This window comes from Humulus lupulus, chromosome 6, assembly GCF_963169125.1.
Source record: "Humulus lupulus chromosome 6, drHumLupu1.1, whole genome shotgun sequence".
Taxonomy (NCBI): Eukaryota; Viridiplantae; Streptophyta; class Magnoliopsida; order Rosales; family Cannabaceae; genus Humulus; species Humulus lupulus.
In genome coordinates this window covers 58966938-59039026 of record NC_084798.1, presented here as the reverse complement: position 1 = coordinate 59039026, position 72089 = coordinate 58966938, and the positions used below count along the sequence as shown (strand labels likewise).

Sequence of the window (72089 nt, the reverse complement as noted above, 5' to 3'; positions counted from 1 at the left end):
AAAATGAAATTTATCAACAATTAACAAAATTTAATTTAAATTTTATTTATCAACAATCAACTTAGTTTGGTCATTTCGAAAAATATTAATTTAATTTAAATAATATTTATCAACAATTAACAAAAGTTAATTTAAATCTCATATATTAAAAAATATTTTATTAATTGGTTTGCAAAACGTGATATTTTTAAAATTTAACCAATTTTAAAACAAATTTCATTAACTGCTTTTCAAAAAATATATTGTGTTGTTACAACTATCAACAAATATCTTAATCGTTTATTAAAAATATAAAATTTTAATAGTTATAACAAACCTAAAATATCTTAAACAGTTAAACTAATTCAAATATCCATAAAAATATCTAGACAAAAAAATTTCAAATTTCAAATAATTTTATTATTAATAAACAATAAAATAATGGGATATTAATATTTTCAAATAAAAGATTTCAAAAATATCAAGTATTTAAAAAAATATCTCTAATATATGATAACTTAATCATAATATTTTAATATATTAAATGATTTAAAATTAATTAGTTAACCTATTTGTAAATTTGAATTTGAATCTTTGTTGAAAATATCTAATTTTTAAATCAAACAACAAAAATATCGTATTTTAAAATAAATATTTTTAAATGATAAAATAAATCTAATATTTTTGGATTAACCCACTAAAAATTACATTCAAAATTTATGAAAAATTATATCGTAGGCTACGACTAGTGATTCTTAGTGGTCGTAGCCACGTTACTTTTCTTAGCAATTTGCGCGCTCTAGCCATGGCCAAGAGTTAATGGTGGTCACGGCCACTAGTCTCGGACTCTCAGGTCACAGCCAATGATTCCTGGTGGTCGCGGCCACAGCCCAAAATATTATTTTCATTAAAAAAATTGTGTAAATTTTCAACCCAAACACGTTATCTAAATAATTTTTACAATGTTTTACACCAAATAAAGCATTTATAAAAATTAATTCCATAGAAAACAACAAAATAACCCAAATTTGCTAAGAATTTCATAAAATTCAATATGCTTCATAAAAAACATGAAATCCATCCAATTACTCCACACATCAAATGATTCAATTTTACCATGTTCATGCATGAAAATAAATATTACCAAAAGCTTTGAGGCCAGTTAATGGAAATACTTATACAGGATCTTATTTATTTTCATGCAAATCACATATTAAACAAATCAATATAAGAAAACCTAAAACATGTTTCTATAAACAGAGATAATGGTAAGAACACTTACATTATATGCAGCAGAATGAATAAGTCTTTCTTTCACTTTCTTTAACCCTTATATACTTTCTGATGCAAGTTATCACCAAGAAACTAAACCGATCTTCAAATTTCTTCACAGCCTTCCACAGTATCCTTAGAATCGCCTAGAATAGAGTGGGAGATTCTTAACACATGAGATAGATACAGAGAGAAGAAGAAGAGAAGAGAATAAAAAGGCTTAGAAAATGACTTTTGTTGTAGAGAGACTCTAAAAACCCTAAAGCATCAAAACTAGATCTTCTGATCATCTATTTTCAACTATTACTTAGCATTTCTTTTATAGGCTCAATTAGGTCACTTATTTAATTAAAAAAAACAATAAAATAATAGGTAATATCAGCCATTAGGTTGAAATTCTCATGGGTAGCACAAAACAAAGTTAGGGTTAGATAGACACAAGCTTTGATTTAGAGCAACTTGAATCTCCAAACTTGGTGAACTTCTAAAGCTTATACACAATAAGAATATTATTGTCCAAAATCTCTATTCCAAGCCTGCCCTTATTGCTTGAAGCTTAAACTAAGTAGAATAAGATTTGAGATTTAACAAGCCTTAAAACTCATGCAAGTCAAGAAAAACTTGATGAATTTCTTGGAGAAAACTTTGGCCTTTGAGAGCTAGAGAGAGAGAGAGAGAGGTTAGAGAGAGAGTTGGAAAGTGTGATCAAGGCTTTCCAACTCTAATAACCCATATTTATAGTGTAGGCATCATCATTAGTCTAACCAATAGGAGTAGATAATTTAAAACACATCATTTGGAGCATTTTACGTTAACTCTACGACCCTAAAAGACCGCCCAGGTGATATGTTGTCTACTAGCAGACGATGCATTGCCTGCTAGGACTTTTGAAGCCCTTCGCATTTTGGCGAACCACGCCACTTAGGGGGCGACGCATCGCCACCCCCTCTAACTTTGGACCCCTCCAATGGTCCTAAAATTGCTCCAAATGCTATCAAAATTTTTGGGAATGTTTAGATACCTCATTATATCACTTTAGACTCATAAAAGTCACTTTTAGATGCCTTCTACACAATCTCATGTTTTCGCTTCTCTTTAAGTGAAAAAATCATTAAGTGTTTTGCACATCAACGTGTAAACATCTTAACCATTATATTTAACCAATCTCAACAGCACACTCAGCTCTTTCTCTCTCTTGCATGCACGGTGCATGAATAAAAGATAGCAAAGGAAATAGAATTTAGTAATTAAATGAACTAGGGAAAATAACTTCATCTACCATCCACTTTATATTTTAGTAACACAAATTATACTATTCAATTCTCTCTCGTGATAGCAAGTCAGCAAAAGTAACTTATATTCGTACTAGAATATACAAGTCTCAACCTTATGTAAATTTTCTACAACTCTATGATAAATGAACATAAGACAGACATTAAGACAACCCTAAAGCTACACAGACCAAATAGGAACTCTCGTCCTATAATGAAATCTATGTCTATTCAATTACAGCATAATCAATTATCACTTCTTAGATTTCAAATCAAAATCATATAAACCATGTAATAAATGGCCAGTCAATCACAAGCATTAAGCATAAATTCGAATAGATCACAAGATAGAATAGAAATCATAAAACTTGCATTAATTCAAAATAAAGTTTCAGGAGAATCCATTAACACCCTAGAAAAGAGTTTAGTTCATGACATAATTCATAATAACCATAGAAGAATTAAAAAAAAGCATCCAAATTACAAAAATTAAAAGTAGAAAAGAAGAAAAATCTATGATGAGTTCTTTGATTCCACTTGCAATCCTCCACAATGTGCTTATCTCCGTCTCCTAGGGTTAATCCCTCTTTAAAAAATGTCATTAAGAAAGCTTTTATAGTCCCTAATTAATTATGTGCGAAAGGACAAAATTGCCCTTGAAAAAATACCCTAAATTATGCTTCCGTACGAACTAGTGCCGCAGCTCCATCTAATAGCATCGCAGCTCTGGGTTGCTTTGAGTTCTAGATTTCGTCTTGGATTTTGTAGCCCCCCAGCTCACTATGGTAGCGCTACAGCTCTAATTCCCATTTTAATAGAGCCTCAGCTCTGTCTCCCTACCACCTAGGTGCTAACTCTGGCTGATTCTTTTTTCCTTCCCTGTAACTCTTAGGACCGCGGCCCTACACCATAGAGTTGCGGCTCTAATTCCAATTTTTCACCAAATCATCAAATTGACCCCCGGTTTCGCTCAATTTCCATTCCTTAGCCTGTTTAACACCGTTTCTTCAAGAATTAAGTGATTTTCCTCCAATTGCAAGCCATTTCCTTAATAACCACACTTAATCCTGAAAACACAATAAACACCTGCATAATATCGCACAAAACCAAATAAAAGACTAAAATTGCATCTTAAAACATACCAAAACTAATCCTAACAAATTCCCCAAACTTATCTTGTACTCGCTCTCGAGTAAAGAACATAAATAAGACTCGATAAAACCTAAACAAACCAAGTTGACAACCATAAAATAGCCTAAAAAATCATGAATACCATATTCATATAATTCTAAAGAAAAGTAACGTGCCACTTCCAATATTAATCCAGAATTTCAATCAAAATACTTCACCCATTCATTGTAATCCATCAGTACTCATGCTCTTTCACTCATAACCAATAAATGTAAATAATTGAACCAATCTATGCATGCCAAATTCTCACCATCAATCCACTCAACACGGTTATTCCATATGCTTGCTATACTTACTATTCTCCACTTATGTAAAAAAATACATACTTGAAATCAATAGGACTTTACAAATCTTGTAATAGATGGCTTAGGCAAAGCTGGATGAGAGGACATTTTAGGCTCAAGTATAACATAAGCATTAAACCCAAGCAACCTATCTCTTTAACTCAACTTCACATCCCACTGTTACCCTTTTTTTTTCTTTTTCAAGATTGAGAAAAGTTGACTATTTATTTATCAATTTTTTTTCTTCTTCTTTTTCAAACTACATTCCCCCAAACTTGGATTTTTCAATAAATAACTTAAGGAATATAGTTTATTTTGAATTTATAATTTCTTTTCTCTTTTTTTTTTCTTTTCTTCAATCTTTTTATGCACCGAGTAACCACATGTTTCTACATATGTCCCTTAAACATTCACTCCCCCCCTCCAATCAAAATATATGTTTTTATGCTCATGGTATAGGACAAAGGGAATAATGAATACACAGATCAAGTATAGGCGCAAAACATGTGTTAAACAATGAAAGAAGTCAATTGTTAGGCTCAAATAGGGTAACTAAAGACAAAATACATGAGGGTTAGCTTGAAAGGATCAATCATTCCAAAGATGGCCTATATCCTCTTCTTAAGTGTGTATTGCTTAGGATTTCATCTCAAATAGCAAGCAAGCAAGTTTTAAGAAAAATTTCAACTTGTACAATCCACGATCCCAATTCAACATGCATATACAAAGTTCAACTCCCACATTTACAACCATGAGCAATAGTTCAAACAAGTATTCAATTAACCACAGTGAAGTGACAAAGTATTTCAATCAAGCACACAAATTGTTTTTATATGCACAACTCTTCCTTCAGATTATACAACATATCATTCACTCAATCTCATTGGCAACAAATTATCAACTTGGTTTACACTCTAACAATACCATGAAAACTAGACTCAAACACAATAAAAACTAATACTAAACTTGAAAAACAACAAAGAACAACAAAGCTAACAATAAATCCCTTCCTCCAAACTTAAGACTAACATTGTTGTAACGACCCAAAATTACTAATAGAGCTTAGGGCCTTGATTAGCGTGTCGGGAGGGCATATTTGGTTAATATGTATGTTTAATTGGCTAAATGCATGATTATGTGACATGCATGATTAATATGATTATATGAGTATGTGATATGCATGTTTACGAGTATTAGATATGCATGTGGGCCCTTTATAGCTTATAAGGGTATATTTGTAATTTTGGTCTATTGAGGGCATAAATGTGATTATATGTGAAAATTTTTTGAGACCACATTATTATGTGGATATATTCGCAGTATATGACTCGAGACGGTCCTAGTGAGCAGATAAGTGAAATAGTCACAGTGGGGTTAAATACCTGGCTTTGGAGGGAACCTGGGGGTATTTTGGGAATATAGAGAATATTTTGGGATATATTGAATAATGAATAAATATTTGGTAATTAGTGGAAACGACGGGATTAATTGGTAAAGATTAGGAGCACTTGAGGAATTAGCGGGAACTGAGGAGAAAGGACTATGTTACCCTTAGAATAATTAAATGGTTAAGTAACTCAAGAGGGGCATTTTGATCATTGTTTTTTTACTGAGAATAAGACCAATTAAGGTACTAGAAGAAATCAGAATCCACTAGACACAAAGAATCCTTAAACTCTCTCTTCCCCTCCTCTTCTATACGATTCTCTCTACCTCTATCTCATGCTTGAAGAGTTCTTGTTGAATTGAAAGTTAAGGCTAAGGAATTCAGAGGGGGAAAGCTTGGGAACTTAAATTTAGGGATTGGAACCAGGGGAAACAACTGTGGGAACCTAAGGATTAAGCTGAGTTTGTGCAAGGCTACTGCTGGAGGAACTAGGCTACAATTGGAGGTAAGAATTCTAGTCTAATTCTCTAATTCTACTGGAATTGTGTTAAGAATTTGGGTTGGAAAGAGTATGAAGTTTTTATAAGTTTAGTTATGATATTTAGGTTGTGGGAATAAATATTCTAGGTTTGCATTTGTGTTTGGCTAGAGGTTTGGTGGAATTTTTTAGGCTTTTGGCTGGGAAGGAAGAGAAAACCCAGAAAATTTGGGTTCGTAGGGGCGCGTCGCGACCCACCTCTGGGGTGTCATGACCCGCATGCTCAGATTTCCTAAGAGAGCTCCCTGTTTCGAGGATGCGTCCACCCTAGGGGGCCAAGTCCCAACCCGCATCCCCCTAAAGCTTTAGGATTGAGAATCTGACTTAGGGGCACGCCGCGACCCTTAGGGTCAGGTCGCGGCCCGCCTAGGAGTTTTTTCCTTAGATTGGTTTCTAGAATTGGCGAGGCTCGGGGACTCCAACCTAGGTGCTCAGGACAATTTCTACTACCTAGTTTAGTAGAAATCGAGGTCCTAGAGGTTATTTTTTGTCTCTTAAGTATTTATTTGGATTAGAAGTTGATGATTACCCATTGGCCGTTGTGACTAGGTTTATCGCCAAGGATCAGGACTGAGGATCGAGCTCGGGACCATTCTGTACCTTCCGCTCGAAATTCAAGGTAAGAAATCTACACCCCTGCATGGTTGTGAACAGGACTGAGATTCCCAATTATTTATTTCTTGTACTACGTGCTTATAAGTTTAGTGTGATATACAAGAATGACCGGCCTAAGGGAGTCGGGGCTAATGGTAAGTGTACTGAGCGCGACCCGGCCTAAGCGAGTCAGGGCCAGCTAGATCAGCAAGGGGCTCTGCCTAAGTGTGCCAACCCTGATTATTTGAGAACTTGAGATTATATGTTTATCATTTATTAGTTGAATATTTGTACCCTGTTTTATGTTTGAATGAGTTAAGCTTGATTGAATATTCTTGTTGTTTCTGGTTTTCTTGTTGGGCCTTGGCTCACGGGTTCTACGTGGTGCAGGTAAAGGCAAAGGAAAACTAGACCAACTATGAGTTGGAGAGCTCTGGGTGCAGAGTGTACATAATTAGCTGCTCGACCGCCATGGCCGAGGGAAAGTACAAGGACAGAGGCCTAAAACTTGTAATTTTCCATTAGAGTGGCTCTTGTTTGTATTTAAACTATTAAGAATTGCAACTATCACTTGTACCCTGTTTTTGGGATCCCATGTCTTAAACATCCGTTTTAATGAAAATTAACTATTTATGTTAAAAATATTTTAACCCTAATCTGATGGTTGACCTTAGGATCACGTTTTTACTCAAATGACTTGATTAGCCAGTCTTGGACTATTTCAACTACACAATGTAACAGTCTTGGTTATCCAGGGCATTACAAGTTGGTATCAAAGTCGTCTAGGTTTAAAGATTCCTGAATACTAGCTGGGCATGTACACTCGCCACTAAAAATAAGCTCGACTAAAGGTTTGGTAACTGTATATATGTGATTACATGTTTAAATGCCTGAATGAAATTTAGATGTTTTAAGAATGAAATATAGATGTTTTAATCTGTGTAATTAATAGGGAGCATGAGATACTGATAGGGCCTGGCCCTTGACTGTTGTGTGATTATAATAAAGCATGCTTATTAGCATTGCTACTGCATGTGAATGCATATTTGAATGATTTTTTGCATTTTGATTGCTTGAGGTTGGTTGAGTATTTTATGGTGAACTATGGAAGGATTGTTAACCTGTCATCATTGCCTAACTGCCGAATCATTGATTGCAGATAAACTTGGATAGCTATGTGTCCAAGATGATCTATACGACTAGCTGGCACAGGGTCTGAGGCTAGATATGATGATCAAGGCCAGAACCCTCCACCAATCCCAGAGAACTGGCAGCAGATACTTGCAGACATACAAGCCTGGTTACAGAGTCAAGAAGATCAAATTTTCCTCTTGAGACAACAGGCTCCGTCAGGGAGTGCTGTACTTATTATGCCACATGTTGGGGCACCAATAGTATAGACACCTGAGGTTGGGAACAGGTGGGAGCCACTGTATGAGCGGTTCAGAAGACAACATCCTCTAACCTTTGAGGGAGGACCAAATCCACTAAAGGCCGAATAGGGGATTAGCTTGATTACTTCCATTTTGGATTTCATGAAGGTGGAAGGTAATGAAAGGGTGGCATGTGCCACCTATCCTTAGAGAGGATACCCGTATTTGATGGGAGGTGTCATCACAGAACATGGATATTTCTACTTTGAGTTAAGATGGGTTCAGAGATTTGTTCAACCAAAAGTATTAAAATGTTGCCATCAGGGTCGCGAAGGAAAATAAATTCACAGGGCTGGTTTAGGGCAGGATGACAGTTATAGAGTATGCCTTAAAGTTTGATAGGTTGGCAAAGTTTTCATCAGACTTGGTGCTTATAGATGCGTCCAGACAGGATAGGTTTGGTCGAGGGCTCAATGCTATGATAGCCCAGGATGTGAGGATTACTTCGGTACCTGGGTAGACGACTTATGCCTAGACTGTTGAGAAGGCTTTTACTATTGAAGAGGCAGAAAACAAGATTTGGAGGGAGAATGATGTGAGACGGGATGTTCGCAGGGCAGTGCCTTCATCCACAAGATTTGGTAGGCGATGAGCCCCCAGTGATATAAAGCGGAAAGCCACTGACACTTCGACCACTGCTGGTCCTGATAGAAGGGGTTGGGGTGCTTAGGGCAGCCGCTAGGGAGGCGGTGAGACATGGAGAAGCTACCCAGAATGCACGAGGTGCAAGAAGTGCCATTTGGGCGAATGTCGGGCAAAGGCTTGCTATCTGTGCGGGTGGTGGGACACCTTAAGAAAGACTGCCCAACAGCAAAGAAAGAGGATCCAAGGAAGGTGGACAGCTTGACTCCAGCTCGAGTGTTCACCTTGACGCAGGCAGAGGCCGAGGCTAGTCCCTCGGTAGTGACAGGTCAAAGTATTGGCTCTTATTATACTATATTGATTGACTCTGATGCTACACATTCATTTGTTTCTAGTAAGGTAATTGATAGATTGTGTAGACCTAGTGAGTATTATACTGTGGGGTTTGGGACTATAGTGCCTACAGGGGAACTGGTAGTTTCTAGGAGATGGATTAAAGCGCTGCCAGTGGTTGTAGATAGTAGGTAACTATCAGTAGACTTGATTGAGTTGGGTATGGATGATTTCGATATGATCCTGGGGATGGATTGACTGGTCAGATATGGGGCTACTATAGATTGCAAGAAGAAGATGGTGATTTTTGAGCCTGAAGGAGAGGATCCCTTTGTTTTTTGTGGGTACTGTGCATGGACCCCGCATACCCATTATATCAGCATTGAGGGCTAGGGACCTATTGCAGGGAGGGTATATAGGTTTTCTAGCTAGTGTGGTGGAGAGACCAGATTAGTACGTGAGTTCTTGGATGTGTTTCCTGAGGATTTACCAGGGTTGCCGCCGCACAGGGAGATTCAGTTTGTCATTAAGTTAGCACCAGGAACAGAGCCAGTGTCAAGGGCACCATATAGGATGGCTCTGGCGAAACTGAAAGAATTGAAGATATAGTTACAAGAGCTTCTTGATTTGGGATTTATCCGGCCTAGTTTCTCGCCATGGGGGGCTCGAGTTTTGTTTGTGAAGAAGAAGGACGGGACTCTAAGGATGTGTATAGACTACAAAGAATTGAACAGGTTGACGATGAAGAACAAATACCCCTTACCAAGGATCGATCAGATGCAGGGAAAGATGATATTCTCGAAGATTGATCTTCGATCTGGTTATCACCAGCTGAGGATCAAGGATGAGGATATACTGAAGACGACCTTCCGAACAAGGTATGGTCATTATGAGTTCTTGGTCATTTCATTTGGTTTGACCAATGCGCCAGCATCATTCATGGATTTGATGAACAGGCTGTTCAAGGACTTATTGGATCAGTTTGTGATTGTCTTCATTGATGACATCTTGGTTTACTCCGGTTCAGAGGCAAAGCATGAACAACATCTCTAACAGGTCTTGTATAGATTGAGAGAGCATCGGTTGTATGCCAAGTTTAAGAAGTGTGAGTTTTTGCTACCAAAAGTGACATTCCTTGGACATATTGTTCTGGAAGATGGGCCTAAGATGGATCCAGGTAAGATAGAGGCAGTGAGAGATTGGTTGAGGCCAAGGAACGACTCAAAGGTTAGGAGCTTCCTTAGATCAACGGGATATTATAGACGGTTCATGGAAGGGTTCTCGAAGATTACTGCACCGATGATAGAATTGACATGGAAGAATTTGAAGTTTACATGGTCAGATAAGTGTGAGAATAACTTCCAAGAATTAAAGTGACGGTTGATTACTACTCCAGTGTTGAGTCTTCCTTCGAAGGGATGGAGGTTTGTGGTATATTGTGATGCATCAAGGTTAGGATTGGGATGAGTGGTTATGCAGAATGAGAAGGTTATTGCTTATGCGTCACGACAGCTAAAGGGGTATGAGCAGCGGTACCCTACCCATGACCTAGAGTTGGCAACAGTGATATTCGCACTGAAAGTTTGGCGACACTACTTGTATGAGGAAGAGTGTAAGAAATACACCGATCATAAGAGTTTGAAGTATTTCTTCACCCAGAAGGACCTGAATATGAGACAGAGGCATTGGCTAGAGTTGGTAAAGGACTATGATTATGATATCCTGTATCACCCAGGGAAAGCCAATGTAGTGGCGGATGCGTTGAGCTGCAGTGGCCCGGGACAGTTGTTCAGCTCAGCACAGATATTGAGAGAGTTGGTAGAGGAGATGACTAGAGCAAGGATAGAGTTGGTTGTGGGCCGATTGGCCAATGTTATTTTGAAATCTACCCTCCTGGAGATGATAAGAGAGGGTCAGATGGATGATGCGTAATTGCAGGAGGGTGGAGGGAATGTCGTAGCTGGGATAGCTAAGGATTATTCTATTTCAGAGATAGGGTTATTATGGTATAAGGGTCAGATTTGTATCCCGACAGATATAGGTATTAGACGAGAGATATTAGATGAATCCCATACTAAAACCTACTCACTCCATCCAGGCACCACAAAGATGTATCAAGATCTACGGACGTTATATTGGTGGCCTGGGATGAAGAAGGATGTAGTAGAGTACGTGGCCAAGTGCGTTGCTTTAAAGATAATGAAGGGGGAATCCATGTTTTGTGCAATTCATTGGAACTTTCTTGATGATGTTTTCATGCCTGTTAATGTGAAGGCTCTTATGCACTGGATTGTGATGCACTTTAATATACAGTAGAGATCACTTACGGTTGATGATTCAATGTCTGGTGCAAAGCATGAAAATCAAACTTCACCTGTCGTTGAGGCATTTGCTATTTTGATTCCTCTTCTATTGGAGAAGATTGGTTTCTATGATCGTCAAGATATTAATATTGGTATTAGTCCTTATGATGTGGCAGAGAATGAGGCTTTGAAATTGAGCATTGCTAGAGGTATTCCTCAACAAATTGATTGGTTAGTTTGTTTATTTGATTTTAGTTTTTTTTTTTCTTTGTGTTCTTTTGTTCATATGTTCTTAGTTGTTTTTTTTTTTACATGTTTCCATTATGCAGCGATTGTGGGGTGTTTTCTACTTATTTTTCCGGGCAAATAATACTTGGGAAGGAGAATGAGTTCCCTAAACATATTGATGTTCGTCTCCTCCGCGAAGACATTGCCGTCAGCTTGTACTATCGTGGAAAGAACAAAGAACTTGAGGGATACTTAACCAGCGATGAGTTCAATGAAAGGCTTTTGGAGAAGAGACAGAAGAGAATGAAAATTGCTACACAGGCTTTTAGTGATATTATGTTTCTTTTGATTTTTTATTTTGCTATAACAATAATTAAATAATGGATCAATTTCGAGTTTTACAGTTAGTTATTTTAAATTTCTGCTTATGTAAAATATTGGGATTCTTAAGGTCATTGACTAGTGGTGAAAAATGCATATTTATTGATTTTAATGGCCAAAATAAATTAAGTTTAATTAATATTTTCATGGAATTAATATAATTTATTTTATAAATGAAAATATTTGATTATGATTTAATTTATTGTTATTTTGTAGAAATTAAAGTTACATTTTGGCATAAAGAAAAAGAAAGAATCAAAAGTGAAAAAGAAGAGTTGAAAAAGTGGCATTTTTAAGGGAATTAGGCCCAAAATGAGCTCAAATAAGCCCAAGCCCAAGCTTGCCACCACCTGGACACGTGGCGCGTCTCTATTGGCTGCACTTGGTCAACACTTTCAGCCACCTTTCAACCAAATTTTTGTGGGTTTTGAGTATTTCACATTTCCATTTTGAGTTTTTAAGCTCATATTTTGTGGTGTTTTAGAAAAAAGGAAAAATGACCATTCACTAAAATAGCTAGATTAATATTAATCATAACATTTGATTTTTCAAAATAATATTTTATTATTAAGATTTCAAATTTATTTTGTAGACCCCATTTGTAATTTAATTTCTTTTTAGTCATTTTCTCATTCTATAAATAGGAACTCTTCTTTCACATTTACCATGGAATTTTTAGATAGCAAATCTCTACCAAATTTTAGTCTCATTTCTCATATTTTTTCTATCGGATTTCATGAGAATGTCTAGCATAATAGTCTAACCTTCTTAGGAAGGTTAGGATAATCATATATGCACTATGACTTTGTTTAGTATTTTTTATTCACCATGTGCTTAAATTTTATATATTTGAATGATTTATTTTCTTTCATATCTATTTCTTCATCTTGTTATCTTTATTTATGTTTACTAATAGTATATAGATTTTGTCAAGCACTTTCTATGTATTATCAAATTAGTGAAAATAATATAGATAATATCTTTATCATTTTCTCCACCTCATTCATATATATATTTTTTTTGCTAAATCTATATAGAATTAGTCATGCTCTTTCTATTTATTTTATAAATAGTAAAAGTAATATTTGTGTTAGGTTTTATGTCCAATCTTTTTTTGCATTATTGTCAATGGTATAATGTCATTTTTATATTTCTCATAAGATTTATCTCATCCTTCCATGGTAAAGAATAGTAATCACTTGAATACATTTTTGTAAAATATATATGTGCTTCAATGTTAAATCTTCCAAATGAATAGTTGGGATGTAAACTATCCATTTGCGTAATTTTTGTGAATCAAAGATCCAAATAAATAAGTATGCATATTGGTGACTCTGGATCATTCCTACTTGTTACCTATTGTTATATCACATTTTAGTCTATTTCTATTTCTAATCTTTAAATCTCAAAAACAACAAAAATATCACTTGTTCTATTTTCCTCATATTATTTATCTCTAAACTTTATTTGTTGATTAACTTTATTTATTTGCCTCGTGGAATCGACCGCCCCATCTATACTACAACCACCGCTTAGTGGATGCACGTTTTGGGCGTTAAACAAATTTTGGCGCCGTTGCCGGGGAGGAAATAGTGAAAAAAAAAATGTTTTTCTATAAATTTTGCAAAAGAGGTAAGTAATTCTACCCTCTTCTTTTTGTGTATATTTCTATAGGATTTTTTTTTTATCTTATCTACTCTTAGAAAAAAAAAGTAAAAAAAAATCACTATCATTATTTTTTTTTGTTCATTTTTAGTTAGTTTTTTTTTGTCATTTTTGTACTAAAAAAAAAAAAGAAAATTGTTATCCTTTCTTTTTCTTAGTTTATTTTGTTGTTATTTTTCTTAGTTTATTTTGGTGTTATTTTTTTAGTTTTCTTTTTCTCTCTTTTTATTTATTATTATTGCAAAAAAAACAAAATAAAAAGCTTGTTATGTGTGTATTTAGTTTGTTAATTGATTTTTGGTAGCTTATTTTTTTTTATTTTTAGTAAAAAAAAACTTAAAAAAAAATAAATTGGTTGCTTATCTTTTACTAGTTTAGTTTTCATATATATATATATATATTTGTGTTTAGGAGTTGTTACCTTTTTTTATCTTACTTTTGTGCCATTTTTTTTTTTTTGTGGTTGTATGATTAATTTAGTTTTGTTGTTTACTTAGTTAGTTTTTCCTCTATCTTTGAAAAAAAAATATTACTTTCTTAGATTTTTTTTTTAGCCCTTATATTCATTTGTTTTAGTATAATATTTTTAAGGCTTTGTGAGCATCTTATTTCTTGTGTTTAGATGTATTTTTTATTATTATTATTGCTAGGTTTGTCTCTTTATTTAATTTTTTCTGTTATTAGTTTTTTTTTTAATTTTTAGGTTTGAAATCTTTAAAAATAATAATAATAATAAAAACAAAGCTTGTTTTGTCAACATAAGCAATTTTTGCTTAAAGACCAATTTGAGTAAAGTTTCATCCATTTTTACTTAGTAATCTCGAGAGTTCTAGTAAGTATTGGTTGTAAGATGATTGTTTTTATGAATTGTGACCCCTCCATAATTATCTTGAACCTTGGAGAGCTGTAGATAAAATGTGGGTCTTAAGTGGGACCGTTCTAAAAACCTCAAATCGATCTGGAAACAAGTAAAACAAAAAAAATCAAAAATTAAAAATTAATAAAAAACACAAAAACAAAATAACAAAAATAAAAATATGAATGAAGACGAAAATAAACGTTTCGAGATGTATTTTCCAATGTATTATTCTTCACTCGAAAACAACCATAATTCTAGTGATACTAAGGGTACTAGCCATTTTAGAGGTGCATTCAAACTTAGTGTAAAAGATTACCGAGAACTTGAGGTCTTAGAAACTAAGTTTGAAAGAGAAAGTTACGAGGTTCCCGAGGTAGATTATGATGAACGTTATTGTGACTTTTAAAGAGTCGACCATAGGAATCAGAATTCTAGTTGGACCAACCCCGTAGATTTTAGTTGGAAGCCTGGGTACAACTACCATGCACCGCCTCACATGAATTTTGAGCAAAATTTTCCTAACTTCCCACATGAACCTCCATATAATGTTTGCACTAATACACATTCCTTAGATGACTCTTTACACACATTTATAGAGGAGCAAAGAGAATTCAATAGACAATTTGTGGAATATAATAGGGAAACTAGTACTCAACTTTCATAATTGACCAACGCTATTGTTATACCCAAAAATTGGAGAATGCACCCTAGGAGGCTAAGGAGAATGCATCTAAGAGAGTGCCTCCTAGGAGAGCTAAGGGGAGTGGTCCTAAGAGACTCCAAGGAGAATGTGGTCCTAGGAGACCCCAAGGAGGGTGTGGTCCTAGGAGACCCCAAGGGTGTGTAGGAGGCAAGCCTCCCAAGGTTTTCTAAGTGTTGGCTCGAACGTGTCCAAGGTAAATAGCTCAGGAGGAGGAGTCTCATGCAAGAGAATGGAGCCTTAGACTTTCATAAGGAAAGTCTATACAATGTTCGATCGGACATGTTTGGGAGATGCTAAAGAAGGTTGCCTCAATATTGTCCAAGGTGAGGTTGCCTCAATATTTTCCAAGGTGAGGTTGCCTCAATATTGTCCAAGGTGAGGTTCCCTCAATGTTGTTCAAGGTGAGGTGCCAAGGAGGTTTCCTCGGACCACCTTGGTCCGAGGAGAAGCCAAGGAGATTGGTTCAAGGAGGAACATGGCATGCTAGAGGAGAGTGCATGTTAGAGGAGAGAAGTGCATCTCCTACCACCATGCATATCCTACCACCATGCACGTTCAACCTACCACCATGTATATCCTACCACCATGCATGTTCAACCAGCACTTGCATGGGTAGTGAGTAGGAGGTGGACCAACTAGCTAGAGGAGACTAAGTCAGACACAACTTCAACAACATGCGCGGGAATCTCTCATTCTTCCCACAAATGGGGAATTTGTTACATTTTGAATTTTGAATGTTTATTTGTAATATAAATGTAATAAATATAATAAAATATCCCTATTATAAGGGGATATCAGTTGAGGATCCCATCTCTATAAATAGAGAGCTGATGGGATGAGAAGGGGGTTCCTTCTGCTTATTCTTTCTAGAGAGATAAAATTGGGTCTGTCTATTCTAGAGAGAGAAAGTGCTGAAATTAGAGAGAATTCTTGTATTTTCACAATTTATACTGAAGAAACTCAGTTGGCATAGTCCATCTGATCTTGAGTATAGATTTATAAATCACAACTCTAAGTGGATTAGGCTATTACCGACAATCGGGGCTGAACCCCTATAAAAATCTCCTGTGTTCTTTACTTTTCTTGTTTATACCGTCTGTTGTCGTTTACATTCTCTTGAAGGTTCGTCGTATTTGACGTTCTCACGTCGTTGGCTAAAAACGCAGTCAACAGCTATTATTTCACATAATTTAAGTCAATTCCCGTCCCAACCTAAGGCCAAAACACCATCCCCTACTCCCAGTTCTAAACCCGATGAGGATGATGTTATTACCATTTGGAGTGAAACTCTTTCCCATACCGAAATTCTTCCAACCACTCCAAAGAAAAATGGAAGCTATCATACTGATGTGATAGACTTAATCATTGAGGAAATCATAAACATATTTGCAATGAAACATTCACCCAATTTCCTCCACAATTTTGAACTCAAACATTTTCTTTATCCTAAAAATGTTACTAACGCTTCTATTTTTGAGACGCAAGATAAAATAAAATTTATTTTTGATACAGGATAGTACGCAAATATGCAGTTGGTAGATTTACCTGAGAGCGATGATTTTGTATACCAAAGACTGATCAGGTTTTATGTTTCTTTTTAGTGTGCTTTATTTTAATTTGTCTTTATTTTATGTTACAAATTTTACTTTTTGGGGTTTTGTTGATTATCATATTCTCTTTTTCTCCCATGATGAGCTTAACGTTAGACATTGAGGACAATGTCTCATTTAAAGTTGGGGGTAGTAGGCATATTCATGCGTTGAAATATATTTTGATTACCATTTTGAAATTTTGAGTTAAATGTTTGCAAAACTCATGACAACAAAATTTTTGTGAGATAGTTTTTGCTATTTTTACTATTAGGAAGTAATATTTTTTAGCGAAATATCATGCACAACCAAACATTGAAAAAAAAAATTAACACATTCAATTGAGAAAAATCCTAAAGTTTGAAACTTTTAATTTGTGTGAGATGTGAGAATGAGAAAACAACTTTAAAAACTTCTATTTATCATTTGAGTTGGTAAAATTAATTTTTGAGATTTAAAACATGACATTTACTAGAGGGATAATTTTTGTTTTGAAGAGCATTTGTTGTATTTTATTGTAATTTTTCTTTTAATTTCTTGTAATTTTTTATTTATTCTTATATTGTCTCTTGTCAAAAAAAATTATATATAAAAAAAAAAAGAAAAAAAAATTATAAAAAAAAATCACAAAAGAAATATATATATATATAAAATGAATGGAAAAAAAAAAGAACAAGAGCAACATTTTTCATCTTCATCTTTTGTAGTTTTGTTGAAGGAACAAATTTGTCAAATAAAAAAAAATCAACAACAAAAATAAAATAAAAAAATTTGTGTATTTTTTTTTTATTCTTTATTTTGGCTCTTAATACCATTTTGTAAAATACCGAGTTCTTATGTCATTTAGATTCCAATTAATTGTTTAGCCTATATTTTGATCAATATTCGTTAACATTGTTTGTCCTAAAACGATAACATCAATTTTTTAGCGTTAATTGATAAATTTCCAACTCAAGGAGTGTCAACCATCTCACATAAAAATATTTTCAATACCTTTGGGAGGATTTGGAGTTGAGACTTTATTCTTTGGTGATTTTCCAATATTGTTTGTGTTATAAATTTTGGAAAGAACGATAATGTTTGGTACACACACACAAAACTCTTGAATTAGAACTTTGATAGTTTTAAATAACAGTTTCTAAATTCTCACTAAACATTTTGTTAAATGATTTTGCATAATTTAGTTCACTAATTCATCTTGGTAATAATTTTTATCCGCTTGAATGGGGACTAGCAATAAGCTAGTTGGGGGATATGATTAGTGATGAAAAATGCATATTTATTTATTTTAATGGTCAAAATAAATTAAGTTTAATTAATATTTTCAAGGAATTAATATAATTTATTTTATAAATAAAAATATTTGATTATGATATAATTTATTGTTATTTTGTAGAAATTAAAGTTGCATTTTGGCATAAAGAAAAAGAAAGAATCAAAAGTGAAAAAAAAAAGTTGAAAAAATGGCATTTTTGAAGGGAAATAGGCCCAAAATGAGCTCAAGCCCAAACTTGCCACTACCTGGACACGTGGCGTCTCTATTGGCTGCATTTGGTTAACACTTTCAGCCACATTTCAACCCAATTTTTGTGGGTATTGGGCTTTGCACATTACTATTTTGAGGTTCAAAGCTCATGTTTTTGTGGTATTTTGAGAAAGGGAAAAATGATCATACACCAAAATAGCTAGGTTAATATTAATAATAAGATCTGATTTTTCAAAATCATATTTTATTATTAATATTTCAGATTTATTTTGTAAACCTCTTTTTTTTTTTTTAATTTCTTTTTAGTCATTTTCTCTCTCTATAAATAGGGACTCCTTCACAATTAGAATTTAATTTTGAGAGTAAAGAAACTAAAGCAAAATTTCTACTCACTTTCTTCTCATATTTTCTTCTTAGAATTTTATGAGAATCATGAACATAATGACCTAATCTTCCTAGGAAGGTTAGGGATGATTCCATATGCTAGTGATGTTATTTTTCCATTTTGATTTACTATGTTCTTAATGTAATGTATTTGAGTTATTTATGTTCTTTCATCCCCATATCTATTTTGTTATCTTTATTTACTTGTGCTAATAGTATATATGATTAGTCATGCTCTTTCTATGTGCTTCTAATTAGTAAAAGTAATATTGATACATAGTTTTATGTCTAATCTTCTATTGCATTATTGCTCTTCGGTATTTTGTCATTTTTAGATTTTTCATAAGATTAACATTGTGCTTTTAAAGTAAAGAACTTTATAACTCGAATTGTCTTTTGTTAGAAAAGAATATGGACTTTAATGTTAGATTTTCCAAGTAAATGTTGGGATGTGAGCTATTTACTTGTGTATATTTTGTAAATCAAGTAACCAAGTAACTAAACAAGCATATGGATGATTCTTGAAACCTTTCCATTTCTCAAACTCTTGATTGCATCTTACATTTATTTCACTTATCTTATTTTATCATTTCATCAAAAGGACAACACCAAAATCTCAAATCTCTTTTCATTTCCATTTTTATTTATTTCATGTTACTAATTTTTTGTGTTATTTTCTACTAATCTTTTGATTTTAGGTTACCCCCTTGTGGATCGACCACCCGATTTTACTACAACTACCGCTTAGTGGTTGTCACGATTTGGGCGTTAAACAAATTTTTGCGTCGTTGCCAGGGAGGTAGTTTTCAAAGGTTTAGTGAAATTTTTACCAAAATGTTAGTAACTTTATTTTTATTTTTGTTGGCATAAACATTATGTTAGTATAGTTTTTATTTACTAATTTTTAGTTAATTTGATTATTGTTATTAAAAAGAAAAGAGACTAACTGAATATCATATAAACAAAAAAAATTAGTTATTGTCTTCTTTTTCGTTTTCTTTTTCGGTAAAAAAACATATACATATATAAATATTCATATATATATATACATATCTATAAAAAAAACCCAAAAAAATATATTTTTATATATATATTTATTCTTATTTTTATTTTTTATTTTTTTTCCATTTTCCTTCATTTTGGTTAAAAAAAAGAACCGTATATATATTTATATAATTTTTTTTTCTTTTTAGCTAATTCTTACTCCATTTTTCTTTCTTAATTTCTATTCTATTTTTTTTAGTTTAATACATATTTGAAAAAAAAAGATTAAGCTTGCTATTCTATCTTCACTTTAATTCTCTTTTCTTTATTTTATTTTTGTGTTGTTTATTTTGTTGCTTAGTTTAGGCTTTTATTTTCTTTGCCTTAGTTTTCCTTAGAATTTAAGTTTTCCAAAAAGAAAAAACATAAAATTGCATAAAATTGTTCATAAAATTGTTCAATCATAAAACGTTTAGTATTGGGAACAATTGTGTAATATTACAAATGGTAGAAACCGATATTGTTCTGTCTAGAAAGATTGGTTGTTAAATAAGGTTTGTGATAGCGTTACCTTCCACATGTAGAGTCCAAGAACTTTACTTAGCTAGTTAGATAGTAGTAATATAGTATTTATAGCATTATCTTTGTAACTGTGGATTTTTGGTTCAGACTGGGAATTATTTGAACACTCATAGTAGTACTTATAGATTTTCTAAGTTTAATATATAGTTTAAGAATATTAATGTTAACCTAAGGTTTGATTATATGATTGATTTTAAGGATAATATTTATTATACTATAAGGTTTAGATAAGGACCAATAGGATTTTAAGCACATGTTATGAATGGGTTATTAAGGATTAAGTATTTTGAGGATTAAATTTAATAAGGAGTAAAGTTTGAATGCTATAAGGTCAGTCAGCAGCTTTGAATACGTTGAGGGCTTAGTCAAGGTTGCTTACTCCATTCAAACTTAGCTAAAAATGTGTAATTTCGTGTTTAATTAATCAGCGTGTGCCGATATATCGCAGCTATAAGGGGCGATATATCGCAGCACGTAGATACGGAAAACACGAGACGATGCACGACAGCCTCGGGCATACTGGCCCAGGCGATATATCACCTACAGGGGGCGATATATCGCCTCCTTCAGTATATTTTGAAAATTTTTGAATTCTTTTTCCATTCAGCCATTCAACCTCTTGATAAGTCCAGCACCTTTTTGAACGAGTCTTCAGCCTCTGCTGAACGATTATTCAAATTATTTTCACCTGAAAAGCTATTATTTTTATTCAAGTAAAATTAAGATCCTTTCATTCCTAAACTCTATAAATAGGACCTAGTACCCAGCCATTATTCATCCTTTGCTCTAAGTTCAGAGGCTACAAGTGCTAAGTGAGTGTGAGAGTGTAAACACCTGGGTTGGGGAATCATAAGCTTGATCATTATAAGCTTATCAAACACTTGGGGAAGTAAGGTTTCATAGTATTTCGGTTCGAGGTTTAGATTGGTCTACAAGTCTTCAAGGTATTTCTATACCCTAGTTCATTGGTATTATGTTATTTTCTTTCTCATAGTCTTCTACTCAGTCTTCTAACCTCATTCTTATTTTGGTTAGGAAATCTAAGAACTTGCTCATAAGTTTTTGGTAAGTATGTTTCTCAAAGGTTTAGTCATTCCATTCCTTCCATTCTTTTCATTACTTTTTCTTCAATCTACTCACCCTGTTATATATGGTTTTAGGAGTGTTCCAAAAGTCCCAACGCTGTCCTCTTATCCCGATAACTTTGGTAAGGAAAATAGGATAGAAATGCATATGTTATATGTTCTATATGTTATCTTATGTTTCTTATGTTATGATAAGTGTTATGATAAGTGTTATGATATGTATGTTTGTAGGCTTGGGCATATGACCCATATGACTAACAAGACCCTAAATAGGTTATGGGCATATGACCTACTTAGCTAGTAGGACCCCACTAATCTCATGGGCATATGACTTGTTTAGTCTATGGGACCCCAAGTAATAATGGCCATTATAGTATGTGTATGTAATAAGTGTTATGTTATGTCTTTATGTTTATTATGAAATTTATGTACATGATGTATGTGTTAGATTTTCCTTGCTGGGCATTAGGCTCATTCCTTTTTGTTTTATGTGCAGGAAAATAGCTTTAGTGGCGGTAAGGTTCATGGATGCTTGGGATTATGTATCGGTGGTGAATGGATTCAAGGAGTCGAGAGTTCGATTTTCGAAGATGTAGTCTCATTTTTTTTATGATCTTTACATGTATTTTCCGCACTTCTTATGTAATTCCTTTCATTCTAAATCATGTTTTGTTTTAAAGACAATGGGATCCCATATCCTACTTATTTTATGAGAGTAACTTTTATTTCTACAAGTTTCTAATAAATTTATGGTATTTTCGCAAAATGTAAGTTTTATTAAGGATTTGTATATATAGTTTCGTTAATGGTCCAAAAGTCTAGAATAGTGGGTCATTACACCACACTTACCTGGGAATCTTGGGGAGTTCTGTCTAGGAAAGTGTGGGTCTAAATCGGTATCTTGGCAACCTTCCCAATCAGCCTGGGAACATTTCGAGCATATACCTTTGCACTATTACATTGTTGAACTTATTACTATAAGAAAACCAAGCTTGTTCTGTCAAAATAAGCAATTTCACTTTTCTTAAAAGTTGTTTGATCGAAGATGTTTAACTTGTGATCCACCATACTTACTCAGTAACCTCGGGGAGTTCTGGTAAGGTGTTGGAGATCACCCAAAATCCTCCAAATCTACCTGGGAACAAGTTTAACAAAAAATAAAAAATAAAAAAATAAAGACATAATATAAATCTAATTCTGATTTCCGAGAGTGGATGAATCATCACGAAACTTCTAGTGACACTTCTTCCAATTCATCCATCGCTCCTTCCGGAACTCCTTCCACCAATCCTGCTTCTCCACAAACTTTAGCTGATAATAATCCATTCGCAATGGCTCGCAATGATGAAATACAACCAAGAACTCTCAATGAATACCTCCATCCTACTCGCACTTCCACGCCTTCATGCATTATCTTCCCTCCTAATATTCCTGCATTAGACTTTAAACCTGGCACTTCCACGCCTCCATCCTACTCGCACTTCCACACCTTCATGCATTATCTTCCCTCCTAATATGCCTGCATTAGACTTTAAACCTGGCATGATTCAACTCTTTCCCACGTTTCATGGAATGGAAAACGAAGGCCCATACGTGCATATCAAAGAATTCGAGGAGGTAGTAGCCACATTCTATAACCAAATCAAAAATGTCGATTCTGTGCGACTGAAGTTCTTCCCTTTCTCCTTGAAGGACAAAGCCAAAAGCTGGTTATACTCTTTGAGACCTAGGTCTATTGGAACATGGGAGGAGATGACCAAATCTTTCTTTCTAAAACACTTTCCCATCCATAAGACCAACCGTCTAAAACGACAGATTTCCACATTTTCCCAAAAGGACAATGAAACGTTCTATCAAGTCTGGGAAAGAATCAAAGATCTGTTGAATCAGTGCCTGCGCCATGGCTATGAGAACTGGCGTTCGGTCAGTTACTTCTATGAAGGCCTCACGAGTCATGAGCGCCAGTTTGTAGAAATGCTATGCACTAGTGAATTCCTCGAAAAAGAGCCAGACAATGCTCTTGAATATCTCGAAGAAACCGCGAAAAAGTCTCACACCTGAACTGGTCCAAGTGCTGCTGATAGTACCAACTGACACAAATCATATGGGATCTATCAACTTGGAGAAGAGGATAGTGTTAAGGCCCAACTCGAAGCTTTGAAAAAGCAGTTTGAGAAGCTTTGAAAAAGCAGTTTGAGGTCTTAATGATGAAAAATGGCCAAAAATCGCACATGATCGCTCAAGTGGAACCACAAGAACCTTGCTTTATTTGTGGAGGGACAGAGCATTTAACAAAGGACTACTTAGCTTTGAATGAAATGAGGGGGGTTTATGAGGAGCAATGTAATGCCTTAGGGTCATATAACAAGCTATTCTCCCATATGTACAACCCTGGTTGGAGAAACCACCCAAATTTTAGTTGGAGAGGTTCCAACCAAGCTCAATCGTCTGGAGGCCAATGGAGAAATGAGCAACCAGTTAAACCATCAAAGGTGTATTCTGTGCCTCAATACAATGCTCATCCACAATGAAATTCTCTCGAGAATACTCTTCATGCATTCATAGAGGAACAATCCAAACTAAATCGCCAAATGATGGAAGAAATCAAGGAAATGAAATGTCAATTTTCAAAATTGACTGAATCCTTGGCCATTTCGGAAAAAGGCAAACTTTCTTCCCAACTGAAATTCAATGTGCAAGGCCAACACATGGCCCAATCATCAAATTCTAATGATCAAAATGTCAAGGAATTAAATGTCGTCACGACTAGAAGTAGTAAAACTTTGCAAGACCCACCCATAAAATCCAACTCTGCCAATACTTCGAAAGTTATTCCCAAAAATCCACCACTCAATGCCACTCCTAAAGTACCATTTCCCTAGGATTTGAAACCTGTTTGGAAACTTCCTGGTAACCGAGATGAAATCCTTGAGCACTTGACACAAGTGAACATTAATCTTCCTTTGCTTCACATCATAAAACAAGTGCCCACTTATGCCAAAATCATCAAGGATCTATGCACTGCAAAAAGGAAGCACCATGTCAAGAAGACTGCTTTCTTGACTAAGCAAGTGAGTGCGGTGATTGAACAAAAGGCACCGCCGAAATACAAAGATCCCGGTTGTCCCACCATTTCTTGCCAAATTGGGACCCATGAAGTCAGCCAAGCCTTACTTGATCTTGGCATGAGTGTAAATCTCATGCCTTACCCTGTATACTCGCAACTCGTTCTTGGAGAAATGAAGCCAACATCTGTTGTGCTACAACTTGCTGATCGTTCAACTAAAAAGCCTAGGGGTATTATTGAGGATGTATTAGTTCAAATTGAAAAATTCTACTACCCCATGGATTTTCTTATTCTTGATATCCAATCTGTGGTAAACATGGAGTCTAAAATTCATATTATCCTCGGAAGACCATTCCTTGCCACTGCAAATGCTTTGATCAATTTTCGGAATGGTCTAATGAAGATATCGTTTGGAAACATGACTCTTGAAGTCAACATCTTTCACATCGGGAAACAACCTCAAGAAGATGATGAATGATATCAAACATTCATGATTGGCTCTTTACTTCCCGAGGAGTTTCAATTGCGAAATAACTTTGATAATCTTGATGAACTCCTCCTTCTGTTTGACAACGAAAGTCCCAGTTCTATTGAGTCTAGTCTTGCAATATCAGATCACATAGACTCACGCAATAGAAGGACTTAGTTTTGGCAACCTCGCTTTGAAGAGCTACCTCGTGAGAGGGCACAACCAAAAACTTCAACCGAAGAGGTTCCAATTGTTCAATTGACCCAACTTCCTGAGGGTTCGAAACATGTCTTCTTGGGAGACGGTGAAACCTTTCCAGTTATCATCTCATCCAACCTTCACAATTCTCAAGAATTGCAGTTACTTGAGCTACTGCGAACGCATAAATATGTGATAGGGTGGACGCTTTCTGATATCAAAGGTATTAGCCCTTTAATTTGCTCCCATCGAATCAATATGGAGGACGAGGCTATCCCTCGAAGAGACCCTCAAAGGAAACTAAACCCCATAATGAAAGACATTGTAAAAAATGAAGTTTTGAAATTGCTAGACACTAGTATTACTTACCCAGTAGCTGATAGCAAATGGGTCAGTCCTACTCAAGTCGTGCCCAAGAAATCTGGTGTCACTGTGATCCAAAACGAAAAACGGGTCCTTGTCCCCACAAAAACTGTGACAGGGTGGCGCATGTGCATTGATTATAGAAAATTAAATGCTGCCTCCCGCAAAGATCATTTTCCACTTCCATTCATTGATCAAATCCTTGAATGTGTAGCTGGTCATCCTTTCTATTGCTTTCTTGATGGTTATTTTGGCTATTATCAAATTGAGATTGCATTAGAGGATCAAGATAAGACCACTTTCACTTGTCCCTTTGGCACTTTTTCTTTCCGACGTATGCCATTTGGCTTGTGTAATGTACCAGCTACTTTCCAAAGATGCATGATGAGTATCTTTAGTGACATGATTAAAAAATCAATGGAAGTATTCATGGATGACCTAATCGTTTTTGGAAATTCCTTTGACACATGTCTTCTTCATCTTGAAGCTGTTTTAAAATGATGTATTGAGAAATGACTTGTGCGAGAAATTCCACTTCATGGTATCTTCTGGCATAGTCTTAGGTCACATTGTTTCTGAAAGAGGAATTGAGGTTGATCAATCCAAAGTCAACCTTATCTCCAACCTGCCTACTCCTAAGACTGTCAAAGACGTTAGGTCATTCTTGGTCATGCTGGTTTCTATAGGACGTTCATAAAAAAATTTCAATGATTGTTCGTCCGCTAAGTAACCTCTTAGCCAAATATGCCACTTTTGAATGGACACCTAAGTGTGAGGAATCATTCCGAACGCTTGTCAATTCACTCACTTCCGCTCCCATCATTCAATGGCCCGATTGGAGTCTTCCTTTCGATTGGAGTCTTCCTTTTGAGATCATGTGTGACGCCAGTAACTTTGCTGTGGGAGCTGTGCTAGGACAACGAAGGGAGGGGAAACCCTTTGTTGTCTATTATGCAAGCTGAACTCTCAATAGTGCCCAAATGAACTATTCCACTACTGAAAAAGAGTTGCTTGTTGTTGTCTTTGCCCTTGACAAATTCCGATCTTATTTGATTAGGTCACCTATTACGATCTTCACAGATCACTCCGCCCTTAAGTATCTCCTTTCCAAAAAGGATGCTCAAGCGCGATTAATATGGTGTATCTTTCTCCTGCAAGAATTTGATATAACGATCAAAGATAAGAAAGGTGTTGAAAATGTCATCGCGGACCACTTGTCCCAACTTGAATTCAGCGATCCCGCTGATGGTCCACCTATTCATGATGATTTCCCCAATGAACAATTGCTTTCTGTTGCTAAGTTACCGTGGTATGCTCACATTGTAAACTACTTAGTAACAGGTGAACTCCCATCTGAATGGAGTTCACAAGACAAACGCAAATTTCTGGTCGAGGTGCGCAATTTCTTTTGGGATGACCCATACTTATTCAATTATTTCCCCGACCAAATCATGCGAAGATGCATCTACAACGATGAGGTATCTAGTGTGCTGAATTTTTTTCTAAAATGATGCTTGTGGTGGTCACTTCTCTGTAAGGAAAACCACTACAAAAATCTTACAATGCAGTCTTTACTGGCCCACTCTATTCAAAGACACCAATGATTTCTGTCGTTCTTGTGTAAGGTGCCAAAAGCTAGGTTCCTTATCCCGTCGGCACATGATGCCCTTGAACCCAATTCTTGTTATCGAAATATTTGATTGTTGGGGGATAGACTTTATGGGACCATTTCCACCTTCTTTTGGCTACCTTTACATTCTTCTCGTTGTGGATTATGTTTCCAAATGGGTCGAGGCCATACCATGTCGAACCAATGATAGCGCTACAGTTGTCAAATTCTTGAAAGAAAATGTGTTATCAAGGTTCGGTACTCCTCGCGCTATCATTAGTGATCAAGGCACTCATTTTTGCAACAGATCTTTTGAAGCTCTTATGCGCAAGTACGGTGTACTTCATAAGGTTGCAAATGCCTATCATCCACAGACTAATGGTCAAGATGAGTTAGCCAATAGGGAGATAAAAAAACATTCTGTAAAAGACGGTAAACCCCGACCGCAAAGATTGGTCTACACGTCTTCTAGTCGCTCTTTGGGCATACCGCACTGCTTTCAAATCCCCTCTTGGGATGTCTCCCTATCGGCTTGTCTTTGGAAAAGCCTGTCATTTACCTGTCGAGCTCGAGCATAAAGCGTATTAGGCTATAAAAGCCCTAAACTTTGATCTGAATGCCGTAGGTATCCATCGCAAACTCTAATTGTCTGAAATTGAGGAATTGAGAAACGATGCATATGACAATTCTAGGATTTATAAAGCAAAATTGAAAATCGCTCACGATAAACAAATCCTGCGAAAACACTTTGAACCAAATCAGAAAGTGCATCTGTATGATTCTCGCTTGCATTTACACCCCGGTAAAACTACGATCGCGATGGACTGGTCCATTTGTAGTGAAGCAAGTATTTCCCAATAGTTCTGTTGAGGTCGAGGACCCAACCGATGGGAGAATTTTTTGAGTCAATGGCCAAAAACTGAAGCATTATATTGAGAGTGTGAGTCATGTTGAAGTGGTCCTTCTTGAGGACCCAATTTATACCCTCTGAGGTTCTTAATGGTTTGTTTGTTTGTTTTTATTTTATTTATTTATTTTTCCTTTTATTTTCCTGTCTTTCTTTTCTTGTTGTATGTTGTTTGTTTTGGGGTATTGTTACCAGGCTATTTTCGCTCTCGCCTCATGGACATGGTCATCATCCAGGTGTTCTCTTTCCTTACCTTTTTCATTGATTATTCATTTTGACATTGAGGACACTGTCTGATTTTTTTGGTTGGGGGTGGTGAGCATGCATTAGCTTTCATTTGGAAAATCTTATTGTTGTGTCATTAGCATTCATTTGGAAAACATTATTGTTTTGTTGAATTTTTAAGTCAAATTTTCTCAAAATTGTACAAGCATGAGTATAACTTGTTGGTTTAAGTCAGTTGTTACTTTGTTTAGCTATTAAGAAGTGATTTTCATAGTTCTTTTGTGCACTTTCCAAACATGTGTAAATTGGTTGTTAAAACAAATAGTTGAGAGAAATTTCAAGTTTAAAGTTTTTCATTTCCTGGTGAGTTATGAGAGTTGAGAAAACAACTTTTTGAACTTTTATTGATCATTTGAGTTGGTAAAGTCACATATTTGGAATTTAAAGCATGACACTTATTAGAGGGATGTTTTTCATATAAGAATAAGTCCTTGTAATAAATTTTAAATTTGTGTTTTATTTGTATTTTCCTTTTTATTTTTGTGTTGTCTCTTGTCAAAATAAATAAAAAAAAAAGGAAAAAATAGAGAACGAGATCAACATTTTCCTCTATTATTTTGTAGTTACTTAAAAAAATATTTCTATTACTATTATTTTGTGTAATTGTATTTAAAAAAACAAATTTATTATCATTATAGTTCCTTTTCTTATTTATCATTTCTAGTTAGTTGTCATTTTGTTCTTTGAGTTTTCTCATGTAAATCCCAAAGGTTGTTTGTCATTTGAATTCCAATAAGTTGATTTTCCTATCTAGTGATCAATACTTGTTCAAATTGCTTGTCCTAAAAAGTTTATATTTTCTCATTTGAGCGTAAACTGTTACATTTCCAACTCCAAGAGTGTAATCCTTCCCATACAAATACTTTCAATGCCTATGAGGAATTTGGAGTTAAAACCTTTATACTTTTGAGATTTTTTTATACTATTTGTGTTATGACTTGCTATAAAAAGAATATGATTTGATGCACACACACAACTCTGGAATCGCAACTGAAGTAGTTTAGATAGTAATTTATGACTTCTTACTGATACTTTGAAAATACCTAGATGATTTTGCTTGGTTTGACTTGAGTATTCAACTTGATAATTTTATTTTTCGCTTGAATTGCTATAGACTAGCAATAAGCTGATTGGGGTTGTGATTAGTACTTAAAAATGACATTTTACTAAGCTTAAAGTTTAAATTAAATTAAGTTTTAATTAATATTTTCTTAAATTTATCTTGATATATTTCATTAATGGAAAATATTAATTTTAATTTAATTTGTATAAAGTATGTTGCATTTTGACATTAATAAAACCAAAAGAAAAGAAAAAGGGAAAAGAGAAAAGAATTAAATTAAAAATGGCATTTTTAAGAAGTAATATGTTGTTTTGTTTCTTAACAGCCGACCCAACTAAAGGAGAAGCCCAGGCCCGTTGGCCCAAGCCCAGCCACCGAACCGAAGCCAGCCGTGAGTCGCCTGATGCCTCCTTGCGCCATCTGTCCTCAACCTTCCTCAACAAATTCAGCAGGCCTAGCTTCCCTCCAAGCCCAACACTCCCTTCAGCCTCGTTCAATGCAGCTGAAACCATCCCAGTAGGCCCATCTCTCCCAAAGCCCAACGCAGACCAGCGGCCCATCCAAAGCCTCCTCCAGCAGCCTACGCCAATAAACCCAGCACCCTATCTTCCTTCTCCTCTCCCACCCAGCGCCACGTGGCGCCTCCCCATTGGCTAGGAATGGGTCGAAACCCTCTTGTGCCACCAGCCACCTTCAACCCATGTTTTGTGGGTATTGGGCTTTACACATTACTATTTGAGAAATTATAGGAAATGGCCCAAAATAAAGTCATCAAGAAGCTAATGTCTTCATTTTTAAAATTGTAGATAAATGACCCTTTTACATTGTTGATTACCTAAATTGTCATTTTTTATAATTTATTTATTTATTTAGGACTGTATGACTTTAATATAGTGGTATATATATTAGTTTTGTTTAATTAGTTTTTATTTTAAAGTTATATTGATTTTTTAAGTTTTTTATAGGTTGTTGGTATATTATTTTCCAATTAGTGTATATGTTTTTTGTGGTGTGGTATATAATTTTTTTTTTGTGATATTTAATTTCTATTTTATTATACATAGTAGTAGTATATAATTTTGTATCATGGTATATACATTTTAATGGTAGTATATAACTTTGTTAGCATAGTATATACATTTTTTTAGTAATAATTTTGTAAGTTTTGATGGTATATTATTTTTCAACTCAGTATATATATTTTGTGATATGGTATATTATTCAACAACCCATAAAAAACGAAAAAAAATCAAAATAACTTAAAATTAAAAACTAATTAAACAAAACGAATATACATATACCGTAATATTAAAATATTTAGAATAAAATAGTAATTTTTTAAAGGGTGTATTTGGTAATATGTGATATTAAATAGATGATTAGGCTATTTTACTACAAAATTAAAAACATGGACATTTACTTACTTTCACACAACATTAAGGGTCATTTTGCATCATGCCCCTTACTATTTTGAGCTTTAAAGCTCATGTTTTTGTAGTATTTTATAAAAGGAAAAAAAGGACCATACAACAAAATAACTAGGTTAATATTAATAATAAGATTTGATTTTTCAAAATCATATTTTATTACTAATATTTCAGATTTTTTTGTAAACCCCATTTTTTTGTTTAATTTCTTTTTGGTCCTTTTATCCCTCTATAAATATGGACTCCTTCTTCACAATTAGAATGTAATTTTGAGAGTAAAGAAACTATAACAAAATTTCTACTCACTTTCTTATCATATTTTCTTGTTAGAATTTTATGAGAATCATGAGCATAATGGCCTAATCTTCCTAGGAAGGCTAGGGATGATTCCATATGCTAGTGATGTTATTTTGCTACTTTGATTTACTATGTTCTTAATGTAATGTATTTGAGTTATTTATGTTCTTTCATCCCCATCTCTATTTTGTTATCTTTATTTACTTGTGCTAATAGTATATATGATTAGTCATGCTCTTTCTATGTGCTTCTAATTAGTAAAAGTAACATTGATACATAATTTTATGTCTAATCTTCTATTGCATTATTGCCCTTGGGTTTTTTTGTCATTTTTAGATTTTTCATAAGATTAACATTGTGCTTTTAAAGTAAAGAAATTTATAACTCAAATTGACTTTTGTTAGAAAATAATATGGACTTAAATGTTAGATTTTCCAAGTAAATGTTGGGATGTGAACTATTTACTTGTGTATTTTTTGTAAATCAAGTAACCAAGTAACTAAACAAGCATATGGATGATTCTTGAAACCTTTCCATTTCTCAAACTCTTGATTACATCTTACCTTTATTTCACTTATCTCATTTCATCATTTCATCAAAAAGACAACACCAAAATCTCAAATCTCTTTTCATTTTCATTTTCATTTTTATTTATTTCATGTTACTAATTTTTTGTGTTATTTTCTACTAATCTTTTGATTTTAGGTTAGCTCCTTGTGGATTGACCGCCCGATTTTACTACAACTACCGCTTAGTGGTTGTCCCGATTTGGGCGTTAAACAGTCATTATATAAATATATATATATATCAGTATAGCCTTTTGTTAATTCATTTGTTGTTTCATTTTTTTTCATTATTTCTTTAATTCAATTATTAATATATATTGTATATAACACTTTAAAGCATGTAGTTAGTATTCTATTTTTTTTTCTTTGTTTTATGGAATTATTTTAGGGTAATCAATTCACAGATTGGATTTTTAGTTAATTTTCCAGGTGTAAGTGGTGGGAAGAATATTTAGAGGGTAACCAGGTACCCACATTGTTTATTTGCTAACATACCGAGGGTGACTGGTTACTTAAGTGTTTTTTTCCCCATTTGTTTGTTGTTTTTTATTTCAATTATTAATATATATTCTATATAACACTTTAAAGCAGGTAGCTAGTTTTCTTTTTCTTTTTCGTATTTTTTTTTACAATGTTTTATGGAATTATTTGAGGGTAACTAGTTCTCAGTTGGGTTGTTTAACTAATTTTCCTAGTGTTATTCGGGAAAGAATGATTTTGAGGGTAACTAGGTACTTAGGTTGTTTCTTTCCTAATATACCGAGGGTAACTGGTTACTTAAGTGTTTTTTAGATTTTTCCACTATGTTTGTCTTATTATAGTAATGCAACTAGTTTATTAAGTTAATATTATGTATAGAGGAGTTTGTGATAGAAGAAAGTAAATATTTTAATTATTTTTGGCTTTTAGATTGTTATAGTGGGTAATATATATTGTATTGTAATATCAAGGTAACCAGTTACCTATATCGTTGTTTTGTAGTTATTTTTGGGTAACTAGTTACGTTCATGTTTGTTTCCTCGTGGTGTATTTATACTGATGGTAGCATTGATAAATAAGAAGTAAACAAATCCAACAAATTAGTTTGAAATGATTTTATAAGTTTGCATAATCAATCAATGTGTTTAAATTTCAAACAATTTTATTAAAATACTGAATAATACTTGATGAATATGAAAGTCACTCTTTCAATGAATAACACTATTAAAGGTTTGTTTTGCTGTAAAATATGAATCTATGTCTTTGACATTTTCTATTTGTTTGGCTTCTCAATTGGAGGATTCGTGCAAGTCTTCCTGTTATGTCCTGGTTGCCCACATTTCCCACATGTGATTATTACTTTAGGTTCCCCTCTTGATCTTATTCTTTTCTTTCTTGGTCTTCCTACAGGGATTGTTGCCTTTGGAGGTAGCACAATTATGTCCAAGTGTTGTGGGAGATTCCATTCATCTTTATGGGGCAAAGGATGAACATTTTCTTGATACAATGCTTTCAACGTTTCTGTTCTGTAGAACTTTGCACAGTAATCATACACACTCAAGTTTCTCTTTACAATGACAGCTACTGCATAGCCACAAGGCATTTCATCTTCTTGAAACCTATTGTAAGTACATGTTCTATTATGTATATTTACTATGAAATTTATCCCCTTTTGATCACGAACTTGGTATTCTATTGTGTTGAAAGGCAAGACCTAAAAATAGTTTTGTCATGAAATAGAATCAGATAATAAATATTTTAACTAGAATTAACATTGAAAGTAACTAGTTATCCTTTTGTGTAAAAAAAATTCTATTGTTATGGAAGGTAATTGGTTACCATCTATTGACAGAATAAAGAATAGTAAGAATAAGTTCAGTTGCATACCTCATACTTCATTTTTGAAACAATGCCATGTCTCAACTCATTCTCTGTTGCTGTAGAGACTTTTGTGAATGTTCCGTTTGCATTATTTGAGTTGTTCCAAACCAACTTTTGAACCAAACTTCTAAGGCATTCAACCAAGATATCAATGGGGAGATTTCTTGTAGCTTTTAGTGCAGCGTTGAGTGATTCTGCGATGTTGGGTGTCATCATGGTGTATCTTTATGTTGGCGAGTATGATCTTGCCCAAGTTTCATACTTGGCTTTCTCTAAATAAGGTCTAATGCGTCTGTCAAGTCTATCAAGGCCTCTCATGTAATGTTCACATTCTGTTTTCGTGTATGCTTTTGCTGCTGCAATGAATTTCATTTGTAGCTCTTCTCAATGAATTTCCTTTGTAGCTCTCATCTCCATGGCTTCCATACTTGCTTTTCAAATTATTGAGCAAGTGAAACATGCAAGCTCCATGGAAAGCATTTGGGTACACCATATATATTGCATTGTCTATGCTCTTTTGTCTGTCGGAAACTATAGCCAATCCTGTGGAGTATAAATATTTTTAAATAAAAGAGCAAAAATTAGGTATTTTTCATTTTTTTTTTAAATTTTGGTGAAGGTAACCAGTTACTTTATTCAGATACTAAAAGAAATAACATGTATTTGTGTATTTGGTTTTGGTAACTAACTCCTTTGTATTTGTAAACAAGAATATATAATTGAAGTTATCATACCTTCGGGTTCTCCATAGGTGTCTCTCAGTTTGGAGAAGAACCAAAGCCATGAGTTATTATTTTCAGAGTCTGCTATTCCAAAAGCCATCACGAAAATGTTGTTGTTTGAATCTAACGTTGATCCTGAAAATAGGATACCACCATGTGCATTTTTCAAGAAAATTCCACCAACAACAATTATAGGCCTCAAGTATCTCCAACCCTTAATTGAGTTACAGAAAGCTATGTATAGGTATTTGAATCTATCTTCCTTGTCTGTGAGTAGGTGTGTTATTGTTCCTGGATTTGCTTGCTTCAACATGTAAAGATACATTGGCAACTTTTGATATGAATCATCGGGGTTCCCTCTTACTAGACGCAAAGCTTTCTCTCTTGATCTCCATGCTTTTGTGTATCCCATAGTTACTCCGAAGTCATCATTCATATCATTAATGATGTCATTTGGAGTGTAATTTCTTTTTATTGACTTGTACTTATTCTTTAATAATTCACCAATTACGATATTTTTTGCTTGCCTATGGTCTTCCATAACAATTTCAACAGAGCAAGTGTAATTTAGGTTGCATTTCTGTACCTTGAATAAATCTTGAGTTCTGTACTTAGATGCTCTAACCAACCAGTTGCATGTTTCATATGCACAGGTAACTAGGTACTCTCTAGGTTCTAATATTTTTGTTTTGAACTGGAAGTTCTCCAGCATTGCATAGTAGCTAAGAGCTGATTTGATTGTGTTCTTATCTTTGTAAATTTGCCCTTGCTCTATTGTGTTGACTCTGTAATCAGATATTACTATTTGGATTTCCTCCAACCTCTTTTTTCTTTTTGTATTGTCTTCAATTATGAAATCAACTACTTCTTCAGCAAAATGAGGTATGTATGACACATTTATGCCCTCATTTGTTGTGCTTGACATTCCTACTTCAAGTAACATTTGTTCATTGATGGAAGCTTGGTTTGCTTGCATTAATAATGTCACCACCTCCATTTCTTATGTTGTAGCTTTTTGATTTGCTAGTAGAAGAATGTCATTTTCATTGCTTGATTCTTGAACTATAGTGACACACAATGGTAAGTCTGTTATTTTTGCAGGAATTTTTTTCTTTAATTCCATGAAGAACAACACTGAATTGTCTGTTTCAACCTTCATTGCTGGTGTTCCTTTTTCTACTTGATAGGAAACTTCAATAGTTGCTGTTATTTCATTTATCTCCTTTTTTTTTTATCAAATTCACCAAGTTATCAAGAGAACAATATGGTGGTATAAATATCTCAGTCATTGTGTACCCTTAGTACTCATTGTTTTCATTCCACTTGCCTCCATATTGAACCAAAGAAGTAGTATTGTCCATACCTGCAAAATTTGGCAATTTTTAAGCAGTTAGTTGGTTCTAAATGGGCCAGGGAACTGGTTACCTTAATCTTTAATCACATATTCTTCTGAAATATTTAGTTTTATATATTGATTGTTTTTCAGGGTAACTGGTCACCCTATTGTTACTGATTGTTTTTGCAGTAAAAATTCACTCCTACATCAAATAATTTTTTTATTGAAAAGACAATAAATTAGGATCTAAAATTTTCAGATTTCTTGTTTTCTGTCTATTTTTAGTCAATCAATGTACACAACCAATTCGGCCAAGAAAAATATGAAGAAAATAGTAAAACTTTTATTAATTACTCTGAAATCAATCAGAGAAAGAATACAGAACAATCATTTACTCAGTTCAAAATATGGCATTGAATTGCTCAAAAAAGGAAAGAAGAAAAAAAAATACTATATATATGGATTGATTGCTAATTAACAGGACATGGTAGTTTAATATCACCAGTGTAACTAAGTAGTGAACCTCCTAGATATATCTATTCCTTAATCGTAAAGAGTTTCTTTTGCAAACCCTATTGTGGTATTTTCCTTTCATTGTCTCGGACATAGTCTCTAATTCATGGCCTCATCACAATCAAGCAACTACGTAAAGAGGCCAAATATTTTGATTTCCATCTTTTTTTTCATATTAATATTATCTTCCAATATTGCAGATATATATAAGTAATCTTTGCACTGCATGATTATGCATGAAATAGTTTTCTCAAATTTTACAGATCTTTTTTCATTTAAAATGTGCTTATATTTCTTCCTCACTTTTAAGGGTTGATCATCATCAGTCATTGTTGGCTAAAGATCATATTGATGGGAAGGTAGCTGGTTACCTTAATCTGTAATCACATACCATTCTGAAACATTTAGTTGAATATATTGATTGTTTTTCAAGGTAACTCGTTATCCTAATGTTACTGAATGTTTTGGCAGTTGAAATTCACACTAATATCAAATTATTCTTTTTATTGTAAAGACAAATTAGAATGTAAAATTTTCAGAGTTCTTGTTTCTTGTCTATTTTTTGGTTAATCAATGTACACAAACTTGGAGGTTTAGATAATTTTTTTCAATTTTTTAGTTTATAAATTGTTTGTGTTTTTCAAAAAGTACATCATGATCGTGATCATTATCATTGTAATCAAGATAATAGTTCATCTATAATTGTGATTTTGTATGAAAATAATATAGTTTTATGTAGAAGATTTAAGATAGTTTTCAAATAAAAGAAAATGACAATAGAATAGATTTGACAGAGGAGAAGATTTTTTGCAAACCTTGTTTCTTGATCGTGTGCCAAAGATGCAGGTCGCCGAAATTTTCAAAGATTGCAGCTCGTATGATTGGAAAATTGTTGGAATTTATTTGATTTCTGCAGAAAATGATCAGTAATTTAGTTGTCAAAGTGAACAGATTTTTGTTAAATATTTTTGTAGAAGCTGAGGTCGAACATTTGCTAGTATTGATCAAATGTTGTGGAAATCGCCGGAGATAGGAGTTGTCGCCGGAGAAGAAAGCTGTCGCCGGAGAAGGGAGTTCCAGGGATGGAAACAATCGCAGAGAGTTACGTGGTTTTGGAGAAGGCTTTGATCGTGTTTCATGCTTGAGCAGATGACTATTGTATTGTTAATTACATGTGTGCCCTTGATTGTGCTGATGTGTTTTTGTTTAAATTTCAATTGGCCTATGTAGTTAGTTTTCCCATAAACTAAGTTTTTGCACAATGATAGCTAAAAAGCTAGATTTTTGAAAAATCCTCTTGAACATAATTATCTACTCTCATATATTAGTTCCAAGGGCCAAACACACCACAAATGGGTTGAGGTTCGGGCAAGGAGTATCGCCCTTGCCTGACTCTAGATCGGAGATGAAATTGCTCTATGTCTCTGCTTTGTTCCCACCTTTATTTAAGAGATCCTCTAAGAAAAATTAGCATGTGTTATAGACTATGAAAATTCAAATGTGGATATGTAATATTGGAGGGGTAACACAATGATTTAATCTCACTAAATATGGCATTGGATTCGAGTCATATATGGCATAGGTGCCTACGTTTTTCCATACATGTAGATCTAGGTAAAAATACAAAATAAATTATTTTGTCATTATATATATTTAACTGTTCAATGGTACAACAATAGGAGCTGGTGGGATGGTCTTTCTTAAAGGTGAGCAATCCCATCCATTTTCCTTGCTATAAGACACAATAAAGTGTTTAGGAACCCATGTTTCAGACTTGGATTTTCTTTCTCTCAAAAGCACCCTCTGATTTTCCTCAATAGCTTTCTTTGCTTCTCTAGCTTTTACCCAGTCTTTGCTCATGATTCCTTGGCTCACCTCACTCCATACTACAGCTGATTCACTTTGCCACACTCCCTTAAATAAAAGAGCACAACACAAATAAATGCAACAATTAAAGTGAAATTAATTGATTATAGCTGATAAGCATGACTGTGTTATGTAATTTATATAACATGGTTGAGTTAGTTTACCTTTGGATCTTTAACAATGGGAGTTTTAAGTCCTAAAGTGGCCTCTTTGGCACTGTATAAAACCTGGACTTCGCCACTTTTAAGATCCTTGAGTGTGACACTTCTGTATTAAGAATTGAAAACAAAACAATCACTATGATTACTTTTAATGATGATGATAGGCAAGGTAAAAATAAAAATAACCATGTATTATTGTCAATAATATGACTCTACAAGATACCATATAGTGTCCAATACTTCTAATGCGATATAAAAATGATTGATATAATTTAATATGAGGGTCACACGTATATGTAATTTAATATGATATATATTGCATCATGTAGTATCAAACACATTAATATTAATATGCCATAGCAATACTCATAAATATATTTAGTTAATTACTTACTTATCCCATTGGCCATTGATCTCAAAAAGTGGCTTCTTGGAAGAGGAATCGAAGATCTTTCCCTTTATTGATCTAGGAGTTCCTCTTAGTCCTAAAAAAGATCTTCCTCCAAAAGTCAACTCAGCTTCAAGACCTGTTTCATGACATCTGATTCGGTCACTACCTCCCCACTCTACTCCAGGTGGGAAGAACTTGAATAAAAGACTTGGAGAATTCATTACATAAGTTTCTCCATGATTTAGAAGCTTCAACTCTCTTTTTCCTCGCATCTCAGCTTCTATAAAAGTACCTTCATTTGTTCAAAGGAAGTTTATTAATAAGCTAGAAATACAAAAGTAAGTACCTGTGCCCAACAAATATCTTACAATGACAAAGCATGGAAATAACAATAATATGTTTATAAGACATTGGATACTTTTCTCAAGAAAATAATATTTTGGAATTGAACCTTATCTCATGTCTTTTGAAAAAACTCACGTGGCTAACATTTTATGAAAAGAAGAATTTCAATTCAAAATTATGAAATGACATACGACAAAGATTTCTAAATTGGCAAATCATGCATTTAATTTGTTTTTTCTCTCTCTTGTATATGTCCCAATTTAAAGATAAAGGAAATTCTTAGTTTTAATAATTTTTTTTTTATGTTTTTTGCTAATTTTAACAAAATATTTTTATATTTAACAGAATATTCTTATATTTTTAAAAAATTTTAAAATATATTTTTTAAAAATAATTAAAAATATTAAAATAAAATATTTTTGAGATATTTTACAAATATAATTATTTAAGAATAATAAAATCATACATTTTTTAACTTAAATAAAATTTAATTAAACTTAAACTTAATATTATATTAAACATATAATATATAATATTTTGTTGTCACTACCAAATTTAAAAACTAGAACAAACATAAACTTAAAAAAAATTAATTAATTAGTTAATTAAAATATATAGGATATTTTTAAGATATTTTAGATAATTTAAATAATTAAATCATATTTATCTAAAAATAATAAAGTCATACATATCATTTTTTTTATCTTATAAATTTGTGTAATAGTTTGTTTTTTATCAAGTGATTGAAACTCTCTTTCTTCATCAAATTCACTAAAAAACATTGCGAGATACATTAGAAACTAAATATAGTTGATGCACATATACTACTGTCTACACTATGACTTTTTCTATTCTTATTTTATTTTTATTATTAATTTCTTTTTAAATATTATTGTATTATATATATATCATGTAGTCATGTAAATATATATATATATACCAATGTTGTGTTTAAATGTCATATATATAGATTATATAGATATAAATATTATATATAGTATAGAACTATAATTCATTCTATTATATATATTTTTAAAAAATAATGAACTAGTTTTTATTAAAATTATTAACAATGTTTACAACTTTAAAACTAAGCAAACGTGCATGGCACGTTGCTTCTACCTAGTATATATATATATATATAAATTTTGTATATTTAATAAATTTTATTAAATATAGTTCTACATATGCTTCTCAATTATATATACACGTATATTGAAAGACAGGCAACCCGATAAAAGTATAAATTAAAAATTAAGAATTTGAGATAGATATATTATATATCTCTTCTATGTACAAAGTGTCTAGATAATAGAAATTTTTTCTTTGAAGGGTTTGTCAACTTTAACAAAATATTTTAAATACTTAATAAAATATACTTTTAAAATTAACTTAAAAATAAATATTTATCAATTATATTAATATAAATTTAAATATTTTAAAACATCATTATTATAATAATATTTAATATAAAACTACATATATATGATAATTATATAAATTTAAATTTAAATGTTATAAAATATTATTATGGTAATCCTATTTTTTTTACTAATTATATTAATATGAATTCAAATATTATAAAATATTATTATTATAATAATAATAATTAATACAAGACTAGATATTTAGTATTTATATTAATATACATTTAAATATTATAAAATATCATTATAATAATATATAATATATAATACATAATCTAAATTTTATTAAAAAAATTATCATTTATGTTGAAAAAGGTTATCATATTATATATATTTAAAAAAAAATCAGGAAGAGTGTTTTGGTTTAATTTTTCATTTAATATGTTTTATGTCTTTCTTTTATATATAATATTGTTTATTTATTTGAAATTTATATAACAATGATACAAATTTAATAAAATATTAAAAATTCTATAAATAAAACTAAACAAACGTGCATTGCATATTGCTTGTATCTAGTATATATATATATATATATATATAGAAGGTATTTCTCATGTGCATACACAATAAAAGTATGCACCGGTACATCCCAATTTGTTTTTGGCTTGTAAAGTATTTTTGACGTAATTTTTTTTAAAGATTGTGTATATTGTAGTTGTTTAGAGGAACCTCTGAATTTTCAATAAATTCTGAATAATTTACAGTATCAAAAACAAGGTTCAAATAGTTTGTTGCATGCGTGACTATTTTTTTCTTTTCGTGTGGAAATTGTCATGTTTGAATCTTGTTTTCGTCAATATAAATAATTCAGACTATCCTAAAAAATTTTGTAGAATGCTCTAAATAAGTACAATATACACGGTCATAAAATATATTTGCGCCAACAATACTTCACCAACCAAAACACAAGAAAGGAATGCACTGATGCATACCTTATGCACCTAAAAAATCATATATATATATACATTTATAGGGGAATTCTCTTATAGGGGCTTCACTTTAAGCCCTACCGGTAGGGCTATCAGTGTTTACAACTCGTGAACAGTTTTCAGCGCGATTTTTTTTTTATGACCGTGTATATTGTAGCTATTTAGAGCATCCTGCAAATTTTCAGAAAACTAGGTTCAAACATGTTGTTGCACGCGTGACTAATTTTTTTTATGCGAGTGGAAAACAACATGTTTGAACCTAGTTTTCGATACCGTAAACTATTCGAAATTTTCTGAAAATTTGTAGGATGCTCTAAATAGCTACAATATACACGGTCATAAAAAAAAGTCGCGCGCGAAAACTGTTCACGGGTCGAAAAACACTGAGAGCCCTACCGGTAAGGCTTAAAGTGAAGCCCCTATAGAAGAATTTTCCTACATTTATAATACTAAAATTGCCTTAATAAATAAAATTATCAAGGGCTATATGTATTGGAATATTTCATGGATAAATAAAATTATTTAAAATTTATTATAATATTAAAATTAATATCTCTTCTATATATAAAGGGTGTAGATAATAGAAATTTTTTGTTTTAACGGTTTGTTTTGTTAACTTTAACGGAATATTCTAAATATTTAATGGAATATACCTTTAAAACTAACTTTTTTTTTTAAGAAATGAAGATTTCATTAAAAGGCAACTGCCTAACACCAAAGTCAATGACTCATACATTTTGGAAGGCCAGGTCACTAAATCATAGCATTGTCAATGGAAAGAGCCAACTTGGCAAGATCATGAGCTATGGAATTGGCTGACCGGTTACAATGATAAAACCCAACCACATCAAAACTATTACAAAGCGAGAAAATATCTGCAATGACAGAACCAAACTCAGCTAAGAGGGACGTTTTGTTAGACAAAGCCAAACAAACCCGCTTACAATCAGACTCAACAATCACATTATTAAATCTCAATCTCGAACAAAGAATCAAACCATGCAAAACAGCCAGCGCTTCAGCCACCGGGGCATGATCAAAGCTTGGACCAGAACCGCCAATGATGCCAAGAAATTCCCAAGGTGATCATGGACCACCTCCCCACAACCGACCCTACGATTACCGGCCGCCTACCCTGCATCAACGTTGAGTTTCAAATGGCCAGTAGGAGGGGCGGACCACCGTGGCTGTGCTGCTACAGTTACAGCCGGGGCATTAGTGGCAACAAACATCTCGGATTTAAGAACCTTAGTAGCGTTAGCTTCACGATACCGTTTATGGAAATCAAGCGCCCACCCCAACACACCTTCCTCCTCAATAATGCGTTGCTCATGCACAATCTTATTTCTTCGAAATCAACATAGTCTCAAGCTCATCCTTCCTCAAAACAGCCACACATTCACACAAAAACATGTAAAAATCTGTATGAGGAGGAAAGGATGGAAGTGTACCAAATAAAGCATGATAAGTAATCAAACGCAGACTATAACAACCCCATAATGCATGAAAAGTAGACTCCATAGCCTCGTTGCAAATAGGGTAGTCCCTAGTAGTCGAAACTCCATGTGCCACCAAGTTGCTTCTGGTAGGGATCCAGTGTAAGCTAGCTTTCCAAGCAAAGATTTTTACCTTTGGAGGAAGAGAAAGGCCCCAAAGAGTTTTCCACCAAGAAGATTGCCCCTCCGAGCTCGAAAACAGCCCCCAACCCAACAAACGGAAGGCATTCCAATACCCGCTCTTGACAGAATACTCACCAGAAGCATTATAATGTCAAATGAGGTCATCCCGACGTTGAAGCAAAATGGGAATGGACAGAATTTGTTGAGCCTCATTCACAGCAAAAATACTATCAATCAAGTTACTATTCCAATTACCATTATCATGTTTGAGATCCTAGACCGTGGAAATGAGAGGATGACAATGAAACGAATAGGTAGTATTGGCAAACTTTTTAGGAATCCAGACATCATCCTTGATATTAACCAAGCTACCATCACCAACAATCCATCTAGCACCCTCCAGGAACAGCTCTCTACCCCATAAAATGCTTTACCAAAGATAAGAGCCCTGGCTGGTTTCTTTAGCATGCAGAAAATCCCCCTGAGGAAAATATAACCCCTTCATCACTTGAGCTGCAAGGGAGGTTTGACAATGATAAAGCCTTCAAGCTTGTTTAGCAAGGAGGGCTTTGTTAAAAACAAAAAGATCTCCGAAACCCATACCACCATCGGACTTATGCCAACACAACCGCTCCCAAGTACACCAGTGCATCTTCTTATTTTTATCATCACCCCCACCAAAAACGGGCACAAAGTTTTTTAAAAACTAACTTAAAATGGATATTTATCAATTATATTAATATAAATTCAAATATTATAAAATATCATTATTATAATAATATTTAATATAAGATTGCATATATAATAATTATATTAATATAAATTCAAATTCAAATTCAAATTCAAAGTTATAAAATATCATTATTATAATAATATATAATACAATCCTAGATATTTAATTATTATATTAATATAAATTTAAATGTTATGAAATAGTCTTATGATAATAATATATAATCCTAATTTTTTACTAATTATATTAATATAAATTCAAATATTATAAAATATTGTAGTTGACGTTGTTTTTCGTCAACTTAAATAGGAGAGCAATTAAACAAGAAAATATTGGAGGAATTGAACAAAGATGAACACAAGAGGTTTTTTACATGGTTCAGCAGTTAAATCTGCCTAGTCCACGAGTCTTTGTTATTAGAACTTGGGAGTTTTCTGGAAACTTTTCAGAGAATAGTTGCCCAGAGTTTTCTCTCCAGATACCAGAAGTCGATCCTCTCCAAATGGTGCTTCCTTCTCTATTTATAGAGAAGGTTGGAGAATTCATTCCAACATATCTCGATAAGATATTCTGTGAATCAATTAATATAATGCTTTTTAATGCATTATTTCCTACATACACGGAAACATCCCATAAAATATGGGATCGAATAACAAATTAAATAATATCCCTTAAACATTGGGATTGTACAACAATAAATATGTTCACATATAACTGATTTACTCAGATACGAGATTCATCAAATCTCCGAGACAATCATCAACTCGCCGAGACTATCAGGCGATCACGAGCTCGTCGCCTAACTTTGCCTATGCTTGGAACAAGTAACCCCTGACAAAGCCACCTCATTCGATTCGACCCTTCCCGAGCTCGAATCATTCCACCCGAAGGTAAGACATGTATCAGGGGAATACATGCATCACACCATGGTTATATGCAAGCTTAGAGCATGTTCGAGGCTTTATATCCTTGGGTTTTCGAGGTCGTTATTTACTACAAAGAGGTCCGACTGAAGGATCATATGACGACTGTGCATATTTCGAGCTTACACCTGACAAGCCTAGATTTCGAGATCACAACCTCATGCTCGAAATCTGGGTGTAACATTTTTCCCCTCAAAAGTATCAGTTCGAATCCCATGAGAAGGAACTTCTTAACTGTCCTCCTTGGAAACTGTACCGTTAATTGTACTCGAGTGTAGACACGCGTCAGCCAGGGATTGGCTAATCAGAGTACTCGAGTGCCTTTACACCATGCCTACGTCTATTCGTCTGCCACCTTTATGCTGCCATCGCTACGTCTGTACCCGTTTGTTTGATCAGATACTGAATTCGGCCAACGGTCCAGATCAATTCGATGTTTGACATTCTTTGGGGCCTATAAATATGCCCGTGTCATCTTATTCCCCTTACTTTTGCATTTAGAACTTTTAGAGAAAAGAGAAGAAAAAAACAGAATCCAAAATTTGTTCTGGTCTTGCATGTTTTCCAAACCGAGAAAACAAAACAACGTTGGCTTGTTCGACTCCGTGAGATCGTTCTTGCAACTACTCCTCCGGTCATCAATATCTCTGTATCCACCAACTTCATTGTGTAAGTATCTATTCTTGACCTCATACGTACATATATATTATGTTTTTCCCATGCACGTTTGTATTGTTGTTGCACTGTAGGCACATTTACTAGTTTAGTACTAGAATGTTTTAGCCAATATTGTGTAGCTCTTAGGCTCATCTGATATTATGGGTTTCCAAACCCAGATTTTGCATAAAAGATGCAAATATGACTCTTTTACTGTGTTATTTAATTTCCGGATAACATATCGTGTAGACCAAGAAATGGGGTATGGAATTAAGGATTTTAAATTGCACGTTTCCCAAAAATATCACCTTTTTGAGTAACCGCCAACTTTTTCCCTGAAAATCCAGGATTCTAAAAAATAAATCCACTTTTCCCCCTTCACGTCAAATACACGCTCGGGGCTCGACTCTTTCAATAGCTCAGGTTTCTTTTGAGCCTGATCTAGTTCTTTCGATCGAGCTTATTCCCTGGTTTCGAGCATCCGAGCTCGGACCATCTTGATTTTTTATCTTTTAATATCTTCTGTGCTTGGCCCTCACCCTTTTTCTTTCTTGCTAGATGTTGTAGAATTTGGAAAAATGGTGGGGGTCAGTACTCGCGATTCCTCATTCCTCGACAACTCCAAGCCCAGAGTCACCCTTTACTCGGAATCAGTGGCTGATTTGGGAGCACGAAGTGAGGTGTGAGCAAGAGGATACTCGAGCTCACTTTCAACGCCAAATCGATGAGGTCGAAGAGAGAAAGAGGAAAAAACTTCGAGTCGCAATCTATCCAGACCCAGACCCCGAGCCCAGACCAATTCCTCTCGACCCTACGCTTAAAGTAACGGTCGCTTTCAAACCGAGCGAACTTAAATTCTCACTGATGGAAGAATCAAAAAATCATCCATCCACCTCCCAGCCGACTACCATTCCCACCTCGAGGGGAGAGTTTTTCGAGACCGAGCATTATTTGAGCTTGGTTTCTTCATTGGGACAAATAACCAACATCCTAGCTCGCCACGGCCTAGGATTGTCCAGCTCACTGAGGTGTCGAGCTCTGACTTCCAATGAACAAAGTTGTTACGCCCCGGGAGATGTCCGTCCCGACAATAAGCTGAAGCTCGTAGCTTGGAGCCGCGAGCATATGAAGGCAGGGGCCTTATTGCCACTGAAGTCCTTTTTTAAGGGCTTTCTGGATTTTTTTGGGCTCGCGCCCTTCCAACTCCAGACCAACTCATACAAGGTCTTGTCAGCCCTGAGGTCGCTATACCACGAGCTAAAGTGGGAAGGGCCTTCACCAAGAGATATTCTATATCTCTTTTGCTTGAAAAGAAACCCCTCCTAAGCTCGGGGAAGAGATGGCTTCTAATACCTTTCGAGCTATCCCAGGGAGAAGAAGATCTTAGAGGACATGCCTAACCATCCTCCTAACTTCAAGCAGGCGGTCTTTTGGACAAACGGCCTGGCTCCCTCTAAATATTATTCATTCAGACGAATCTGTAAGTTTATGATCCTTTTTCTTTTCGTGCTCGACTTTTGCTTAGGCTCGATTTACTCATAATGTATTCAATTCTTCAATCAACTATCACCGTCCTACCCCCACGGACGCGATGAAGGAGCACAAAGAAGCCTTGCTCTAGCTTCTGTATGGTAGGCGCTCCCTGTCTTATCTTCTTCATGAAGATAAGCTTCGAGCCTGTGGTCTCCTGGAGAAGGACCAATCCACAGATGACACTGCCTACAAGAAGTATACCAAGTGGGAGTTTGTGCATCTCCCAACTAACAGGATTCCTCTGAGGCAAAGCTCAAAGGCACGATCCCCAGCTCGCCGTCGTAGGAGTCCATGCTCGGCGAACGACGCCAATGATGAGGCCTCAAGCTCGAGTGACAGAGGTAAGGTCATTCTTAGTTGGGCCTTATGGTCTCCTTCCCTCCTTAAGCATAAACCTGAAACCCTGATCTTATGCCTAGTTGATAGGGACAACTTCTATGTATGGTCTTGGGTAGATGATAGGGTCCATAGGTTTGATAGCTGGCTAGGAAAATACGACACAATGTATAGTCTGAATGAGGTTTAGGATGGAATAGTCATCCAATATGGTACAAACGACTATAGGGACCTTTTGAGGTTGACTTCCACGTATAGGGAAGGGACTCCCCCAGCCTCCTTCGAAGATAGGGGAATTACGTGGTCGCCGAGCACAGGTTCGGGGGAGAGTTCCAGTTAGGTTCCTTGTCACTTGTCTTTAATTCCTTTAACTGTCTGCTTCACACTAATTTTAACGTTTTGAGATCGTTTTCTAATGTGATTTGATCATGCAGGTACTATGGACTCTGACCTCGAGAATATGCTCGCCAATGGTGAGGGGGCCAAGCAAAGCAAGCGCCCGAGAGCCTCGCATAAGTCTGGTCGGCCTACAAAGGTCCCTAAAAGGACCAAGACGACTCCTCCTCCCCCAACTCCTATTGTTCTGAGCCTGGTAGCGGACCCCACTCCCCAGGTCGACATCCCTGCAACAGATGCTCCTCTAGCTATCCAGATCCTTCCAACACTCAGCTCAGTTCTGAAGAAGCCAGCGATCACTAAGGGCACTTGTTGTCGATTTCTACTCATTCTGATGAGTATGTTGTCGACAACGCTGCAGGGACTCACGTGGCCACCCTCGGGTTGGATGTCCTTTCCCGAGTAGGCCAAAGCATCAGCAATCTCGGGGCTCGGGGCTCCTCAATGGCAGTTCCTGGTCAATGCTCGTGACTCTAATGTCCTTTATGACAAGAGTACCAAGCTCATCTCCTCGGTAATTTCTCTTACCTCGCTATTTATTGTGATTTTATTCGGAGCATGCTCTAACTTGATTTGTTTGTGTGTTAGGCTCTTACTACAATTGCTAAGCTGAACAATGAGGTTCATGCGAGCATGTCCTATGCTCAGGAGTCGAAGGATCTCCAGCTCAAGCTCGCTGACGAGTTTAAGGCCGCAAGGTCAAAGCTGGAGGCTGAGATCGAGAAGGTGAAGGTCGAGCTCAAAGAGAACAGGGCCAGAGTTGAGGAGCTTGAGAAGCTGAATGCCAGGCTCGAGGAGGAGAAAAAGGCCACCTTCGAGATAAAAGAGGATGAAAAGGCTCGCCTTCTCGAAGAGTTCAAGCAGAGGAAGGATCGGGCGGTTGACTTGGCCATGTACAGGACTTGGGCCAGCAACGCTGGTCTCGACACAAGCTTCTTAGGCTCTTTTGAGGATGAGTTTCTGGCCAAGTGGAAAGCTCGGCTAGAGGCAGAGGAAGCTGCTCGGGAGGATGCTGAGAAGGCTAAGGAGGATGCTCCTACCTCCTAAATCTCGATCATGGGCTGCGTCCCTCTGAAAATTTTGTAATAGTTTATAGCTTTTGTTTTTCATGCCCTTGGGGCAAAAACAATTTACAGCTCGCAAAAGAGCTATTTACTTTCGATATTTTTAATACCATGTTCGTCTTTTATTTTAATATTTTTTGCTTTACATCTCTCTGATCGAAATATTTTAAGCAATATATATTAAAAGTTTGCTTTTGTGTTGGTTTATTCATACAAACACGTGTTGGATTTAGGCTCGAGTTTCCATGCATTTTCGCATGGTTTGCCCGATATATCTGTGTCCAATCTCGTTATTTGTCAAGGCCGGAACATACTTTTACAATGCACTCGAAAGTACTTATATGGCGTGTAAGATATGTAGTTTAGTTATATCCTGCTTTTCTAGTTACTTTTCCTCGTCCTTGGGTAGCTCCCCAAAGTTGTGAGGTCGAAACTATCTTTTTGCAAGATATTCCAGCCTCACTCTCGACTTAATTTGAAGTGGGTTTATCTATATTCCATCATTCTGTCGATTAGTTTTAGCTGGTTTGTTCCAAACTTTTTTTTAGCTCGTATCTGGTTTGTAATCCATACGCTTTTAATTTTAATAATCTGGTTTTGTCCAAACTATCTTAGCTCGCGCATTTGGTTGTATCCAAACACTTTATTTTTAATAATCTAGTTATGTTCAAATTATCTTGGCTCGCGCATTTGGTTATATCCAAAAACTTTATTTTTAATAATCTGGTTATGTCCAAATTATCTTGGCTCGCGCATTTGGTTATATCCAAACACTTTATTTTTAATAATCTAGTTATGTCCAAATTATTTTGGCTCGCGCATTTGGTTATATCCAAACACTTTATTTTTAATAATCTAGTTATGTCCAAATTATTTTGGCTCGCGCATTTGGTTATATCCAAACACTTTATTTTTCATAATCTGGTTAGCGGTCCAGACATTTGTTTGTTTTCGTGTATGTTATATTTGAGTTATTCATTTTTTTTTTCAAACTTATGGTATATATACCACTGATGCCCCCTTAATATCCTATAAGTGTGACCATAGGTTATTAAATTAAGAGAATTTGCAAAAAATACAACATATTGAAACGAAAATGAACTTTATTCATAATTGAACAATTTATTAACAGAAACTTTGTAAAGATAAACAATCATGGTTACAGGAGACATCATTCCTACACTATTGATAGTAAGGTCGTAGATGTTTGCCATTCCATGCTCGTGGTACCAACTCTCCGTTTAATCTTGCCAATTTGTAGACGCCATGTCGAATAACTGACTCGATTTGATAGGGTCCTTCCAAATTGGGCCCGAGCACGCCAGCGGCTGGGTCCCTCGTAGCTAGGAACACACGCCTTAACACTAAGTCTCCCAATCCAAATGTCTTGTCCGAACCTTTTTATTGAAGTATTGGGTAGCTCGCTGTTGATATGCTGCATTTTTCAGTTGAGCTTCATCCTGTTTTTCTTCAATCAGGTCCAGACTTACTTCGAGCTGGGATTGGTTCGAGGCTTGATCATAAGCATGGCTACGAATAGTGGTTATTTTGACCTCAATTGGTAACATGGCCTCGCATCCATATGCCAGAGAAAAAGGGGTATGTCCTATTGAAGTGTAAGCTATAGTTCGATAGGCCCACAAGACTTAGGGCAATTCCTCGGGCCACTTTCCCTTGGCTTCTTCCAATTTCTTTTTCATAGAATTCTTGAGAGTCTTATTCACAGCTTCGACTTGGCCATATGCTTGGGGATGGGCAACAGAGGATAAGCTCTTCATTATCCCATTTTTCTCACAAAAATTGGTAAATAATTCACTGTCGAATTGAGTACTGTTATCTGATACTATTTTCCAAGGTATTCCATATCAGCAGATCATGTTTTTTACCACAAAGTCCAAAACTTTCTTCGAGGTAATCGTTGCTAGAGGTTCGACCTCGGTCCACTTTGTAAAATAATTGACTGCGACCACTGCGTACTTAACTCCACCTTTTCTAGTTGGCAACGAGCCTATGAGATCAATTCCCCACACCGCAAATAGCCATGGGGAGGTCATCATAGTTATCTCAGATGGTGGAGCTTGCAGGATTGTAGCGAACCGCTGGCATTTATCGCATTTCTTGACATACTCAAATGTGTCTGCTTTGATAGTGGGCCAAAAATATCCTTGCCTTATAATTTTCTTAGATAGGCTATGCCCCCAGTGTGGTCTCCACAAAATCCTTCATGAATTTCTTCTGAGATTTTCTTGGCCTCGGGTGGAGTCACACATCGGAGTAATGGCATAGAGTATCCTCTCCGATATAACCTTCCTTCCACAATAGTGTATCTGGGAATCTGATACTTCAGTTTTCGAGCCTTGTTCCGTTCTGCTAGGAGAATGTCGGTTTCGAGGTAATCAACTATTGGGGTCATCCAGGTTGGCTCAGAGTTAATCATGCAGACATGTTCCTGTTCAGGCTCGATAATGATGGGTGTCGACAGGTGCTCAATTGGCACAACATTCAGCGCATCGACCTCGTTGGATGTGGCGAGTCTGGCCAGAGCGTTCACATTTGAGTTTTTCTCTCGAGGAACCTGCTCTATCGCATAGAACTCGAAATGTTCTAGTGCTGCTTTCTCTTTTTCTAAATATGTGGCCATCTTTGTCCTGCGAACCTGGTATTCCCCTAAGATCTGGTTGACCACCAACTGCGAGTCACTGTAGCAATGTATCGCTTTAACCCTGAGTTCCTTGGCTATTCGAAGTCCTGCCAATAGAGCTTCGTATTCAGCCTCATTGTTAGATGCTTCGAAGCTAAACCTCAAGGCAGAGTGAAATCGACTTCCAGTTGGAGTGATCAATATGATTCCTGCCCCCGATCCATTTTCATTGGAAGATCCATCGACATAAAGTTTCCACAGCTCGCGTGCTGGGATTATAACTTCGTCGTCAGATACTCCTGTACATTCCACAATGAAGTCTGCCAGGGCCTGCCCTTTTATGGTCGTTCTGGGATGATAAGTGATCTCAAATTGTCCGAGCTCAACAATCCATTTTAATAATCGGCCTGAGGCTTCTGGCTTTGACAAGACTTGTCGTAGTGGTTGGTCAATTAGCACATGGATGGGGTGTGCTTAGAAGTAAGGTCGGAGCTTTCGAGATGAGTGAATTAGGCTAAGAGCCAACTTCTCCATTAACGAGTATCTTGATTCTACCCCCAGTAACCTTTTGCTGACATAGTACACTGATTTTTGTACCTTCTAATCTTCTCAGATGAGCACGGCGCTGATGGCGTGCTTGGTTGTAGCGATATATAGGTACAAGATTTCTCCTGTGATAGGCTTCGATAAGATGGGAGGTTCCGCAAGGTGTTTCTTTAGCTCCTAAAATGCAAGCTCACATTCCTCTGTCCACTCGAATTTTTTGCCTCCTCTCAAAAGATTGAAAAATGGGAGACATCGGTCTGTAGATTTAGAGATAAATCTACTTAATGGCCCCATCCGTCCAGTTAAGCTCTGGACATCTTTATGCTTTCGAGGTGAGGGCATGTCAATTAACGCCTGGATCTTGTCAGGATTAACCTCTATTCCTCGCGCGTTCACTATGAAGCCAAGAAACTTCCTCGACGATACTCCAAAGGAGCATTTCTGGGGGTTGAGTTTCATGTTGTACTTTCGTAGAACGGCGAAGCATTCTTTGAGGTCGTCCACATGGTTATTGTTATGTTTAGATTTGACAAACATATCATCAACATACACTTCCATGTTATTGCCTATCTGTTCGGAGAACATCATGTTTACGAGCCTTTGGTACGTCGTTCTAGCATTTTCAAGTCCAAAAGGCATGGCATTATAATAGTACAACCCTTTATCGGTTACAAAACTCGTATGCTCTTGGTCTGGGGCATGCATGGCAGTCTGGTTATATCCAGAATAACCATCCATGAATGACATAAGTCTGTGCCCGGCTGTGGCATCTATGAGCTGGTCGATCCGAGGTAGGAGAAAGCAGTCCTTAGGGCATGCCTTATTGAGGTCGGAGTAGTCGATACAAGTTTTCCATGTTCCGTTAGGTTTTGGAACCAACTCTGGGTTAGCGACCTAATCCGGGTAGAAGGCGTCTCGTATAAATTTATTCGCCTTTAACCTGTCGACCTCTTCCTTCAGGACTTTCTTCCTATCATCGTCCATGAGTCTTCATTTTTGCTGCTTCGGGGGGAAGCTTTTATCAATATTAAGTGCATGGCTTATCACATTCGGACTTATCCCTACCATGTCCGAATGCGACCATGTGAAAACATCTTGGTTCTTCCTCAAGAAGCAAATTAATTGCTACTTTGTTTCTTCCGAAAGGTTTTTCCCCACCTTCACAGTTTTTGGGGGATCAACTTCTTCGATCTTGACCTCTTTGATCTCTTCTAGCGGCTCGAGGTCAGCCCTCTCTTCTACTCTAGAGTCAATTTCTTCGTCTATTTCGAAGATCCTCCCATCCTTATTCTGAATTACAACAAGTGCTTGTGCACTTGTTTGCCTTTTGCCCTCTAATGGAAATGTTATAGCACTCTGTCCCTGAAAGTTGGTCCCCTTTCGGAGTCCCGATGCCACTAGAAGTCGGGAACTTGATGGACAGATGCCTCACAGACGAAATTGCCCCCAGCCCTACTAGGGCGGGTCTCCCGAGCAGCACGTTGTAGGCCGATGGGAGATCCACCACCACGAACTCCATCATCTTGGTTATCGAGACTGAGAAGTCTCCCAAGGTTACGGGGAGTTTGATGGATCTCATACATGCAATCCATTCTCTTGAAAAGTCGTACAACGTCATTGCACAGGCCTTTAGGTCGCGAAGTGCGAGTCCCATCTTTTCTAAAGTGGCTTTGTAGAGGATATTCACCGAGCTCCCATTATCAATTAGGACTCAGTGCACCCTCTTGTTCACGAGCTAAAGGGTGATGATCAGCGGGTCATTATGAGGGAACTGTACATGAGACGCATCATCCTCAGTAAAAGTGATGGGTTGAGATTCAACCCTTTTTTGTTTCGGAGCTCTGGGTTCGAGTTTGTAGGGAGACCCATCACCAGTTTTCAGCTCATTCACGTATCTTTTCTGGGCATTCTTGCCCGCTCCTACAATATGGGGTCCCCCCAAGATGGTTATGACATCTTCTCCATCAATCGGAGGGGATCGTTCATCTTCCCTTGCTCGGGAATTGCTGTTCTGGGCAGGCGGCGCAGCTGCTGCCATCTGGCTCGTGGAAGTCTGATTGGGGTTCTGATTTCTTACATATTGCCTGAAATATTTTCTCAAGATCAAGCCTTCGATCTCATCCTTTAATTGCCTGCATTCATCGGTTGTATGTCTGATATCTCTGTGGAATCTGCAGTACTTGTTGGAGTCTCTTTTCACCTTTTGGTTTCTCATGGGGTCAGGTCGTCTGAAAGGGACTTGGTTTTCATTAGCCAGGTAGATATTCTCCCGAGACTCATTGAGCTCAGTATACACTCTGTATACAGAGAAGTATCTTTCCCCTTTCTTCTTCTTTCCCCCATCTGCCTCGGGATTATTCCCTTCATTCTTCTTTCTTTTAGAAGGGTTGTCCCTGGGGGGTTTTGAGGTCGTAGGATCCGCCGAGGTCGAGGCAGAGTTTGTGTTTGTTGTTGTAGTTATGGGCTGAGAAGTCATATTCAATGCTGTCCTCACCTCTTCTACATTAACAAACCTCTAAGCTCGTCGATTGAACTCGATTAAGGACCTAACAGGCTTCCTCTGTAAATCTTCCCGGAGAGGGCTTCCAGGCATTACTCCGGCTCGAACAGCCATTAAATGGCCACTGTCATCGACGTCACAAGCTCGAGCGACTTCCAAATTAAACCTTGTGAGATAACCTTTTAGTGACTCATTTGGCTGTTGTTGGACATTGGTCAAGGCAGATGCCTCGGATCTAATGTCGACCATGGCCTTGAATTGTTTCTTGAAATCTCTTGATAGTTGATCCCAAGAAGCAATCGAATGTCTATTATATTTTTCAAACCAGTTTTTTGCTGGTCCCGTGAGAGAGGCCGGGAAAAGCATGCATTTGAGCTCATAGCCCACGTTACTGGCTCGCATGATTGTGTTGAAGGTACTTAAATGACTGTATGGATTCGAATTTCCATCAAATGGAGGGACATGAGGAATTCTGAATACTTGAGGAAACGGGGTGCTAAAGATATGAGGGGCAAAGGGCTCGAGTTCCTCATCGAACTCTTCATCCCGTTCCTGGCCACGTTCATTCTGTAAGAGCCTGAATGCTCTTTCCAACTGCTCAATCCTTTCTTGGACTGGATCTATGGGGGGTCTGGCTTGAATTAGCGGGAACTGGTTATCATTGATTACAACTCCAGTTCCACGTCTCCGCGCGGGGTGCTTGCGCCCGTTGAGATGATCTCTCAAATCTGGATTCGGGGGATTATCACGCCCCCGATTGTGGTTTAGATGTTCCCATAAATCTGGGTGATCTCCTCGCTTTCCAGTGTTCCTGGGCTCCTGGTTGTATATACTCATAGACCTGGTGTCAGCTGAGCCTTCACTAACATGGCTCATTGCACGATTATTACCAGATGAGTTTCTTGCTGGTCACCTTGTCTTAATAGTTTGAGATCGAGACATTTGGCTTCTTGCGGGATGAGGACCCCTATACTCCATAGCAGTTTCCCTATTCTCATGCCTTTGCCCAGCTTGCCTTTCCCCGCTGCGATGGGCTGGTTGCGCATCTCTCCAAATTGGCGAGGGATGCCATATTGGCGACGGTGGATGCCTTATCGGAGAAGGCAGCTGTCTTCCATTATGGGCCCTAGAAGGCCCTGGATTTGCTTGATCAGGTTCTGCAACACTTTGCGCGGTACCAGGATTTCGGGTCTGAGCCTTCGAGGGGGCTTGATTATTCCCTACTCTGGCTGGTGCCTCCGCAGTTGGGTTGGCAGGACCTTCAGCCCGGTTACCCCTCCGGGGTCTCAATGGGACAGGCTGCTCCGCTAGTGGCAGAGGTTGCTCCGCTCTCCTGGTGGCTGTGTTTTTACGCGGCTGTCTCCGAGGCCTGCGTGGTGGGACGTGAGCGTCCCGCGGAGGCGGAGCCTGGGCATCTTGCGAAGGTGGGGCCTGAGCCGCCTGCGCCTTAGTAGCTAGTCTGGCTAGCTCATCGTTGCATTTCTTAGCTTCTGCCAACTGCTTACGCAGTTGACGATTTTCGAGTTCTACTACTGGGACATATATTTCAGGATTGTAGTACATATCCTCGTCGTCCCTGGGCGCAGGTGGTCCCCGAGAGTCGAATGAACCACTCCTCTCATCAGGATCAGAATTCACCATAGGCTGATTTCCAGGGCGTCGGGGGTACTCAGCTTCATCTAAAATTTCCTCCTCATGAATATTGGGATCATTTGCAGCCATTGCTAATTCGAGAGGCTTCCTGACTAAACAGATTCACGTATGTACTGTTTAATGGCTCTCAATGAAAGCACCAAACTGTTGACGCCGTTTTTCGTCAACATAAATAGGAGAGTAACTAAACAAGAAAATATTGGAGGAATTGAACAAAGATGAACACAAAAGGTTTTTTACATGGTTCAGCAGTTAAATCTGCCTAGCCCACGAGTCTATGTTAGTAGAACTTGCGAGTTTTTTGGAAACTTTTCAGAGAATAGTTGCCCAAAGTTTTCTCTCTAGATATCAGAAATTGATCCTCTCCAAATGATGCTTCCTTCTCTATTTATAGAGAAGGTTGCAGAATTCATTCTCACATATCTCGGGAAGATATTCTGTGAATCAATTCGGAACAAGCAACCCCTGCCGAAGCCACCTCATTCGATCCTACCCTTCCCGAGCTCGAATCATTCCACTCGAAGGTAAGACATGTATCAGGGGAATACATGCGTCAAACCATGGTTATATGCGAGCTCAAAACATGTTCGAGGCTTTATATTCTCGGGTTTTCGAGGTCGTTATTTACTACAAAGAGGTCCGACTAAATGATCATATGACGACCGTGCATATTTCGAGCTTACACCTCACGATCCTAGATTTCGGGATCACAACCTCATGCTCGAAATCTGGGTGTAACAATTGTTATTATAATAATATTTAATACAAGACTTGATATTTAATACTTATATCAATATAAATTTAAATATTATAAAATATCATTATAATAATAATAATATATAATACATAATCTTAATTTTTATTAAAAATTTATTATTTATGTTTAAAAAGGTTATTATATTATACATATATTTAAAAAAATCATAAATAGTGTTTTGGTTTAATTTTTTATTTCATTCGTTTATATATAATATTATTTATTTATTTGAAATTTATATGATAATGATATAAATTTAATAAATATAATTAATAAATTCTATAAATAAAACCAAGCTAACGTGCATTGCATGCTACTTATATCTAGTATATATATATATATATATATATATAGGTAGAAGTAACGTGCATTGCACACCTACTTAGTTTTAAAGTTGTAAACAATGTCTATAATTTTAATAAAAATTTGGTTCACTGTTTTTAATATATATATATATATATGTATATATATAATAGAATGAATTATAGTTCTATAGTATATATAAACATTTGTATCAATAATCTTTAGATATATGACATCTAGACACAACGTTAACATATATATATTTACATGGCTAAATGACATATATATATAAAATACAATAATATTTTAAAAGAATTTAATAATAGAAATAAAATAATAATAGAATAAGTCATAGTGTAGACAGTAATATACATGCATCAATTATTTTTAGTTTCTATATAATGTATCTCACAATGTCCTTTGGTGAATTTGATGAAGAAAAAAAGCTCAAATCACTTCATAAAAAATAAACTATCACACAAATTTATAAGATTAAAAAAATGATATGTATGCCTTTATTATTTTTAAATAAACATGATTTAATTATTTAAATTATCAAAAATATCTTTAAAATATTCTATTTTAATTCATTTATTTTTTTGTTTAAGTTTATGTTTGTTCCAGTTTTTGAATTTGGTCGTGACAACATGAGAATATTATACGTGAATTTTAAATTTAAGTTTGTCGCTAATTAATTAAATTTTATTAAGTTATAAAATATGAGGTTTTATTATTTTTAAATAATTATCTTGGTAAAATATCTTATTTTAATTTGTTTAATTATATATTTATTTAATTTTATCTAATTTTAATCTATGTTTACAATCTACCATTAAATATATTAATATTCTGTTAAATATAAAAATATTCTGTTAAAGCTAACCGAAAAAAAATAAAATACCATTAAAACTAAAAAAAAATTTCGTTTTCTCCACTTATGTATATATATTAGGTAGCATTTTATATGAGTGGTAATGAATGAAAGTAAGCTATTATTAATGGAGTCCCTTCCAAAGTTAATTAGCCAAATCATTTCAATGATAATAATGATAAAAAAAACCAAATCATAGAGCGAAGACAACTGACTCCATATTTTGGAACTAAGCCCAAGAGGCCCATGTTAGGAAAACTTGTGTTCATGGGCCGATTTTGTTGCATTATACTCATCATTTTAGTTCATTGAAGAAGGCATATACGTACCATAGAATCTGGGAACTGGATGTTGACACCACAGGAGCTCAACATTTTCTTTCCCATCCATTGCATGGAGTGCAGTTACAGGTGGATGATGTGAAATCTGAGTATGTCAAATTAATATAGTTATGAATATGTATAAAATTATGGGGATTGCTTCAAAAAGAGTCCTACTGGTAGAATTTTTTTGTGTTCATGACTCGTTAATAGTTTTTGGCACAATTTTTTTATGACTGTGTATATTGTATATATTTAGTCAATCCTGCAAAATTTTAGAAAATTTTGAATAATTGATAGTACTGAAAACTAGATACAAACATGTTGTTTTCTACACGCATAAAAAAGTTAATCACACGTACAACAACTTGTTTTGAACCTAATTTTTGGCGCTGTAAATTATTCTAAATTTTCTGAAAATTTGCAGAATACTCTAAAGACCTACAATATACACAATTATAATAAAAAATCGTGCAAAAAATTATTTACATATGTAGAATACAGAAGAGTCACGCTCACGAGGCTCTTTTTGAAGTCTCTATAGCATATTTTCCTATGTATAAATATTTTTAACTTTTGGACTACTTTTCATACACGACAACTTATTTAAGTTGCTATTCTATTCTGTTGTAGCCATTCTAATTGGTTTACAACCCGTAAAAGCTAACAGCTCGACAACTTTTATAAGCTGTCGAACAATTGAAATGGGCCACGTGTCTAGTTCATACTTTTAGGGAGATTCTATTGTAGGGCTTCAAAAATAGCATTCCTGACCTGTGAATAATTTTCGGCGCGATTTTTTTTTTATGACCGTATATATTATAGTTATTTAAAGGATCTTGCAAATTTTTAGAAAATTCCAAATAAATTACAGTTACGAAAAATAGGTTCAAAACAGGTTATTGCACGCATGACTAATTTTTTTATGCGAATGGACAACAACATATTTGAACTTAGTTTTCGGCACAGTAAATTATTTTGAATTTTCTAAAAATTTGTAAATGCTCTAAATAATTACAAAATACACGTTCATAAAAAAAATCACACAAAAAACTATTCACGAGTCGGGAATACACAAAAATCTCACCAATAGGGCTCTTTTTGATGTGCGTGCAATAGAATTTCCCGACATATATTTATATAACAAATTAAGAATTACCTGCTCAAGAAGAACATTAAGAGTTCCCCTAGATACGTGATGGGTCTCTCCAAGAATAGGGTTATAAGGTGCAACTCCAAAGAGTAAAGGACGCAGAGTAGAGATGTTCCATGCAAGAACTGCTTTGAATCTCTCTATTGGGCTCCCTCCAATGTTGCACTTGCCCAACAAATCATCACTAACACAATACACAGACTCACCATAACACTGTAAATGAGATTTTGGAATGTTGAACATGGGTGGCAACTGTAAGGACATCAAAGAAAATCATGCATACAATGTTACTAAAATTGTTTTAAATTTAACCAAACATCTAAAATTAGATCAATTAATGCTTTCCCAACATAGGTTGCCCTTACAATACAATTTTTTTTTGTTTTATTACATTTTAGTGTTTCATTGGGCTGATTAATTATAGTCAACCATATAAATATATATATATATATCTTCTATATAAAAAAGTGCGTAGATAATGAAAATTCTTGGTTTTAACAATTTTTTTTTGTTAACTTTAACTGAATATTCTAAATATTTAATGAAATATAGTTTTAAAACTAATTAATTATATTAATATAAATTTAAATATTATAATAATATTTTATATAAGGCTATATATTTAATAATTATATTAATATAAATTCAAATTTAAATTAAAATTGAAATGTTATAAAATATCATTATTATAATAATATATAATACAAGACTAGATATTTAATAATTATATTAACATAAATTCAAATGTTATAAAATATTATAATAATAATAATAATAATAATATATAATCCTAATTTTTTGCTATTTATATTAATATGAATTCAAATATTATTATTATAATAATATTTAATATAATACTAGATGTTTAATACTTATATTAATAAAAATGTAAATATTATAAAATATCATTACAACAATAATATATAATACATAATCTTAATTTTTATTAAAAAATTATCATTTATATTTAAAAAAAAAAGTTATCATATTATATATATATTTAAAAATCATAAATAATGCTTTGGTTTAATTTTTCTTTTAATATGTTTATATCATTCTTTTATATATAATATTGTTTATTTATTTGAAATTTATATGACAATAGTGATACGAACTTAATAAAAATAATTAATAAATTTTATAAATAAAACTAAACAAACGTCCATTGTTAATTGTATCTAGTAAATATATATATATATATATTATATTAACAATTGAATATTGATATTTATATATTCAGAATAAGCGATAATATTCTTATATGATTCAATATAATTAGCCCAATAAAATACTAAAGTCTTATAAGAAAATTAGAGAATAAAAATGATCAAATTTATATAAAAGATTTTGTGGGATTGATTTTCAAAAGGCATTGAAGTAAGTTAACAACTATAGCATGTACCAAACTTTGTTTAATCTTTAGTAGATATTTGACTTTCAAACAAAAAGGTAACAAACTATAAAATAAAATTCACAACGTTTATTAATTAGGGCCTATGTTTTAAAATGCAATATGTAACTAGTAATGTGTAATTCTCAAAATCAGAGGGTTTTTTTTGCTGTTCTACATTGAATACTAGTCATGTGTAATTCTCAAAATCAGAGGGTTTTATTAATTAGGGTTTTTTTCTTTTGAAAGTTCTTGAAATGTGGATATGTTGTTCAACATCTCATTTTAATATACATTAATTTTAGAATATATAGAACATGTATAGTACTAATAACATTACAATTAATTTAAACAACTTACCAACATAAATATAATTACCCTAATAAAATTTAATATAAATATAACACATGTAACTTAATAATTAGAACTCAAATAAAAAACTTAATATTGTGAAAAAAGTATTAGGTGTAAATGCTCACATCAATTCAAATTTTAAAGGAGCATGGTATGTTATTCGGAGACACTTTCTCTTTCTCTCTCTTGGGAAATTTGATACCAAACCATATAAAAAAAAAGTTTATGTTCTTTCTATTTTTCCTATTCTCTTTCGTTTTTACCAAAATATAACGTTAGGGAGGCTTATCTTTACATTTTTTGCTCGATTATTTTCTTGCTTGACCAAAACATTTTATGACTTAAAAAGTATGTGATAAGAATGAAATAAAGAAGTATTGGTAAGTGACATTTTTTTTTTAAAAAAAGGCATTAATTTTTTATTTAAATGTATATAAAAGCAACAGTTTTTCAACCACATCAATTTTTTCAAAATAAAATCATATAGTTTTTATTCTTTTGTTCTAGAAAATTATGAAAAAGAAAGATTGGTCCTACTAAAATGAAAATGAGAGCCTAATAATAAATATGTATTCAAAATATAAGTTGGTTTGGAATTGGATGTACTTGCATTGCAGTACAATACACTTGGCATGTAGATCTTGAATGTCATTTTTTCTAATACAAAATGGCCACATAACACGTAATGTTAAGGATATGCACTTGCGTACGTGGACAGTTACTAGCTTTTGAAATCTTAACCAAAATAGTAAATGTTAAGGATATACAAAATAATTATAAACAGTTATGTGTAATTAATATTTTCAAGATTAAAATTAATTATATATTATTGTGTATATAACTTTTGTGGTCTTAGTATTATTCTATCCATCTATTAAGAAAAAACAGAAAACTCGTAAAATTTATAGAAAAAACTAGAGTTATACAAATATGATGAATAAGAATTTTTTTTTATAAAAAATTTAAATTTGTAGTAAAACAAATTATCTTTCAGTTAAACATGTGTCTTAATCTAATCGATTAGACACTAATTAAGACAATTATTAGATAACAAATTTAAATCCTTACAAAGTGATAATAATTTTAAATGTATTTAAAACTTTTGATACTTTTCAAGAATGAATAAGAGATTTAGTGGTCATAAAAAAGAATCAAATTCTAAAAATATCTAGATAATGAAAGAAAACTTTGGGTAACTATTCAGAAAATTAGGTAACTTGGAGTAATCAAATTGCCAAATATCAATAAATTAAATTAATTTGTCGCTAACATGGTAACAAAAAAATTGTAAAAACCCAACATTTAGTCACTATTTTCCAAAAATACCAAATTATTATTTATATATTTGTAAATTTAAAAGTTTTTTGAATTTATCCTTCTAAATTTTGGCAAAACAAATCAATATTAATGATTTTAAAACTTGCCTGCAATCGGGTTAAATCGGATCCTGGCCGTACATTTTTTAATAGACTAAGAGCTCGTTGAAGCATATTGGGAGCCTTGTATTCATCATGAGAATCAACAGATTCTATTGATAAAGGCTTTGTTAGAACAACCTTAGTACTCTCTGTCCCCTGCATCAACATTGTTTTACATGTCATTTTACTCCATCATCATCTTTTACATAACTCCATTAATACCGAAAAACAACCTTGCAACTCCAATTTTTTTTTTCAACAAAATTTGAAATATAGATTAAATTGTTTTAAAATTAAATCATGAAAAAATAGGAATTTCTTTTGTTAATATAATTATATCTTGTGTAAAAATTAATTATGTGTAAGTAGACTTGTCTAAAAAAAATTGATATACCTATACGGTAAAAAGTATGTTTAACCGAACAATAAGAATAACAATTTTCCTTTACAACAAAATAAATGAAATAATGATTTTCAAAATAAAAAATATATTATTTTATATATATATATATATATATACAAAAAATGTACCTACCACAAGAAGGTTACACTCATCTATGTTTTTGTCTTATTTTTTCCTCTCAATTTTAGCAGTTGTAAAAGAAAAAAGGAAATAATGTATATCACGGGCCAATCATATAAGTTTCGGTTTAAAAAATAAGTAAATAGAAAGAAAAATATTAATTTTTAAAAATAGTAATAATTTAATATAGTAATATATTACAAAGCCAAAAACATAAAACAGGTTCGCTAACAATAACTCCTTTCGTATTTAAACCAATATAAGGGAGCAGTTTTTTTTTACTTTAATATTAACAAAATATTAACTGCACTTTTCATTAAAACTTTAACATTTTTCCTTTTTTATTAATTTTTTGAGAGGATAACATTTTCTTTTTTGGTGATACAAAGGAGAGGATTAATTTAAAATGGGAAACATTATTTAGCGATTTATGAGGTCTATAAAATGGCCACATAACACCTAATTCAAACATTCAGCTAAAAAAACGCTATATTCACATTTGTATAGGTCGATATTAATTCGGTAGGTTTTTTTGTGAGAATAATATTAATTTGGGGGGGGGGGGGGGGGGGCGTACACCACATTAAATATAAATATAGAGTTTATATTTTTTTGGACTCTGTCTTTTGTCTCATTACCTGTGTTAGACCCTGTATTTTGATAAATTACTTTTTGGACCTTATGTTTTGTAAAATAGTTAAAATAGAACCCTAAACTCAATTTTGATAAAGAAAAAATTGAATATAACAATACAGTTTTAAGCAGAATAATTTTATTTTTGTTCTGAATTGTTAGTTTGGTAAATTATTTGTGATTTTAGTTGAAAAAACATTGATCAAAATCGACTTTAGGATTCTATTTTAACCATTTTACAAAATATAGGGTCCAAAAAGTAATTTGTCAAAACACAGGGTCCAAACAAGTAATGAGAAAAAACACAAGATCCAAAAAAATATAAACCCTTAAATATATATGTTTTTTGAATTTATTTATAGAATTACAACTACCAAACCACATGAGTCACTAATAAATAATTTGTAACGAGAAAAACTAGTGTGACACTAAGTGATGTTACAATTATTGGGGAATCTTTTTATAGGGGCTTCACTTTAAGTCCTATCGGTGGGGCTCTCAGTGTTCTTGACCTGTGAACAGTTTTCGGCGCGATTTTTTTTTATAACCGTGTATATTGTAGCTATTTAGAACATCCTGTAAATTTTCAGAAAATTCCGAATAATTTACAGTACAGAAAAACTAAGTTCAAACGCGTGACTAATTCTTTTTATGCGCGTGGAAAACAACATGTTTGAACTTAATTTTCGGTATTGTAAACTATTCGGAATTTTCTAAAAATTTGCAGGAAGCTCTAAATAGCTACAATATATACAGTCATAAAAAAATTCGCGCTGAAAACTGTTCACGGGTCGAAAAACACTGAGAGCCCCACTGATAGAACTTAAAATGAAATGAAGCTCCTTAAAAAAAAAAAAAATTATCATATATATATATATTAGTAAGATATACTACAGACATAATTATATATTATATAAAACAAAATTACTCAATATATTTTTAAACCGCCCAAAAATGTATATGTATATAATTCCACCTTAAAAATTATAAAAACATATGATATATTTTTTGTGTATAAAGTATATGTATATATAAAATTACTGATAATATATATATTTATATATCATAATTTCCACTCAGATCAGAGGGAATAAAGCTTTAACTTTCACGCCTTCTCCATCAATGGGAAGAAAGTTAAACACTGTAACTTGAACTTATCTTCAAAACGTTTTCAGCAAAACAAATAAACACCAAAGCAAAATAAAAAGAAGAGAGTTGAAAATGTCTCCTTGTTTTTTTAAAAAAAGGGTCAATATTTTGACGCGTAAAACATCATAATCAAATATAAAATAATGCTTTCAATTGTGTAGAAGCGAAATTTACGAGAACTCATGCCGTTTGAACCTAAATTTAATGTTTGTACACCATAAGCGAATCTTATGCTGTCTTAGCCTTAAAGAAATAGACAAAATAAAGCATAGAGAAATAAATAAAGGTGAGCCAAGCCCACTTTTAGACAATATAATATATCATATTCCCACTAATTTAAACGAATAATTTATTCTGACCTTCCCATTTCTGATATCTGACCACTAATATTTTATATCAAGAATAATCTTTTAACAAACAAAAATACAAAAATTTAAAATTTAATTCAAGAACGACAACACCTAGCTAGCCAGCTTGAAAACTGTCTTTAGTTTTAGTTTTTGTTTTTGTTTTAACAAATAACAAATATAGGTTGAATAGCATATACAAGTACTTAAGATATTAGAAAAAACCAGATTTTTCTGCCAAAAAACTTCCCTTTTTCATGACTGAGTCAAATATGGGATATTTATCATAGAGCCAGTTTTACGGAGATGAATCAACAAAGAAGAAGAACAGAAAAAAATAAAGAAAAATTGTATACAATATAATATATAGTAAAGAACGATAGAGATATTTAAAAGTAAATTAGCATGTATATATAAATATATATATAAAACGTACCATATATATATATGTATTTGGAGAGAATAGTGTCTTGATGAAGCAGATTCCAGAAACGGGTTCTGTGAAGATATGAAATTAGGAAGAGTTAATTTGGAGCTGAAATGAGACGTACTGGAAGAGCAAAAGAAGGTTGGGTTTATCGCATTCGATCGTGTTATATAAGGGAGTATTATTTATAGAGGCGAGAAGTCCAATTCTAAAGTCGGAGATTTAGAGATGCATGAAATAGATATGGGGGTAGGTAATCGTCTACTTCTTTTAATAATTAGGACACCCTTTATTTATATAAATATCGTCAATTTTAGGCATTCGGAGTAAAAATAAAAAATAAATTAATTTATTAAAATCATCAATGTTATTAGTTCACCATCCTAGAGTATATTTGACAGCTTTTGAGAGGTATAATATACAAAATTATATTTTTATCCATGTTGCCTACCCTAAGCAACTTGCTCTCTTGGACAATTAAACGCCTCGACTCTCGTGATTTTTAATTTTAAATAAAAGTACATACATATCGGCACTGCCAATAGATTAGAGAAATTTCATCTTATGTATATAATATTTATTAGACAATTATTTCTAAAAATATATGACAATTTCAATTTTTTAGATAAAAATACATCTAATATTCAAATATTTATTTTTTCTCTCAATCCAAACTTTCTCTCTCTAACATTTCTTGTTCTCTCACTCTTTCTAACATTCTAATCTTGTAAATCTCGAAAAAAATACCAAAATTAAAAAAAAATATTTGAAACCGATATTTGAGTGAAATATTAGGATATTAGTTTACCCTTGTGTATAGGTATCCTTAACTATGGTTAGTTATACTAACATTTTTCCCTTACTGAATATATATGAACTCCAATCAGCTTTTGTAATAATATACAAAAAATTATTTCTCTCTCTCTCTGAATATATTTCCTAATATGGTATCAGCCAGAAATCGATCTCAAATCGATTCTTGAACCCGTCCTTCTCCTTCGCTTCTCCCATGGTACAAACAAGAAACAGACCTCAACAGGAGCAACCTTCCTCCTCCATAGATTCTGACATGCTGCCTCCCTCTCAGGCGCCGACTACTACGGGACAGAGGACCAATTTGGCTGCTTCCGACCCTCCTCTGCGTGATCGACCTGCTCAAGAAGATGCAAACAATCCCTACTTCATGGGCATTGGAGACCACCAAGGTCTGATCTTAGCTTCTCCACCTCTCACGGACACCAATTTTCAACAGTGGGCTCGTGACTTCAAGCTCTCCGTGGGTGCGAAGAACAAAACTGGCTTCCTCACTGGAACCATTCCTCAACCCTCTTCTGATCACCATTTGTTTGATCCCTAGAGCAGATGTAATCAAATGGTTATGTCTTGGATTATTCACTCAGTTTCCCCAGAAATCAAGAGCAGTATCATCTATCTTGATTCCGCTGCTGCAATGTGGACTGAATTAAACACAAGATTCAATCAAGGAAATGGGCCTTGCATCTTTGATCTTCGGACATCCCTCATATCGCTTCATCAAGGAGATGATTCCGTTAGCGCCTATTTCACTAAACTAAAAGCAATTTGGGATGAGATTAATGAACTCCGACCAAGAACGCCATGTACTTGTGCTGCTGCCACTGATAGTCTTGAGCTACAAAATCTTGAGCAAGTTTTGCAATTTCTTACGGGATTGAATGAGTCCTACCATGCCGTCCGATCTCAGGTTCTTCTTCTTGATCATTTTCCCTCTATTTCTAAAGTTTTTTCCACCATTGTGCGAGAAGAAAGACAGAGGAAGATAAGGCCATCGGCTACCACCAATCTCATTGCTGCCTCTACTTCCAACCCACCGTCACTTCCGTCATCAAGAACAAAGAAGATGAGGCCTACTTGCTCTCACTGTCAAAAGCCGGGACACCTCAAAGAAAAATGCTACTTCATCCATGGTTTTCCCCCTGGATATGGCACCAAAAATGTCAACAATAAGCCTGTTGTCCATCCAACTACTGCCTCTGCTTTATCTTCTCCTGAACTGGGCAGTCAAGCGGCTATACAGAATTTAATTGCTATGCTCAGCACTCAGCTTCAGCAAGCCCATACTCCTAAGGTCGAGACACAACTTGTGATCTCCAATTTTTCTGGTAACTTTGTATCTCTTTCTCATGATTATTGGGTTATTGACAGTGGTGCTACTCACCATGTTAGTTGCAATTTCCAGTTTTTTACATTTTTTTCTAACTTCACAATAGCCTCTTATCTTACTTTGCCGAATGGTTTGAGAATAAAAGTGTGTAAATTTGGTACTCTAATTATAAACAACAATCTGACCCTGAATAATGTCTTATATGTCCCAGATTTTCAATTAAACTTAATATCTGTACCTGCCTTGTTATACACTCACAATCACACTCTTTCTTTTTCTCAAACTCACTGTCTAATACAGGACACATCACAGAACAAGATGCTTGGGATTGCTAAGCGCATAGGACACTTGTACCTATTGCAACAAGACAAGACTCTTTTACCTTCTTGTTCTTTTGTACATTCTAAGAACTCTTGTAATAATGTCCATACTTGGCATACACGATTAGGACATCCTTCTATGAAAGTTACCAACAAATTGAATAAAATTTTACATTTTCCAGCTTCTTCAAATCATAATGTCCCTTGTCATGTATGTCATTTAGCTAAACAAAATAAATTGCCTTTTGACTCTCATAATAATATGGCTCCTAATGCTTTTGATTTAGTACACATGGATATTTGGGGTTCTTACTCCATTCCAACATTGGAAGGATATGAATATTTTCTCACTATTGTTGATGATCATACTAGATTTACTTGGGTCTATATGTTGAAATGCAAATCTGATGTTCAAACTATTATCCCACAGTTTTATACTTATGTTCTCACTCATTTTTCTCTTCCCATAAAAGCCATACGATCGGATAATGCTAAAGAACTCAATCTTAGTTCTTTTTATGCAACAAAAGGCATTCATTTATATCATTCTTGTGCTGAGCGTCCTTAACAAAACTCTGTTGTTGAGCGCAAGCATCAACATATACTCAATGTAGCTCAGGCTTTAGCTATACAGTCCAAATTACCTCTATCATATTGGAATCACTTTATTACAAATGCTGTCTATCTTCTCAATAGAACGCCATCTGCACTCTTAAATTTTAGATCATCTTTTGAACTTTTATATGCTTAAATTCCCTCTTATGATCATCTTCGAAATTATGGTTGTCTTGCCTATGCATGTACTCTTGATAGTAAACGAAACAAGTTTACTCCTAGATCTCGTGCTTGTATATTTATAGGCTACCCCCCAGGTATGAAAGCATACACTCTACTTGATATAGCTACTAACCAAATTTTTCATTCAAGAGATGTCATTTTTTATGAGCATATATTTCCTTTGACTCAACCAAGTTCTAGTGATACTTTTGACTCTGTTTTTGGCAGCAACCAATCCTCTCTAAATTCCAATAACGAGAATATGATCTCGGCCCCTGCTAGCACATCCATTGAGCACCCACTCACTACTTCTAAAGTTGGCCGCCCACTTAATTGACCATCACATCTCAAGGATTACATATGTGAGTATTCTACTGCTCACCCTTTAACTAATTTCATATCCTATGACAAGTTTCGTCCATTTTTTTGAAATGCTATACTTGCTACTCATATCTTGGTCGAACCTACTAGCTACACACAAGCCTCCAAGCTTCATGAATGGAAATTAGCAATGCAAAATGAGCTTGCTGCACTCATTGCCAATAACACTTGGAATATTATTTCCCTTCCCCATGGCCATAATATCATTGGCAACAAATGGGTATACAAAATAAAATATAAGTCCAATGGTGATGTTGAAAGATACAAGGCACGTCTAGTTGCCAAAGGATATGCTCAACAACAAGGTATAGACTACTTTGAAACTTTTGCACCCGTTGCAAAATTCAATACTTTAAAAGTATTCCTAGCCCTAGCTGCCTTAAATAATTGGAAACTACACCAATTGGACATAAATAATGCTTTCTTACATGGTGATTTAGATGAAGAGGTTTACATGAAACTTCCTCAAGGCTATCAACCTAAGGGGGAGCTCCCACTGAATCCTGTTTGTAAGCTTAACAAAAGCCTTTATGGTCTCAAACAAGCATCAAGTTCAAACTTAGTACCATTTTTTTTTCGAGATCTACAAGATTAGAATGTTAGAGAGAGTGAGAGAATAATGGATGTTAGAGAGAAAGTTTGGATTGAGAGAAAAAATGGGTATTTGAATGTTAGGGGTATTTTTGTCTAAAAAATTGAAATTGTCATATATTTCGGATAGTAACTTATGGTGGCATATTAAAAAATTTCACTAAGTTATTATGCATATAACATGAAATTTCTCATAGATTATTACGTATGTCACTTCTATAATAGCAAGACATTTAGCTAATAGCACTTTCATTGGATCAAGTAAAATATTTTATTCTTTATAATATAGAGAAAAAATAGTTAAATAATCTTCCAATGGATGATGTAAATTTTTTTTTTACCTAAATAAATAGTATTTCTTTATATGTAGTGAAACACTATTTATCAAGTTATAAATATTTTATTAATTTTGTATATATATATACATATATGAGTGTAATACTATTATATTTAATTATTTTATTTCTTAAAATGAATAACATATTTTTAAATATATAATATTTAAATGATGTAGAGAAAAAATAAAGAAGCAAATGTATGGTATAATGTAAAAGTTTAAGGTAAATTATAAAAAAAAAAAAAAAAAATTGGTGATGTATTTTGTAATACACTTTCTCTATAATATTTAACTAAAACTCATAAAAACATCTTCCATCAACTTTTTTATACATATATTTATAATAGTTATGCACAAACTCAAATTAATCCACATCTACATTTACATATCTTTTATATAATATTTTAATATTATTATTTTTCTTTATAAGCTTTCTCTCTCCCATTTAGTATATATTTATTATTTTTTTCCTTTTCAATTATTTTATTTTACTTAAATTAATAAAATATGTTTAAATATATAATATTTAAATGATGTAGAGAAATATATAGAGAAGCTGATATGTATTGTATAATGTAAGACTTAGAGATAAAATAAAAAAAAAATGTGTGTTTTGGGGAGATATTTTAAAAGATGGAGTAGAGCACCTATTGGGAGTGCTTTAAGCAATAATAACATAAATCATTCACCACATTTATCTACATACTATTCATTCTATAAACTTATTTAATTATTTCTTTTATTATTCTCTCTTTCTTTCTCTCTCATTTTTTCATTTAAATAAATAAATAATATCTAAAATTATAGGTTGTGGTTGGTAAATTTTTTGTTTTTTTAATTTTTTAAACACAAAAATGGAAATATAATTTTATTTTTGTTTCTTTATTTTTAAAAACAAAAAATAATAAACGTATTTGATAACTTTTATTTTTATTTTTTGTTTAACAATATGAGGTGTTGATTTGAAGAAGACAAGGAAAAAAAGGAAAAGTCGAAAACAGGTTAAAAAAATTTTAAAAGTGAAAAAATTTTATTTTCAAAATTTAATGAATTTTAATTAAAATTTTAAAAAATAATAAATAAAAATTGAGTTACCAAACACGTTTTATGTTTAATTGTCAAATTTTTAATTAATTAAATAAAAGACTATTTTTTTTTTAAAGTTTTATCAAACAACACCATAATATTTAAATGTTGTAAAGAGAAATTGATATATGGTGTAATGTAAAAGTTTGAGGTAAAGTAAAAAAACATATAGGATTTTAGTGAAGCATTTTGAAAAATAGAGTAGAAAAATTGTTGTGAGTGCTCTAATTATTGGAATGACCCGTCTTATGGGCATAATAGTTCAATTGTCTTGAAATAAATTTAAAATTACAATAAGAAAAGGAGGCTGTCAAATTTCTTGCATCAGACACTAATTGAGAGATCTCCAACAGTTCCATTGATTCCTTAAAGGCGTTGATAACCAATTTAGAGTCTCCCTCAATTGATTACATTGATTACATAATCGTGCTTTTTCTCCGCTGCCATCTGTAAAGCAAAGATACCTGCCAGAGCTTCACCAACTGTCACGGTGCAAGGCGTCAAAAAGCTTTGTTTTGCCGCCTCTTAGCTGCTAAGCTGTGATATATTGAAGGGCTTAGTTGTAATTAGTTAGCTTTTTTTCCTTCTTAACTGTTGTAACTGTAATTAGTTAAGAATCGGCTAGCTTAGTACTGGGTTAGTGATATAAATTTCATTCTTGTATTGCTGTATTCCTTTAATGAAAAACAGAGCTTTTCATTCATGTTCTTCTTCTCTTTTTCTCCTGGATCTCTTTGGTAATATGGTATCATAGCCACGAAGTGCTTCCTCTTCTTCGACAGTTTTTTTTCTTGACTTCTTTTTCCACTTCTTCGGATCCATGGTGACCACTCGCAGTGGTGTTGGCCCGCAAGACTCTCATGAAGATCCTCTAAATCTCCATGATACGAACCCTCCTGTCATTCCAGCTGATTCAGTATCGATGGATCGCCCTGCTTTCCCTAACCCAAGTTCTCGCTCATCCAGAGATGAAAGTCGGGATCCCTATCATTTAGGTCATGGCGATCATCCTAGTGCAAATTTAGTTCCCAAAATTCTTACCGGTGGGGAGAATTACAGTTCCTGGAGGCGTTCAATGATGGTGGCCCTCCTTGCTCGAAACAAAGTTCATTTCATCACAGGTAAACTTCCTCAACCAGCTCCAACTCATGAAGATTATGATTCTTGGTGCCGATGTAATAGCACTGTTATCTCCTGGATTTTACATGCCATGTCTAGTGAGATTGCTAATAGTGTGATGTATCTTGATGATACATCTCTGATTTGGTCTGACCTCTATGAGCGTTTTCAT

General features: G+C 34.2%; 2 protein-coding genes and 1 non-coding gene across 4 annotated transcripts; all 3 read right to left on the bottom strand.

Moving 5' to 3' along the window:
- Positions 1-22913: 22913 nt before the first annotated feature.
- On the bottom strand, positions 22914-23020 carry LOC133787785 (small nucleolar RNA R71). The gene has a single exon (XR_009872785.1). It is a non-coding gene; the product is annotated as a small nucleolar RNA R71 (small nucleolar RNA).
- Positions 23021-32616: 9596 nt separating this feature from the next.
- On the bottom strand, positions 32617-33440 carry LOC133785136 (uncharacterized). The gene is made up of 3 exons (XM_062224390.1): positions 33231-33440; positions 33183-33185; positions 32617-33057 (listed from the first exon to the last, which is right to left on the bottom strand). The coding sequence occupies exons 1-3, from the start codon at positions 33438-33440 to the stop codon at positions 32617-32619; spliced, it is 654 nt and encodes a 217-aa protein (XP_062080374.1).
- A 3886-nt stretch (positions 33441-37326) lies between these two features.
- LOC133782202 (oxysterol-binding protein-related protein 4C-like) lies at positions 37327-65405 on the bottom strand. Of its 2 annotated transcripts, XM_062221422.1 has the most exons (7): positions 65173-65405; positions 62091-62240; positions 58929-59174; positions 57779-57875; positions 38217-38505; positions 37826-37928; positions 37327-37709 (listed from the first exon to the last, which is right to left on the bottom strand). In XM_062221422.1, the coding sequence occupies exons 1-7, from the start codon at positions 65173-65175 to the stop codon at positions 37449-37451; spliced, it is 1149 nt and encodes a 382-aa protein (XP_062077406.1). In that variant the 5' UTR covers positions 65176-65405; the 3' UTR covers positions 37327-37448. The 2 variants fall into 2 exon arrangements, with proteins under 2 accessions (XP_062077406.1, XP_062077407.1); XM_062221423.1 differs by lacking the exon at positions 62091-62240.
- Positions 65406-72089: the final 6684 nt, after the last annotated feature.

Excerpts from the sequence above, each read along its gene's own strand:
- LOC133785136 (XM_062224390.1), bottom strand. The coding sequence starts at position 33,440 with ATGATGACACCCAACATCGCAGAATCACTCAACGCTGCACTAAAAGCT.
- LOC133782202 (XM_062221422.1), bottom strand. Across the intron at positions 57,876-58,928 it reads TTAATGTTCTTCTTGAGCAG|ATTTCACATCATCCACCTGT; the intron begins GTAATTCTTAAT and ends TGACATACTCAG. Across the intron at positions 37,929-38,216 it reads ATCAATGGCCAATGGGATAA|AAGTGTCACACTCAAGGATC; the intron begins GTAAGTAATTAA and ends TTCTTAATACAG.